This window comes from Sesamum indicum, linkage group LG13 (genome assembly GCF_026168435.1).
Source record: "Sesamum indicum cultivar Baizhima isolate 11 linkage group LG13, ASM2616843v1, whole genome shotgun sequence".
Taxonomy (NCBI): Eukaryota; Viridiplantae; Streptophyta; class Magnoliopsida; order Lamiales; family Pedaliaceae; genus Sesamum; species Sesamum indicum.
In genome coordinates this window covers 15,073,755-15,145,198 of record NC_142669.1, presented here as the reverse complement: position 1 = coordinate 15,145,198, position 71,444 = coordinate 15,073,755, and the positions used below count along the sequence as shown (strand labels likewise).

The 71,444-nt window shown below is 32.7% G+C and overlaps 7 protein-coding genes across 11 annotated transcripts; 3 read left to right on the top strand and 4 right to left on the bottom strand.

Annotated features, from left to right (window-relative positions):
• Positions 1-5,688: 5,688 nt before the first annotated feature.
• On the bottom strand, positions 5,689-8,391 carry LOC105176146 (Class I glutamine amidotransferase-like superfamily protein). Of its 2 annotated transcripts, none has more exons than XM_011098860.3 (4): positions 7,927-8,376; positions 7,048-7,781; positions 6,754-6,960; positions 5,689-6,466 (listed from the first exon to the last, which is right to left on the bottom strand). In XM_011098860.3, the coding sequence occupies exons 1-4, from the start codon at positions 8,018-8,020 to the stop codon at positions 6,215-6,217; spliced, it is 1,287 nt and encodes a 428-aa protein (XP_011097162.1). In that variant the 5' UTR covers positions 8,021-8,376; the 3' UTR covers positions 5,689-6,214. The 2 variants fall into 2 exon arrangements, with proteins under 2 accessions (XP_011097162.1, XP_088733482.1); XM_088877356.1 differs by having other exon boundaries at positions 6,328-6,466; positions 6,647-6,960; positions 7,927-8,391.
• Positions 8,392-17,721: 9,330 nt separating this feature from the next.
• LOC105176147 (non-specific lipid-transfer protein 2) lies at positions 17,722-18,314 on the bottom strand. Its single transcript, XM_011098861.3, has one exon. The coding sequence runs from the start codon at positions 18,192-18,194 to the stop codon at positions 17,904-17,906; it is 291 nt and encodes a 96-aa protein (XP_011097163.1). The 5' UTR covers positions 18,195-18,314; the 3' UTR covers positions 17,722-17,903.
• Positions 18,315-23,342: 5,028 nt separating this feature from the next.
• On the bottom strand, positions 23,343-32,952 carry LOC105176148 (uncharacterized). The gene is made up of 21 exons (XM_088876883.1): positions 32,754-32,952; positions 30,578-30,727; positions 30,119-30,297; positions 29,926-30,027; positions 29,256-29,363; positions 28,473-28,622; positions 27,838-28,398; positions 27,677-27,751; positions 27,458-27,586; positions 27,304-27,378; positions 27,001-27,210; positions 26,655-26,807; positions 26,367-26,581; positions 26,126-26,243; positions 25,864-25,996; positions 25,585-25,780; positions 25,394-25,499; positions 25,171-25,311; positions 24,963-25,086; positions 24,734-24,850; positions 23,343-23,928 (listed from the first exon to the last, which is right to left on the bottom strand). Exons 1-21 carry the CDS (start codon positions 32,950-32,952, stop codon positions 23,555-23,557), a joined length of 3,615 nt encoding a protein of 1,204 aa, XP_088733009.1. The 3' UTR covers positions 23,343-23,554.
• A 3,820-nt stretch (positions 32,953-36,772) lies between these two features.
• LOC105176149 (putative lipid phosphate phosphatase 3, chloroplastic) lies at positions 36,773-42,783 on the top strand. 3 transcript variants are annotated; one of them, XM_011098865.3, is made up of 10 exons: positions 36,773-37,040; positions 37,343-37,396; positions 38,647-38,724; positions 39,588-39,809; positions 39,917-40,004; positions 40,109-40,218; positions 40,333-40,423; positions 41,527-41,715; positions 41,797-41,856; positions 42,443-42,783. In XM_011098865.3, the coding sequence occupies exons 4-10, from the start codon at positions 39,594-39,596 to the stop codon at positions 42,625-42,627; spliced, it is 939 nt and encodes a 312-aa protein (XP_011097167.1). In that variant the 5' UTR covers positions 36,773-37,040; positions 37,343-37,396; positions 38,647-38,724; positions 39,588-39,593; the 3' UTR covers positions 42,628-42,783. The 3 variants fall into 3 exon arrangements, with proteins under 3 accessions (XP_011097167.1, XP_011097165.1, XP_088733483.1); XM_011098863.3 differs by lacking the exon at positions 37,343-37,396; XM_088877357.1 differs by lacking the exons at positions 36,773-37,040; positions 37,343-37,396; positions 38,647-38,724; positions 39,917-40,004 and having other exon boundaries at positions 39,664-39,809.
• Positions 42,784-48,273: 5,490 nt separating this feature from the next.
• Positions 48,274-49,107, top strand: LOC105176190 (uncharacterized). The gene has a single exon (XM_011098921.2). The coding sequence runs from the start codon at positions 48,571-48,573 to the stop codon at positions 49,030-49,032; it is 462 nt and encodes a 153-aa protein (XP_011097223.1). The 5' UTR covers positions 48,274-48,570; the 3' UTR covers positions 49,033-49,107.
• A 7,477-nt stretch (positions 49,108-56,584) lies between these two features.
• Positions 56,585-63,317, top strand: LOC105176150 (uncharacterized). Its single transcript, XM_011098868.3, has 6 exons — positions 56,585-56,820; positions 56,896-57,235; positions 57,818-57,854; positions 60,129-60,365; positions 60,460-60,507; positions 62,727-63,317. The coding sequence occupies exons 2-6, from the start codon at positions 56,931-56,933 to the stop codon at positions 63,129-63,131; spliced, it is 1,032 nt and encodes a 343-aa protein (XP_011097170.1). The 5' UTR covers positions 56,585-56,820; positions 56,896-56,930; the 3' UTR covers positions 63,132-63,317.
• Positions 63,318-64,036: 719 nt separating this feature from the next.
• LOC105176191 (LEAF RUST 10 DISEASE-RESISTANCE LOCUS RECEPTOR-LIKE PROTEIN KINASE-like 2.1) lies at positions 64,037-69,907 on the bottom strand. Of its 2 annotated transcripts, none has more exons than XM_088877355.1 (2): positions 68,876-69,907; positions 64,037-65,289 (listed from the first exon to the last, which is right to left on the bottom strand). In XM_088877355.1, exons 1-2 carry the CDS (start codon positions 69,639-69,641, stop codon positions 64,190-64,192), a joined length of 1,866 nt encoding a protein of 621 aa, XP_088733481.1. In that variant the 5' UTR covers positions 69,642-69,907; the 3' UTR covers positions 64,037-64,189. The 2 variants fall into 2 exon arrangements, with proteins under 2 accessions (XP_088733481.1, XP_011097224.2); XM_011098922.3 differs by having other exon boundaries at positions 64,037-65,331; positions 68,876-69,906.
• Positions 69,908-71,444: the final 1,537 nt, after the last annotated feature.

Here is a 71,444-nt window from a genome sequence, read left to right as displayed (position 1 = left end):
CCATCAACATGTGAGATGTTCTTCTACTTTAATAGTAGATATCATTCTACTTTAGTAGTACGTGTCGATTAGATATAGTTATCTGATATTAATTAGTATATAAATTTTATAGTTGCCGATAATTGTTAAATATAGATCTTTATATCTATATTTGGGACGCATTGAAATATTTCAAGCCGAAAAAAAAGCCCGAAAAATTGGTATTTCGTTGTCCACGTCAATTTATTGATGTATATATCTGGCTATAGTTTGAGGCAGGTTCTTGAAATGGCTCTTACAGAAAATTCTTACAATCACTGTCTAATCTTATGAAATTTTTAATTTAAAAAGTATTAGCTAAATAGTTTTAAAAAAAAAAAACATTTAAGCTCAAAGCTGTTATATTGAATATCAACTCGCTTTTTTTTTTAAAAAAAAAAAAAAAATCAACTTGCCAGAAAGTAAACGCATCAACTTAATTCAAAAGTATTATCCAATCAAAATTTGATTTCATTATTTATTATTTGGACCAAATAAGATATTATGTTTTAAGTTTAACACTTTGGTTAAGACTAAGTTCCGAGAAATAACTTTTCCTTCAAAATTCATCCAAACACTGCCCAATTTGATCATTATAACTTTACTAACACACTCAATCTCCATGATATCAAGTATTATCAATTAACCATCGCTAGTCCATTACACGAAAATTTTAACTCGGATTGGGTTTGAGTAGGGCTGAATTAGTTATATACTAAGTGTAATATATTTAAATGTCATGTCATGTGATAATATTTAGGGTGTCTTAATTATTTAAAAAATTGTATATATTTTCTGTCTTTTATGTAATTATATAATTTCTGGAAAGATGTCAGGAACTGTCAAGTTTGCACTTATTGTATTTTTTGCTTTTTATTTAAAAAATTATTAAAAAAAATGGATGAGGTGGATGAAAAATTTTGAAAACTCGTAAAAAATTATCCATTTAGTCGATAAGTTTTTTTAAAAAAATCTAAAAAATAGATAAAATTATAATTTATAACCCACTAGGGCATTTTGGTCAATTCACCAAATAAAAAATGGATGAAAACTTAACGGAGATTGACAAATTGTGCCAATTGTTAGACGACCATTAATATCATGGGGTATTGATAATTTTCAAAACAACGAGTGTATATTTATAATTAACCAAACCTGTAGAAAGCTCGTTGTAATTTACCGTAATATTTATGTATTTTGTAAACTAGAAAAGTTGTTCACTCGATTATGAATTATTAGGAATAAACATATGTTCATTTTGTATTTTTACTTTATAATATGATTATAAGATTTTGTATTTTGATTGGTGCCCTATTGTGTAATTTTATTCTGAAAAATTATCTTTTTATGAAATAAAAATATATTGAACCTATAAAATTGTTCAAACTCCATTTTTATAATCAATGTAAAATGATTACGCATATCAATATTTAATGACTTATGAATTTACTTCAATATAACAATTAATTAGGTAGTATGAGAGAATATTATTTATTTAAAACATATTGAGTTAAAATTGAATAAAGAGAGGTTTGACTGAGTTTATAATACGAATATTATAAGCGTGGACGAGCAGATATTATAAGCCAATGAGAGCATGGTTTAATCAGTCCCTTTGGGCTCGTTTACCTTTGCATATGGAATAAATATTTAATGGTTAATGAATAATAAATTATGGCATATATAGGGTTTAATAGTATCAATTATATTTCAATGAGACATAATTTAGTTGACAAATTTGAAACTTCATGTGTAAGAGTCTTACTTCAAGATACACAGTACGTTGGGCAGGTCCAAAATTGACGAACTACTGTTCATAAACGGTTCTGGACCTTTAAATGAATCCTAATTTGGTCCATTTTTTAATTTAGGCCCAGCTAATGGATCTACTCGATTAACGCCCCCATCAATCCAGACCAAGTCTGGATGTGCTTGGTTTTTTTCTTTTTTATGAAATTAAGATGTTGTTTTGAATAATTAATTAAATTTATAGTTGATTTATTAAATAATAAATTAAATAGCAGAAAAATTTGACTAGAAAAAAAATAGTTAAGATATTTAATAAACTTAAATATGTTGTAAATTTAAAATTCTAAATTTATAAGCCTATCACTCATAATAGTATATAAGAAAAACAATATATGTATTCTTTTCAAATCTCGTTTCTTATTCTTCTAAAAACCCACAAAAATTGTTATTACAAACTATACTATTAAAGATTATAATTACAAATTATCATGGGGATATAAAAGGTCAAGCATTATGAGGGACACCTCTTATCATATAATTACAATACTTCCCCTTAAATGCACACCTCTTGTCATATATATTCTGCCTCTTTAAAAATCTTGTCTTGAAATACCCAATGGAACAAAAATCAAAGTTAAGGGAAAGAGTGCAATTGTATTATCTCCTCCTCAATTTAGACAAATATCTTTAAGATATCGCATGGCAATATATGTACGAGTTGCTTGAACACTTTTTGGATAATGACTTCATAAATAAATCAGCTAAGTTTTGACTTGATGAAATTTGTTTAATCTCAACTTTACCTTTCACTTAAAGCTCGTGAGTTGGAGAAAAGTTTTGGTGATATATGCTTGATTCTGTAATCTTTAATATAACCATTCTTCATTTGGATGATGCACGTCATCCTATTCCTAATAGATTGACCCCAAAATAGCACATGCAAATTATAAGAAATCCAATAGGCGCGACGATTGCTGAATTTCTACCCTCCCATTTTATATTTGTTTGAAAATATAGGTAAATTGTCTCATTATCTTCATATATTACCATGGGACTTATCTTGATTGATTTTAGCCCACATGATTTACAAACATAATATATTGGTAATCTAAGATATACACATTCATGCCAAAAGCCTCGTACAGTGCAATTAACTCTGCATGATTTGATGAGGTGGCTATCAAAGTCTATTTGATTGAACATCATGAAATATCAGTTCCATTATACATGAATAAATATTTAGATTGAGTTATAACTTTATGTGGATCAGACAAATACCCCACATCTGAATAGCCAACTAAGTTGGTGGTAGTGGCATTATTAAGTTCAAAACATAGTCACATGTCACTTGTTCCACATAAATAACGTAGAATGTGTTTGACACCATTCTAGTGTCTCTTTATTAATTATAAGCTATATCTTACTAGTAAATTAACTGAAAATGCTATATTTGACCATAAAATTTACACGTCTCATTGTTCAAAGTTCTCGAATCCAGCCAATGGTCTTGGAAAATTTTCATGGATAGAGTCCTAGTTTGAGTTTCACACAAGGAAAAATATAAACAGCTCGACTCCAAGAACATTTCACTGTCAGCTTGAATGTCTGCTCCTTCAAGAACATCATCATCAACCTGAGCTGCTCCACCTCCAAATATTTCTACAGTCATAAGTCAACTCTAACAAGAAGAAGCGGATCCTGGGAGCGTATAATTCTTTTTTTTTTTTTTTTTTCTTTCCCTCTCATTTCTTAAAGGGTGTTTTTGTAATTTTACTGAGTAGTGGGTGGGCCCCGCATCAGGCTCACTTCCTAGATTCTGCTGATGAACAACATATATAAGAGTGTGTATGAACATTGGAATATCATCCTTGGCCAACCGAGTAATTTCTTCAAAGGGTAATTGAATGTCAATTTTTAAGGACTCAATTATGGCTTAACTTTGAGGTTAGATTGTTAATCAGACCCCTGGAGTGGATATACACAAGCCCCCATGCTCTGATTATGGGCTATTATTCTTAAAAGAAATCGTGATTTTTGACTTAAACCATCTTTATTTTGGATGATTATCAGCCTGTGATTTTGCCTTTAAACCCGAGACAAATGCTTATATTACAGTACAATCAATAATGTGATTATCACCACTCTAATCACATCACTCAAAGTAAAAATGACCTTAATAAATTGTTTAATCCAACCCTGCCACAAAACAAACGGGCCCTTGGAGTAATACGTGCACCTGGACTGCTCCCTCACCTAACCAAAAGTTAGTACTATTATATTAGACCAAGTTCAGAATCATACCCATTAAAATAAATATTTTGGATATGTAGATGACAAATGAGGTGGTTAGGTCGGTAGGTCAAAACCCTTCTCCAAACTCGTCCAGCATTAATGGGGTGGACTTAAACAGAGATTTTTGTTTTATGAACTTAGCTAGATTCAAATAAGTCTCGTTCTTGTTAAATTCTGCTCCAACTCATCCCGAATAATATTTGTCAGTATATTTAAGTATTCAAAATTTTATTATTTTTATTTAACGTATATATTAATTAAATAAGAAAATATAATTGGATTTTACTTATTTGCAGAAGCATGACGATAGTAGTGAAGGTGCATGGCTGGTTGGCGATCAACTTAAATAAAAGTTGATTTCAGCGAAGTCTTAAGTAATGGAGCAACATTCTCAATCATTGAATAATTTATCTTTTCTCCAAAGTTGGTGGACGTAATAAAGAATGGAAATATATGTATATATATATATATATTTGTAATTAGTCATTTTTTTTTTCCTAATTTAAGGAGGATCAGTATTGATTTTCCGACTATACTCCAAGCGACTCGAACCCATAATCAAAGTCGTAAGTGCAAGGTGGTCTTCAAAACTAATCTGTTGGTTTTTTAGGAGGTTGTTATTTTTCGATTAGGGAATCACGGATTCCACTCAACTCCTACATCATGTCCGAGCATTTTATTGAGCCAAGTGGCCTCTTGTACGGCCAACACGTATCCCTTCCATGCCTCGCCTTTCAACTTGGGCCTTTTTAGGACATGGGATACAGCTTCTTATATCGCCAGGACACACTTAAATGCATTATTTAAATTTTAAAATATATTTTAACTGCAATGTCAAAATCAATGTTTATTACTTTATTATTAATATTATCTTTTATTTTCACATTATCACCCAAACAAGTAAAATTAAGTTTGAGTTCCACGTGCCTCAGTGAAATTTGCATTAAGGAGATCACGACAATGACCAATGAGAAAACTTAAAATAAATTATTATTAGGTCATTGACTGATTGTGCACTGACCTATCTCTATCAAGTGCAAAATTCTTACAAGTTTGAACCAAATTAAATGATTGCACAGAATATCCCAATATTCCACAATTTTTTATACTAGAAGAAAATTTACTATTGGCCTCGACTTGTATTGGCTATGGACTAAAATCATGTAAATAATTATTATTAATCATGATTAAATAACAAAAATTGATACATAAACTTCAAATATTATCCATCATGGAAGGAATTTTTGCTATGCTTATGAACCATAGTAAATGTTATTGACGTGTGAATTTATAATCATGATAAATATTTTTGCTACGCTCGTAAAAATCATGTACGGTCAACAGCCCTTGATGACTCTAGTCAATGACTATTTATTTTTAATTATATCAATTAATCATGATTAAATTTTAAATTTCCTAAGTTGTAGTTACTTAGGGATGATCTATTTTTTTTGCAGTGGAATACTTATTATATTTTACACAAACTTGTATCTTATTATAACAATAATTTAATAATTATTTAGAAATGCATAAGAATTATTAATTCATGTTTTAATGTAATAATCTAATCGTTATTTCCTAAAAAAGAAAAAAGCTAAATCAGTTTACAGCTTAGCCGACACCTAAACAGGAAAAATTAATTGAATCCCATTAATTAATTACAACCACTTGAACAGCCATCCTGGAAGTGGAAACATACACTTCCTTTTCCAACTTTTGGTCACATTCAGTCTAGAAATTTCACCTGTTCCACGCCCAAAACAGCTACTTCAACAACACTAAAACACCTATTCAACTTTCTTGTGATCTGCCCACCAATCAATTCAACACATAACCACACAGCCAAGGGCAGAATACATCACACAACATAGAAAATATCGGGTAAATTATATCCACATCTCCTGGATCGAATCTAATTACACAAACACTTTTTACTGTTGATAAAATTACAAATGTATCCCCTAAAAATGTACTCGGGGGTGTTGGTGTAAAACTTTTGTATTGAATAGAGGGTGTAATTATAATTACAACTACAACCTTAAAGGATATACTCGTAATTTTGTCAATAAATAAAGTGTTTGTGTAATTAGACTTAACCTTAAAGAATGTTAACTTGATTTACCCAAATATACTCTGCACCATGCATGTAACATGATCAAGAGGGTATTTCACCAACTATGCCTTGAAGTTTCCTTTCCAAGACTTCGGAACAAATCTGGCCCATCATGTGGTAGAACGACATGAGATCCGATAGCTGTTCCACCGGCATTTTCCCCATCACTTTCCGGGCTAACTGCTCCTTCTCTTCATTCAATTTCAGTCTCTCCAAGTAGGACGATGCGTTCCTCACCGTCGCCCCCATCTGCTTTAGTCTTGTCTCTTGTTGCAGGCTCAGAGCCGTATTCGACTACAGACGAGGAATCAATTATGTCAGTACAAACTAACGTACTTCAACAATAAACTTTTAAAGTGTTTGGATAAATCAAAATCTCACAAACTATAAGATATTACTCATGGCAATTTGTATCTTTTGAAAGAAGTTTAAAAGCTTCGAACGTCTTATTACTTTTCGACGTTATAAGCTCACCAACAAATTCTAGTCATTTACACAGCCGTCAATGGATTCTGCGATCGAATGCAGCCTCTAAATAGACATTGTGAGTGAAACAAACTGATCATAGGTGTGATTGATACCTCCAGAAACTCTGCTCCGGCCTCGAGTTCAGACTCTTTAGAAGAACTGATCACACGGCCTCCTTCATATATGTTTCTTGCAAGTGAAAAGCTCCTGACGATAATCTTCCTCTTCTTCTCCATTTCCCTGTCGAGCTTCAGGGTCTTCGGCACACTCGTCAAGCTGTTAAGCCTTTTCTGATAAGCAAGCACTGCCTTTGCAAATTCCTGAAAAAATCCCACAAAATTCAATCACATTCGTACTTTACGTAATTTCCTTTAATTGTAGTTAAGATGCAGGAATGATATAAGTACCTTATAAGCAAAAGGGCAGCCCGGATAATCAAACTCTTCCGAATCGGGTTTCCTCATCCTTTCAGGATGAAACTGGAGTCCCATTATGAATTTCCCCTCTTCAGGATTATACGCATCCGGGTCGTAAAACCCCTCGATCAAACCATCCGGAGCGAAAGCCATAGGCACGAACCTCTGGGCCAACCTCTTCACTCCTTGATGGTGATAACTATTAACCCAAATCTCCATTCCCCCGTCATCCCCCAGAGAATCGCTGAACCACTGATGCAAAGGTGTGTTCTCAAGAATCCTGACAGGATGCCGGTGCCCGTCGTAGTTATCGTAATCTATGTGCACAACTCTCTGATTTTCAGGTACGTGTCTCGTCAGTTCTTTCCCTATGTCCTGATAAAGGGTACCCCCACAAGCCACATTTAGGATCTGCGAACCTCTGCATATTCCCAGGTAAGGAATGTTCCTCTCCAGGCAGAGTTTCGCCAGCCCCAGTTCTATGGCATCCTTTTCTCTGTCGATGGCGGTGTCGCTGGCGTGCAGCCTGCGGATTTCTTCCAATTCTTCCGACGATAAGTTCGAGGTGTCGGCTTCGTAGAGAGAGGGATCTATGTCTTCCCCTTCGCAGAGAAGAACGCCGTGAATTGGCTCGAAGCTGTCGAGCAACATGTGTACTCCTGTTACCCGTGGAACGATGACAGGCACTGCTCCATAGCTCACTATCAGATCAAGATGATATTCTCCTGCACAATTATCATAAATTCAGTTCTTCGACAAGCAAATTCTTCATATTTCAGGGGGAAAAAAAATGGAGAAGATTAATTATGAGACATTCTTCAGAAACAAATTAATCGACTATGTGGAATTGATTTCTTTCCGCCTACGTACCTACGAAATCAACGAACTTGTTCTTGCGGACACTGCGTCTGGAGACAATAAGAACACGGGGCAAGATGACAGAGAGATCAGCCGCAGCAGCCATGCGCGATTTATATCAAGAATATATGAAAACCAGGAGGACTCAAACTGATTAATACTTAATCAGCCGAAACTAAAACGCGGAACGTAACCACAATTCTTGATCTTAATCTTGTTTAATTCCTGCCAACCATAAACAAATAATAGTAGGTGGGATGCTGCGAGCAGAGAGAGTGAGCAAGAAAATCAGAATCAGGTTGGACAAACCCAGGCGCCGCGTATGGATATATATAGGTGAGAAAAACAGTGCAAGATGCAGGCTATTAAGACGGCGAGATGAAAACGTGGTCGATGGCTATCTCATGTATGTCATGCAGGTAAGGCCTGAGGATGGGTCAAATCTGAGGCGATTATGACCTGGCAAACCTCGAGTTTCAAGATTAATAAATACATTGGATAAATACGTAAGTACTCACCAAAAACCCTAAAAGGGCTCCTCAAAAAAACAAAAAAAAAAACACCACCCTAGAAGGGCTCCTCATGTTATCTAATTTATGTTGTAATGCTGATTCGGTGGAGGCCTTATCCAGTGCCTGCCTTACCACCCAACTTATATTGTTGTTGCCTCTGCATGCATGGCACTTGGACTTTTTTTTGTTTTTTAATAAAGTAATTATTATTATTATTCTTTTAATTTTTCAGTTGCCCACTACCAATATTTTATGTTTTTTGTCAGCTTTTTTATATATATTTGTCCGGAAATTTGGACCCCACTTAATTGGATTTTGTCGATCCAGAATTGAAATGATAATTAATTATAGGAAAGAGTAAAATATAATTTCTTAAGGAATCACTAAGAAATAGTATTCATAGTATAATATTAGTGGTGGTTTTAGAGTGTGATTAGAGATTTATATTAAGTTACAATAGTTTTGATTTGTTATTTTTATTTTCTTTTAAAATACATCTATCAATATTTTAAAATCAATCCACATACATACAATACGTAATGCATTGATATTTTAAAATCAATCTATAAATTCAACATAATCAAAGAAATTATATACCACTCAGATAAGGGACAATTATGAAATAATATAAATACATTGATGTTGCTATAGGCCGTTGGTACATACTTATCATTAATTGTTTTCAGTGATTACAGCTTTTAATTTGACAAATTATATATTTTTTAATTGAACATTAAATTCTATTTTTCATAATTTAATTCGCGGTTTTATTGATGAATGACATAATTAACTCCAATGAATAGAATCCAAAAAGCAATCCAGATTCCAGAGATAGCAAATTAAATGGCGCAATTCAATCATAAATCAAAACAGCAATGAATGATCCCAAAACTGCAACTAATTAAAATTATTGACTCTACAAAAAAAAATTATTATTTGCTACAATATTAGTAATTATGACTAAAAATTATAATAAATATAAAATTGACGTAAAAAATTAGTTTTTTCACCATAAAAAAATTATTTTCCATGATTTTTAGTCATGACATATATTTTAGCCACCCTCACAAAAATTACGACCAACAATCATTGCGTGACAGTGGTTAATAACTATTTATTACGGTATTTGTTATTAAACATGGCAATTAATCATAATTAAATTTTATAATTCTTCTAGTACGATATTATTCTAGATATTATCAATAAGATACGTTTTGATTATTCTTTTCATATTAATATTTTATTATCACTAGAAAAAATATGCTTTATCGCTAATTACTATACCCAAAAGAAAAGATTGTAATAATACAAATCAATCATGGCTTCGCAACGACTATTAGTCGTTGTTTCTGCACGTGTGGCCAAAAATTAGCCATGGCTAAATCATGGCAGATGTATTGACTATGACTAAAAATCATGGTGAAGATTTTGCTTTGATTTTGTTTATTCATGGTAATAGTATTGATTTACCATAATTTTTAAACTGTGGTCATTTATAGTGTAGGAAAAATTCAATTTTTTTTTATAGTGTGTAACATCAACTTTATATATAACTTTTTTGGGGATAATTTCTTTAGTATACTCATTTTTCAGTTTTAGTACCCCAATTTTTCAAGTAATTAAACTTGATATTTAAAGTTTTTAATTTTCAGCAACCTGAGTACCCTCCGTTAGGTTGACCGTTAAAATAATTTTGGAGGAAAAATTAGGCGGGATCTTGTCTATATAAAGGCATGTTTGGTTCCCATTTGATTCAACACACAAAAAATTCCTATTTTGATTTTAATTTTATAATTTAGGACAATAATGTAAAAGAAAATATTTAACCTAATTTCTATAAAACGAAATATTAATTCAAATCGTTATGGAATACCAATTCAAACATTTTCTACCAATTCAAATTATTATAGAAATAAAAATACATGCTAAATGCGGAGTAATGTAGAGAAATCGTCTAGTAATAATTTAAGAAAACTAACAGTCTTATATTCAATCACCATTGGCATTTTTCGCAAAAAATAAATAGAGAAAAATAGAATAAGCCACTCAAAAGGTGTCAATGTATTTTTGAGTCAAATAAAATTGCAAATCCTTACTTTGATATATTACCTGTAGCTTGTACGAAAAATAAGAAATACATTTCAATTATTGTTTTTTGCTGAGAGAAGTTTGTTTATAAATTCATTAAAACTTTCTATTCACTGGTCACAAAAAAGACCAAAAAAAATCATTTGTTACAATAAATTGAAAGAAAAGTATGAAAAACTATAGCATACACCCTTGATAAATAAAGTATGACAATATTTACACTCCGGACAAGTAGAAAAAAAGAAAAAAAATGTGTCTTTTTCAGTAAAATTGATATTTTTTCTAATAGAAATTGGAATAAATATGTAATTTTTTTAAAAGGGATAATTATATTTACACTCTCTGACCTATGGTCTATTTACACAAACTATCCATGTCTTTTCGCATAAAAACTACCGTTGACAGCCAAAAAATAGGGGTAGTTTGTGCAATGATGCTAACATTTTTAGTGTGTGTGTGTATAATTTTTAAACGAGTAAGGCGTGGTTTGTGTAAGTGATAATGATACTTTGGTGTGTAATCATAATTTTCTAAAAGATAGGAGTAATTTGTGTAAATATGCCATAAATCAAGGGGTGTAAATATAATTATTCATTTTTAAAAATTATTATCTTCAATTATGAAATTGAAGTCGAAATGTATCAAAATAGATTTTTTTTTTCTTTTGTGTGTTGAATAAAATAAAAACCAAACATGCTCTTAATTCCTGTCTAATTTTTTCAGTTCTAAAATTGGGTTGACTGTTTGTTTTAATGGTGAACTTGACAAAGGGTATTCATGCGGATGAAAATTAAAAATTTTAGGTACCAAATCTAATGACTTGAAAATTTGGTGTACTAAAATTTAAAAAAAGGTATGCTTTGGGTACCAAAAGTAAAAATATGCCCCCTTCTTTTTTTTTTTGTCACTAATTCATATAATTATAGTTGTTAAAAACATGCAACTCATTATGATGACAAAAATCTGTGCCATGATTTAGTACATTCACTACAAAATATTAGGAAATTAGTGGGAAAAAAAGTCAAGTGATAATTTTAATATTTTTACTATATATATTCAATGATAAGAATATTTATTTTATCATAATAACGAAATTTGTGATTTTAATAGTTACTATTATTTTATAAATTTTTTTATTAATATGAATTAGTGATAAAAAAAATATCTACAAAGTTGTCATTAAATACAATTAGTAATTCATGTACAGTGACAACAAATAATAATTGTCATTATATTGTGTCGTCACTATAGATATATCATTAATTATATTTAGTGACAACTTTATACACAATTGTTATCACTAATAATTACATAATTAAATTATTGTCACTTAGTATATATTTTAGTGATGATTTTAAAATTATCACTCGATAATTTGTCACTAACATTATATTTTCTTATCGTGATAATACATATAATCAATGAAAATATTAAAATTGTTACTAACTATTTTGTGTTTGTGTATTGAAATTGGTTAGAGCATTGTTGAATATAATGTTTACAAAGTCAATAGTAAAGAGAATATTGAATAATAAAAGTATATATATAGTCAAATTAAATAAACTATGAAAGTTTAATTAATTCGAAATCATGATTATTAAGAAGGTGGTGAATTTATTTCACATTGTATTTCCAAAGTGCAAAGTTAGGTGAGACGTGTGATTGATTAAAATGGCTCCTCAGGTGAACGAAAGGGCATGCGGACATGCTTGCGATGATGTATGTGTTTACGTTAGCGGTGTTGCTGTTCCAGTTCGAGTTGGAGTACCCCACGTCACGCACTTTCCCTTTCCCGCATATTCTTTTTTCTTTTTCACGATTACATACTTCCCCAGTTGATAACCGCTTGCACAAAGGAATAATTTATTATTTTTTTTAATAAAAAAATACAAAAAATTCTCTTTGAAAAACAAAGTGTAATTCACCCTCTTGTGTTTTATCATAGGGACTTTTTGTACTTTTCCATTAATACAAGAGTGTAAATTATATTTAACTTTAAAAACACTACTTTAGCTTAAACTTCTCGAGCGACTTGTTTATGTTAGTGGTGTTGATGTTCGAGTTCGAGTTGGAGTATCATACGTCACGAACTTTCCCTTTCCCTGCATATTCTTTTCTCTTCTCCACGATTACATACTTCCCCAATTGATAACGGCTTGCACAAAGGAACAATGTGTTTTTTTTTTTTTTTTTAATGAAAAAATACAAAAAAATCCCTTTAAAAAACAAAGTGTAATTCACCCTCTTGTGTTTTATCACAAGGGCTTTTTTGCACTTTTTTATTAATACAAGAGGATAAATTATATTTAACCTTACAAATACTTCTTTAGCCTAAACTTCTTGAGCAGACATTTTTACTGAATATTATATATATAATAATAAACTACCATATATTGGTTCAAAAAAAAAAACTATTAAATATAAGAAGGATGCTTTTTACCATATGTCAGTAAGCGTAAATGTTTTCTTGGTTGTATCCGTTCTGATAATGGGATTATATAAAAGTTTTTAATAAGTAATATTTTTAGTTCTATAAAATTCAAAATTCAATTTTTTTTTATTCCAAGCTAACGACAGCGCTCACATGTCCCGTTAAGTACTGTTAGCTCCCGTTAGGTCATATGACTTTGGCTGCTTTTAAATTGAGAGGACCAAATTAACGGGACTTAAAACTGAGAAAGCCTTTTCCATGCTCGGAGGTTGAGAATTTTAATTCTTCACCTAAAATTCTTAATCTCAGTGAAGATACGATCAACAATTTGAACTGGATTTCCGCTTGAATGATGAACATCAGAGAAAGGACAAACTGGTTTTGGTGGTGGGCGTAGACAAATTAATTTTGTACTCAATTAAATAATAAGTAAAAAACAACATATTAATTATTAATTATAAATCCGTTTTTTATTTATATTTTGAAATTTATTAAATTAATTTTAAGTATCAATAGTTAATTTAATTGATATTTTAATATATACATTGTCATCAAATCAACAGCTAACAAGTGTCAAAATTTAAGTATTTTGACCAATTAAATCATGTTTCAAAGTCAAATATTCGATCCAATCTGATGCTGCTAAGTGAAAGAACTGCATGTTACTATCCAATCAAATCAAGACAAATAATTTTGATGTTTATTACTTTACAAAATACAAATATTAAAGAGATAAAGCTAAGTTGACCAATCATGTCTTACCAAATATTTAATGTATCTATCTCTTTAAAATAAATAATAAAGAGATAATACAAAACATGTTTAGGTATATCACAACTCTACCTCTTTGCCTATATAAAGGGGTCCTTAAAATCCATTCACTATGAAAAAAATGGGGATTTAGGTCGATTTTAGGAACAATTTTTTCGGTATTTGACACGATTAGAAATTAAAAAAAATATTTTGAATCGGAGTTTGGAACGGTTTACGATTCGTCGTTATAGATGGTGTTCCAAATAGTTAGGAACGATTGGTGAAGAACCGTTTCAGTTTGGACCGGTTATCGTGACATGTTGATGGTGACTGTTCCTAATAGTGTATTTAATTATAAAAATTTCTTTTTTTTTTTTTAATTGGAACGCATAGATAACATTGAGAACGGTTATCTAATTTTTCGGGTTATTTTTTAAACAACTTTTGTAATACTCATTCCTGAATTTTGGAACTATATTTATTTGTATTGGTGATATATTTAGGAACAATCATTGAAATTGTATAGTGGTCAATTTTAAAAATAGTATTAAGCATGGTCTATTTTTTGTTTGGAACAGTTTTTGTAACTGTTTTAGGAATGATTAGTCCTATTTAAGAATAATTTTTTTGGACTGTTTTAGCAATTATTTTAGGAACAGTCTTATTTTTAGATTTGTAACATTTTCTTTACAATGACTAAAATCGTTCCTAATTTTGTATTTAATAATAAAATTTTAATAAATAAATTTAAGTTACATAATTAATAAATTTTAATAAATAATTTAATTAATTTTGATAAAATTTATGGATTTAATTAATTGAATAAATATGAAATAATGGAATGTTAATAAACATTATAAAACATGAATAATTAGGAAAAATATTATATTAATATAAGATATTATCCAAATACAAAATTAAAAAAAAAATTAAAACTTAATCTAAACCCTCCTCATCACCATTGTTCATATTGTCCTTGTTCAGCACTGGGGGTCCTATCGGAGGCTGTGCTGCAACGCTAGTGAAGGCGGTCAATTGTGATTGTCCCGCGGTCAACGAGCTCGCATGCATTTCCCTCATCATGGCATCATGCCGACAATCATCGTCTCCATCCGGCTGATGGAATCCTCCATGGCTAGGTTTGGTTGTGGCGGTGTCGGTGGGGGTAACGATGGTGATGTGTAAGTCTGATTAGAAACGTGGACCTCAGAACCAAGGTCGAATACATGGTCCTTGTTCTTGACCCAAACTACAGCTAACCACAGCTTTGTTATTGCTGCCGAAACCTTTGATTCGGTCGGGGTATCGTGGTCCTCGGCCGTGGGTTGAGGCTGATGATCTTCCATCAGTTTCTGGAACGTCTCCTGCAAAACTAACAAAATTATTAGAACTTTACTCTAAAATTATTTTAAAAAAATAAAATTACTAAGGTGCTTATCGCCACCTCAGCTGCCCTCAGGCTGCTCCAGCCGTTGTTTGTCTTCTTCTTGTAGAATCTGGAGAACAGTTCCATCTACATGGGTGGTTGACTGAGCTGCCTCCTATAAAAGAATAAAGCAGTTAGTGTAATATTTATTAAATATTAATAAATCTTAAAAAATAATGTAATTTACTTACTATCTTCCGCTTGTGTATGCCGACAGAGGAAGATCCTCGTTTGTCTTATTTTTTGCGGACTCCTCTTGGCAGTCTGGGTTGGCCCAGTATGCCTGGAGCTGGAGCCATAAGTTGTTAGCAAGTAAATTTTCATTATCGTACATATATATTCATATATACATTGTTAAATTTGTTAGCAAGTAAATTTTTATTTTTCAATTCATTAGCAAGTAAACTTATTAAATTAAATAATATAATCTAGCAACCAAAAGTTTACTAGCTAATAGCTGGAAGCTAAATTCTTTCCATTGCTATTGAGTCAATTTTTTATAGTAATTAGTGACAAAAAATGTGCATAAAGTTGTCATTAGAGATAATGAATGATATATTTATAGTGATGACTGACAATAAGTATTATTATGGTCACTATATATGTGTTACTAATTGTTTCAATGGATAATTTAATACATGCCAATGCGGCCTAGTTTAGTTGGCGAAATTGAGACTCTATGACGTTAGAGGTCATGGGTTTGAACCCATTTTATGTGTGGGATGTTGTTTCTACTGAATAGTATGTGTATTGTTTTTATTGAATAGTAGGTGTGTTTCTACTATAATAGTAGGCGGTTGGTTTGGTTTAGTGTATTTGATATTATTGATCATAGTATGATTGTTGTAATGATTTGTTAGACATTGATATCAGACAGAAATAATTGTAATCAATTTATTTCAATTACTAATAATTCATCGCTCTTATTTTAAAAAAACTTAATACATATTTTTTTGTCACTAATTCTTATTAATTACAATTTTTACCAAATAATTATCATTATAAAAACTTTGAAATTTATTATTGTAATAAAATAAAAGAAAAAATTACAAGCAACATTTATGTGAAATTGCACATAAGCAAATTATCCCCTATAAAAAGACATAGCAAAATATCTCTCTGTATTTTTAAATGTGAAGTAATTTAGCTCCTTAGACTGAGAGGTAAATTGCGCTATTTATAAAAAATACATGGACGAAAATTGATATTTTTCTTTTCATAACAGGATCTCTTGTTTATTTATAATATCACAAAAAGTAAATTGGATTAAACCCCAAATTAAAAATTCTTGTCACTTATGTATGTATATATAATTAGGTATAATATTAAAATTATCACTAAAAATTTTTTGTCCCTAAATTTATATTTTCATGTAGTGAATTAGTTTCATTTCTTAATCTTTTTCCACCCTACTAAATTCTAGTAATTCAAACACAGCTTAAAAGAAAACAACAATAGAAGCCATGTCATTAAAAGTTTACATGTTTTTTGGGTTCCTTACCTTATACTATTTTCATTTTTGTTTTTAAATTTTTTTGGATAGTATTTTTTTTTTCTGTATTTTTTTAGTTTTTGTTATTTAAGTCTCATTTTCGCCGAAATTCATCTTTTTCTCCTAAAAAATGCATTAGTCTATCATGTGATATTTTAAAATTGGGGTTTTTGTTTCTATTAGTCCATCGGACAAACATTTAGTTTTTAACTTTTTATAAAAAGGAGTTGTGGCATGTCGTTCCTGCTTGCACATGATAAATGATTTCTTACGCTTTAAAATATATTATTATTATTAACAAAATATATTTATAAAAAATAATTAAATTTAATATAATATTTGAAAAGTATAAATTAATTAAAAGTACTTTTGAGATCACATAAAATTAATACAAATGATGTCAAAATTATATTTATACTTTTTGTTTTCTTTATAATTAGTCGTTGTTGCACGCGATCCCCATGAACATATAAAAGAATCATAGTTAGAAAAGAAATTGCGAAAAGATATTAATGTAGTGTAAGGTGAGGAGAAAAAAAGAAGTATGTGATAAGAAATATTTATAGGTTTAAAAGGTGAGAAACAAAAATAAAATAAAATTATAATTTTTGGATTTATTAAAAAAATTGAAGTTTATGAGTTAAAAAAAAAATTATGCAGAAGATGAGAGGCAACATGGGGTAATGGTGAGAAAAAGGAAGTTTGTGAAAAGAAGGAAAGTGAAGAAGAGATATGAGAGAGAAATATTAAGTAGTGGTTGAAATGAAAAAAATATTGTAATTACAAAATGATTAAAAAGATATTTAAATTACTATTATGGACAATTGTTTTCTGAAAAAATAAAATGGATTAAAGGGCGAATAAAGGGTAAATTGGAAAAATCTAAAATTGGTACAATCAAAGAGTTTTCTTAATAAGATTTCGATCCCATATCTTTTTTATTTTCTCAATTTTAACTCCCTTCCCTTTTTTTTTGCCGGAATTCACCCTTCGATTGAAGGTGGAATTGATCGAACTCCGACGAGCAAAAAATTTGAAATGGCAAAAATTGAAGAATATAGAATCAAAATGGTACCCTAAAAAGTTTTAAAAATAAAACACCAGATAATCTAAATTAGGGGATAAAGATGCATTTAATACTTTCATTAAATATCCATTTTTATTACACACGAATGTGAAGGTGGTTTTACATAAACACACAAACACCCATCAATTCGTCCTGTCAATCAATTTATTCTTTTCTGGGGTACATGGCAACTTAGTCCATGTCCACTCTTTCTCCAACTTTCAACATGTGGGGAAGGCGACGCCGCAGGTTGCAGCAACCTTCTTGGCATTAGGAGAGTCGACATACGGCTTGAAAACCGGGTTCTTCACGTAGTCACAGAAGCAGGGCACCTGCTCCTTCAGCTTGCTGCAGCACTCCGCCGACGGCGGCTGCGACCCTGATATCGCTGCAAGGCAGGGCGACAGCTCTACCGGGTTGCAAGGCGCCGCCCCCGTCTCATGCACCTCAGCCACGGCCAGCACAACCACTATCGCCACCACCCACCAGACAGCTGCAGCACCCTTCTTCATCTTCAAACAGCACAATGTGTATTTATGTGTGTGTGTGTGTAGATGAGAATTATGGACTCTGGGAGTCGAGAAATGGTGCGATATTTATAGGAGAAGAGCTGAGGCGGTGAGCAGAAAACCAAAGAATCCTCTTATGGGAATTTATTGAAACGATTCAAATTTGTGGAGCATTTATGATTTATGGTGGACTATGCAAGACATTAAGGTTTAAATGCAACAACTGGTCGTGTGTTAATTTAGGTGAGAAAATCAGGACCTGTGATAATAAAAATGTTAAAAGTACTTCCTATAAAAATTAAAGTATAAATTACCGTCTATGATATAAAATAAAGTTCAAAAAAACTTTTCCGTATAGAAATTGGGCCACACACATTTTAACTGCGAATTGACTATAAAAATATCTTTTTTTTTAACATTTTTTCCATTCTCTTACATCTAATATATAATATTATATATTTATTAATAATAAAATATTTAATTATTTATATAATACGAAATTATTTTTATTAAATTAATCAAAAATTAATTTATATATTAAAAAAAAGAAGCAACTGTCGTCACTGCTGCTATAGAGGAGGGCACGCCTCACCTCTAGGTGATGACCATCGCCCAGGGCAACGAGGGCAATAGGATCGCCCTCCACTTTCAGGCGATGCAGGTTGTCCAGATCTGGGTAACCGGCACCGCTCATATCTGGGTGAGGGTGGGCGGCTAAGGGGGAGGAGGTCGGATTGGGTGGGGGTGGCCGGGGAAGAGAATGGGCGTGGGGGGAGGGGTTGAAGTAGGGGGACCGGTAGGGGGTGGGGGGTTTATAATTATTATTTTAAAATAATATTCTTTTAAAAACTTATAATTATATCTATTATAAGTATATTTTAATAACATAAATTATATATCATAAATTATAGTTATAAAATTATATATATTCTAAATTAAAATAAATATATATTAATAGGCCTAGTTTGACCGGTTGATTAGGAGGGGTACGTTAGTTATTGTTTCTAAAAAAATAGACTCAAGTTGATCAGGGGGCGGTGTGATTATTTATTCATAACATAAGGGTGATTTTTTATATTAAAAATTTCATAAGAGGGTTTTTGATATTTTTACATATCATAAGGAGTAAAAATAAATTTAACTCGTCAATTTAGTTCTTGAAATTGAGGTTTTTCAAAAAGTAAGAAGCTACGAATTCAAACTTAAGTGAAAGCATCAGTATTTATTTTATTTTACATAAATTTGTTATAATTTATTTTATTAATTATCACTATATATATTATTAGAGCATCGACCGACAGATATTGCTCAATTTATTATAATATTAATATAATTATTGTTGACAAAAACGCATCAAGTTAGCTAGCCCCATTTAAAAATATTAATAAATAAAAAGATTAAAAAAGTTGAGACTTTTCATTGTAATATATTTCGAGCTCTAATTGCTCATAATAGTCAATTAACCATTTCATTGATGTCTTGAATTATGAGTAGGTAGAACGAATGTGGGGTGTTAACTGAATTTTCTCATTTATTGTAATTAAAATGTGTGGACATATAGCTACTTGCCTTACATTTATCAACTTATATTTTTCTATAACTCGTACGTAGGTCAGCCATCATCCTCCAGTCACTGCTGCTCATGCTGAAAATGAGCATTTCACTTATCACGTGAAATTATGAGCAATTAGAGCTCGAAATTTAGACACAAGCTCCCCGAATGAAATAAATAATGGAGAAGAAAGGATACAGCAGTGTTGTATCTAACACATATCAGCTGAGGCTTGTCGACATTGTGTCCGTATTTAATGTATATCCGATACTGTACTGAATAATATATTAAATTAAGTATCGGTGCATTATAGTCTTGAAATTACCATTTCAGCTGGCAATAATCATCACCCAGTAAAGAGCAAAGAGAATTGGAAAAAAATAAAAAAAAAACGAAAAAGACAAGAGGGAGAAAGAAAATAATTGAAGAGGGAGTTGCGTCCGAAAACAAGCACTACGTTTATGCGGAAAAGGTTGAAAATGCAAAAACTGAATCAGACAAAAATGAACAAAACGATGTGAAGTATGAATATGTAGCCTTACTTAGCTTGGCGTAGTTTATCTTAATATGGATTGTTGAGTGGAAATATCATTATTATGAGTCTAAATAAATAACTCTAAACTATTATTACAAGAATGATGGGTTACGAAAAATCTTTTAGATAATGTAAACTAATATTATAGAATAAATAACACAAAATATAATTACAGGACTAAATTAGTAAATAAAGAACAAAACAGAAGAGAGAGATTAATGGCTTAGGGAGCCAGGTCCGGTGGGAATAACCCGCAGCTACTAAGGCTGGCAACCACTACACCCATTGCTAAATCCAAAATCACATGCCATCAAGGCCGGTGACACAGATCCACTCAAAACAACCACCAAGGCTCAGTCACATAAATCCGCTTAGTTTTCTACTAAAGAACACTTCGAACCACTCAGAAAAATTCCACTTAGGAATTCTTAATTCACGAAGAACTGATAACAAGAGAAGGAAGAAGACGAAAATCTGTTTCTGTTTCGTTCTACTTTTATCAGAAAACCTCAGGAGTATTTATAGGAGAGGAATATTTATGCCGGAGAAAGAGAGAGAGAGAGAGTGGGAAACGGCGGGACAAGAAAACCGAGAACAGAGAAGGAGAAGAAGAAGATGAGACAGAGAATTAAAGTTAGAGATTTCATTATGCAAACAGAGAGAGAGACCCAAATATTCAAATGAGAAATCGGGTAGGGTGAGAGTGGGCCGGGTAATAGGTATAGGTATAGGCCAAACCATCCAGGTGTCTGGCCTTAGGTGGTTGGGCCTTGGGCCTACCAATTTTGATCTTGGATTATAATTTCTCAACATTCTCCACCTTGGACCATGATCCAAAAAAGGGAACCAAGTCCAAGGTCGGATCTACCTTTCATCATTGCTATATGTACCTACAAAATAGAGATATTAACAACAAATGCAGAAAGATATAAATAAGGGTAAATATCAACAAATACATAGTTATTAACTAATAAACAACACCCTTACACAGTTAGCAACAGCCCAAACCTTTCCAATGAAAAGACCAATAACAACAAGTGTATATCATATGAAGCAATGGAACACAGAAAAGGATAGCACCGTATTAATAGCTCGTGGCATTCATTTGCAGCAGGACTAAGAAAGAAATGACCAAAACAATGCATCAAACGCCAACGGAACACAGAATTAATAATTTCAACAAATTCAAAAAAAAATATTATTAGGGGGCTTAGCTTAACCTCAACCAAATCCGACAGCCTCAAGGACTCAGCCAAGTGAGGGATAAGCAAGGAATTGGCCTTATTTTAGGAATAATCACAAAGCAGTAATAGAATAAGCACTTTGTAGATCTAATTTATGATATCAAAAGCACTAAGCAGAAAGATAGTACACTAAGCAGAAATCTTCCAAGTACTTATCAAAACACCACAAAGCAGATTAAATTAGATTCACTAAGTAGTATTTTTTATGCACAAAGCACTAAATAACTTTTGCACACAGCAAAAAGTATTCGCACAGAGCAATTTTTTTTTAGATTTTTTAGAAATTAATCAACACGGAGCTATTTCACGCACACAGCTATTATTCGCACAAAACGAACTCAATATATATTACAAAAATAATTTTAAAAAATTATACCACAAAATACCCGTTGCTTATTATATTATGATAAATAGGACTTATAAGAAACATATACACTTATGTTACCAGTCCAGAATAAGGAAGAATGAAGAGACAAACATCGAAACCAAAGTGAAATCACGCACAATTCCTGCTTCCTTAATCAAGAAATGAAGGGGCAATACCAATTGCAAAATGAGATGTCATCTGTGTCTTTAAATTTTCGTAATTGACCACGTTTCTACCATTCTAGGGGAGCATGCACAAAAATATGCATTAGAATACAAAATAATTGAAAATGAACTAAAATGCTCATTTTAAAGCTAGGAAAGGGTAAAATTGTCAAAAAGATCGGCCAAATTTGTGCGGAGGACTAAAATTGCGACTTTTTTTAAACTTACGAGACTAAAATTGCTAGTGCTAAAGTTATAGGACCAAGAACGCCACCCTCCCTTACATGATTATTTTTGCAATTACCCCTTAAGAGATATAAGCTCTTTTAGAAGGATTTAAGGGGGTAAAGTGCTGCTTTCTAGAGTGTTGAGGCTCTTGACGGGATCACTTCTACATGTAACATAACACTAGCTGTTGTGGTACGTCAGTCCTACGTACATACAATAAATCCACATTTTTAAAATATAATAAATAAGAGAATTTATAAATTAGTACATTACATTAATAAAAAGAAAAAAATAACAATAATAATTTATCAATTAATATAAATTTTAAAAAGTTGAATAAGTTAGTTATTTTTACCATAAATGAAAATGTTGATTTTATAAAAAATTGTTGTTGCGTTGTCATTAACTGTCTTTTATGAATGCAAATTGACTTTTCTTTTTATATTAATATAAATTAATAAGAAAATAGGTCAAAATGTCAACCAACGAAACTTGCCATTCTTTCTGTTTCACTTTCTTTTCAAAAATAAAAAAGAAAAAATAGGGTCCATTAGTCAATAGAAATGCCCCAAGTCGTTTTCCTGAATAAGATGGAAGATGCTTGAAACTGTCCAAGATTTAAATGAAGAATTATGTTCTTACAACCAAATTCTGATTTTTCTAGTCATAGAATCACAGTTGCTCTTTCCTGGATGAGTACGTGATAAATGAAGAAAAAATAAAAAAGATTCTGATAAGTTTGGGAAAACTGAAACTAAAACTAGAAAATTTTGACAAACAAATCAAAAATCATTACTCTTACGAAGGAATTTTCTCGACCCCTTTTCTTGTGTCGAAGACTAGGAAGACAAATAATACCCTGTTCCCTGCATTTTTGAATTGTCCGTTTTACTACCCGCTTATTTATGCTAATATGCATCCCATAATCCATTCTATGTTGACATTGAAATCCGGCAATAACAATATAGTCGTATCAATTCAATTTACACACTTCAGTGACTGCCTATAACCAACAGCAAGTGGAAGTAGTTCAACAAATCTAAATACTAGGAAACTCCAAATTTCTGACTTTAATTAAGATTCATATCTTCTCCAAGATTAATTAAGAATAAGTTCGTACACAAATACTATTACTTTACAAAAAAATTCAAACGGGGAACAACAAAACTAAGCTCTATGAGCTGAAAAGAGGAGTACCGGTTATAGTTTTCTAGCCTGCTTCTCTTCATCGCTATTCCTAGTTGTTCCCAACAAAAGATTTCCTACTCACTGGCTAGGTAGCGTTAGTTTCGTCATGGTTCTTAACTTTTGATCGGAGTATATCTGTAAAGATGCGCCTCAATCTTGTGTCCTCAACGGGAGGTTGTGAAATAGGTTTGTGTGGCTCAATCGTCTCAGGTGGTGGAGCTCCGCCATCTCCACCTTCTTTTCTCCCAAGTAATCCATCACCGAAGAAACTGCTGACGGATGATGCAAGCCCCATAGGACCACCCATCACCTTACTTATAGGATCTACCACAGCACTAGATCTTTCCTTCAATATGATCTCAAGAGCTTCCTTATGTGCTGGATCAAGAGCATCACTGTCTTTCAATAGATTCTGAATAGCAGGAACGAGGAAATCCTTTACGCTGGAAGCTGGAAGGTCTGTTAAAATAGTTGCAAGTGATGTAAGGAGTTAGAACTGTCTAATTGATGGCAAACATATAAGAAATTAAGAATCAGTACCACTAGGACTGTTACACTGAAAATTTTATACGTTGTTGTACTCAATAATGCTTCAAGAACAATAGATACAACATTAATAATTAAAATATTGTACCAGCGATAATTTCATTTTTAGTCCCCTAAGTTGGTTAATAAGTCGCTTTTGATACCTCATGTTCCGACCTCATTAATTCTGGTCCCTGAGTTTTCTTAAAATGATCAAAGTGAGTCATAATCGTTAGTTGACCGTCTAAACCAACGGCCACTAACTTCAATTATTTAAGAGAACGTGTGGACTAAAATTGGTGAGGTCATAACATGAATAACCCAAAAGTGAATTAATGACTAACTTAAAGGGCAAAATATAAAATTATCCATAATGTACAGCAGAGGGAAACATTCACGTTAAAATATTCGAGAAAACTCATCCGCAGATATATCTGGAAACTGTTGCTCTTAACTTTGGTACAAGACCTTTCAATCTTTTATTCGTTCGATATTTCCACTCACCATACAACCAAATTCCTCACGCCCAACAAATATGAATTAGAGTATACTTAAGTAGATATATGACTTGCATACGTTGACAACTGAGATGGACCTATTTTGAGCTTGAACTAGTGCAAATTCTACCAAAATGCCCAATTAACAGCTTCAGACTTGTATTTTACTTTTCTTTTCTGACTTTTGAAGATTTTAACATGGATAGAAAGAGAAAGTAACAGAAAGAACTTAACAAGCAAACCTGTTGCATCAAGAGCACGGATTGATTCACAGAAGGCATTAGCTCTTTCTCGCCGTTGTAGTACATCACTTGAAGGGAGTGATGATGCTGTCAATTCAAAAATCTTGGATAGGAGATGTACACCAAGTTAAAGAAAAGAATATTCAGCAATACAAAAGAACAGATTCGCCATTTTTGAAATTTCAAGGCAAAAGGAAGAGATAAACCCAAGAGGACGTATTAAGGATATAATTTCGAAGCGTATCAGTAGTATATGGTACAGACATTCCCAGTGCACGAACCACAGCAATGGAAGCTTCATATGATCCTTCTTCAAGAAAAGCATCCATCTGAATGCGTATCTTGTCAACAATCTGCAAAGGAACTCAACTCAGCCTATTCCATAAAAGTTACTCCATCAATTCAGCTCAAACCACAACCTGAGTCCAAGTATATACCATGTCATTCTTGAAATGTTGTGCGACAGCTCCAAAAGCATCAATACTTGCATATTTTACATTCAAGTTTGGTTCTGAACCAAGAGTTACAAGAGCTGGCACAACATGAATCGAGGCAACCTTTGCATCAATATATGGTACCTTGAAACGAAGATGTCACAGAATTCTGAGTACATAAGGAAATAAGAGGAAATGATTTCTCATTTAGAAGAAAAAGGCTCACAATGAGTTTCCACAGATTAGCAGCAGTGATTTTCAAATGTTCGTCAGAGCTCACAACCATATCCCACAGGATGTTAAATATCATACTATGATGTTCTTCAAAGGTACTGCAGCACACAAATAGCATGAGTCAACAAATGAAAAGAACATAATATATTGGACTGAACGATTTGGAAGGTTCTCTGACTCAACCAAAGAAAGCGAACAGCATGGATAATATCTAGCTTTTCCAGCAGATCATCCTGTTCAGAACTTTGAATCAATCGATTCCTCAAGTACTCTGTCAAGTATTCATGCTTGCTTGGGTGTCCCAGAACCCCTGCCAAGAGAAGTGGTAGGACACACATTGTAGCAATCCTGCGAAATGTTTCAGTTTGAGGCCTCGAACCTGATAATAGAGGACAAGATTAATGAGAGAAACGGCATCGACTACTTATACCCAAAAAACAAAAGGGTTTAAAGAGCCATTGCCTATAATATTTAACTGGGTTTGGAAAGGGAAATATTTCAAATCAGCATCATCACCAACTGCTACTAAAAACACCGGTAGCATGATGTGTGTTAAATAGGATTCCCCAAACTGTCTACCAACCGCCAATAGAAACTGCATTTTGTTACCCAAAACTTCAAGTATTTAAAATAGAAAAGTAAAGAAAGTAAATTACAGACAAGGATAAACACAGGATTTCATTAGAAGTAAAGCAACTTAAAATTCAAGATCAGCAAAAAGTACCCTCGTTATGTGATTTCTTAAATCATCCTCCTTCGGAGATAACAGAGAGGCCAAGCGAATCAAACTTGGAAAGCACTCACTGTGCAACCACTCAAATGCAGGCCATTCCTCTTCTCCTCTGACAAAAAATGTTAAGCGGTAAGCACAAAGGCCATATTGGACATATCTGACCTATAAAATAATAGTTACATGTAAAAGACCATGATGGAACAGGACCTTATAGACAATGTAAGAATCTTACCTTGCAAACAGTTCAAGCAAAGCAGGAGCGAATAATATTCCTGTAGAATGTGAAACTTCTGGAAATGGACAAGTCTCAACAACATTATGGTGCACACATGGAAGTAGTTCAGCAAGCAGGTGTAGCATAACATCAACATTCCATCTGTCTCTTTCACCTAAAACACGTAGATGTAACTCAATGGAACCTTCAACCCCTGAAAGAGGCGGGCAACGCTGGAAGACACAATGCATTAGATAAACCATGGAGTTGCACAAATGGCAAAAGATGTACATAACTACAATATACCTGAGCAGAGCCCAAGAGATGAGAGAGCGTAACTTGCAAAACATGATCCAAATTGTTTCCCCAATTTATTAGAGCAGGAACCAATTCTTTTATTGTAGTTTCAACGACTGTACCAGAGGGATCGCCAACCAATTGAAACATCAACTCCTCAACCTAACAACAAATAAAGGAAAGAATTGGAGAAAATATTTTTTCCTTTCTCACTCTATATTTCTATTGTAAGGCACCATTTTATGACAAGGGGAAACGCTCCACTGCCTAGATCACGGAGCTTACATTTCAGGCAATTCTGTCAAGTCAGATATCTTCTCCAACATTGCCTCGAAGCATATTTAGTGAGGCTGACCTTGAAATATTTTTCCGTATTTGGGAAGAGAGGCAGCAACAAAGCTAGATTATGAGCAGCAGCCTCCCTGACAACTGTAGCAGAATCCTCAATGAGCTGCTGCACAATGGACAGGATGAGGGAATCACGAATTTCTGGCCGCACGAGTTCTGCAAGCTCGCCACATGATTGAGCAACAAGCATCCTACGCTCCTCATACATGTGATTAACCTACATGTAATAAAATCTGCTATCAGAACAAAAATTGTAGCCCAACAAACAAAAGAGAAAGAATAATACTAGAAACTTTAAAATGGTTCTTACTTGTTCCCAGCATTGGGGTAGCAATTCTGTTTCTGTTCTCAACTCTCCTACATTTTTGGCAAGAGTAACACAAGCCTGAAATGAAAAACAAATTCAAAAAGACAGTGTCACTAAGTCATACTAAACTGCAATTTCTTCACTCTCAGAATCTTACATCCATTATTATTCGTCTCTGCTGCTCATCTGGACGCTTTATTAGATTAAACAATGTGTGGGTCAAGGAATCTCGAGTGGCACTATCTGGATGACGCTCAATTGCACACATAATCAAAGGAAGAAGCTCCTACAAGCATTACACAAATTCATTAAAAACAATAATTGTTAGGACATACAGTACAATTTGAAAGTACTTATATGCAATAGATTAGCAAACCTCACGATGGTTGATTAGAACATACGGTACAATTTTGGGCAATGCATTTGAAAGTATATGAATGGTTCCCAAACCCTGAAAAGCTAAAATGGATATAGATGTTAGCTTATACAAACTTTTTAATAATCATCAGAATTAGCATGTCAAGAGGAACAACTTGCCAGCTTTTCAGGACAAAGTTCAGGAGCAAGGTGGTCCGACTTCATAATGGCACTATCAGTTCGTGGCGATGATCTCCCACTGTTCTTGAGAATATCAAAACCACTTCTCCAAGCAAATCCAAATTCACCAAAAGAAGTCGGCGACTCCAATACTTTCTCGGATAGACTGATTGTGTCCTCAGAAGCCTTTTTCTCTGTCATCTGAGTCTCCTCCTTTACTAAATCTGCCAATGGACTAGCTCCAGGCGATCCAGTCTCATTTACTTTTGGCTCTTCAGCGTCATGTACTTGCCCTTCATTCCCTTCCTCTACTTTTATTGTCTCAGTAGGTTCCGCATTCGGCGAGTTTTTGACCTTTGACATCTCTATTTCTTTCTGAAAAAGTTCTGTTTCTTCATTATGCTTCCCTGGAGATGATGTCCGCATTTGTGCAGAGTCAGTTAATAGCAAAATCTTTCCAGATAGAGCTCCTTCGATATGCATTTTCAATGAAGTTATCTCGGCTCTACAATCATTTAGTTCTTTTCTTTGGCTTTCCGAAGTCTTTTTCAAACCTTTGACCTGATACACATTCTTACCCATAATTTCAATACAACACATAGTAAAAATTATAAAGATTCTGTTAAGATAATTACCAGATTTTCTTTCTCCTTGACATCTTTCTTCAGCGCATCAATTGATTTTTTCATTTTGATAATTTGTGCATCAGACATTTCCTTGGTTTTCAGCAAGGACTGTTTCTCATGTTTCAGCCTCCCAATTTCTCGAAGCATTGCTATTTTCTCCTGCAACATATCGAACCTATAAGCATGAGATTTAGCACGTGAAAAGTATTGACATAATAGAGGATATCATATAATGGATGAACTCCGCCCAAGCAAATAAAACCTATATGTATCAACTACTTCCTTAGAAACTATAAAAGACAAGCATGATAAACAAAGCTGATATATATATATATATATAAGTGACATATTAACTGCTAACGTTGAACCAATGCTAACTGATATCTCATGTTAAGTCGAGTATTAACCTGCAATCAATTAAAAATATTTACGTAGCAAAGGAGAATGAGGGTAACAGTGTGAAGTTCAATGGCATCGAACTGTATTACATAATTTCGAATTTGACAATCTGAAAATTGCAAGTTAGGATCCCTAAACTGACCAAGGATAGCATATTTGGAAGCAAAAAACAAATAAAGGGAGCAAAGCTAAGTGAGAGGTGAAGAGTGCTACAGCAGAGCAATTTGAGCAGAGGCAGACTAATTAGTAGGGTGTATCAACTGAAAATCATCGGATCTGTGCATCCAGTCTTGAGACCTGAATACTAATTGTTTCACGTTTGAGTTATTAGTTTGTCTTTAATCATTAAACGGCCGAAGAGAATTCACTTCTCCATGCATATTCTAGAAGTACCTCCGCACCCTCCGCAGTAGAAGAAAGATATTGATAATAATACTGCCTCAGTGCATTTGGAACACATGCAGCTGAGTTCTGCCATACATCCCAATTCTGATCATCGACCTGTTGGACAGGTAAAGCAGTTTTAAAGACACATGCACAATTGTAACATCAAGCCAAAAGAAATAAAAGATGATAAATACCTAAACCTTAATTTTTTACTAAAACATCAACCAGACCCTTGTTAGCTGCATCCTGATGATCAAAATGAGAGTGGATTCAATTAACTATGCAGAGCACGTGCTTGAAGTGAAAAGTTTCCTAGCCACTCAACTGAAGTTTAGGAGGTCTTCTACATTAGGATATCAGAAAACAGCAGTGGGAGAAAATGTCCCACAAACAACTAATCTGTATACTGCTTACGTCTCATATATGTTGATGAAACAAAGTCACTAGAACTATGTGATATGAAGACATACTCCTAAAAGATTAAAATACTAATCAAATTACATTCATTTAGCTTCTTCATAGTGAAAGAGGAGACATTTTTCCTGCTAATCAAGAGTATGTATTTACACAATGAAAAAAGCATGGGTTTGGGACGTTATTTATTGTATTTCTACAACTTCTGGACCAACTCTTATTTACAGGGACATGCATTTTAATTTTTTTTTTCCAAATATACTGTCAATTTGCCACATATTTCCTTATCCAACAGATTTAACTTTTCCAGTTCTGTTTTCTCTATGACTTCACATCCTCCCCTGGAGTTCTTAACCATAAGATGCTACTGCAAAAAAGCACAGAAGCTTCTATAAACAGTTCTAATTACAGCATTAAATTCCTAAGGTTTAGAAGAGAGTTTTTTATCAAAGTACCTCCTCATAAAATGTCATTGCAGTCAAACGGTATCCTGCTAATAGTAAATACTCCTTCACTGCGCAGTTGATATCGAATCGTTCATTGTCCTTTAGAGGACCCAAGTCGGAGCAAGATATACTTCTCTTCATAGGTTGATTAACTGGTTCATTTTTTGCAGGAACATCCAAATCTGGCCCTGAATATATATCAAACAGATAACTTCACAACAAAAAGACAAAGTCTATTTTGGACATGAACAAGCACTTGTAGACTAACAAGAGAGAGTAGGTGTAGTAAAACCTAGGGAATCTATAGCACAAAATAACATATTGGAAATCAGGATAAAAAAATGTTAGAGATTCTCCAGTGTCAACTGCACCTAAAAATTTCGGCAAAATCTATTTTCTTGCGTGCCTAATAACATCAACCTTATGATCATATATGTCAGAAGAAATAAGTACGGTTTACGCAATTACCATTTGATTTGTCCTTGGAATCAATTTTCTTCAGCAACTCATCTTTCAGCTTAAGGATGTCTTCTTGAGCTACACGGAGCTCATATTCGCTGACTGCCAATTTTTTTTCTACGGAATCCTTTTCATCAAGTATATTCTGGGGCTCTGCAGCTGTTTCATAAACAATATACGAAACCAGACATTCCAGTTACAAGTAAATCAGATATTAAAGAAATAAAGAAACACAGGCACTTAAGGCAATTTCAATCACAAAATTGTACTTAAGCCATTGAACAATTGTTGCATCAGCCTCTAAGCATCTAGTAGCATAAGTTTTGTGTTGTGAAATGAAGTTATGTGATTCAGACTAAAGTTCCTCTGATATTATGCTCCTGTATTTCGATTTGTTGTTTTTAGTGAATATTCTGAGTTGAACTTTTTACGAGTTCCTACTGTAGACTGTTCATATGCAGTCCCTTCCCCAATTTGTAAATATAAATATAATCCATCACCTTAATGTCTCATAATAAACTTTATTCCAGGGAGTTCTGGAAGAAGATTTATTCTTCTACTTGGGTTTTACACGTTCATAAATTCGTTATGGCCAAAGATAGAGGACTTTTAGAATTTTCACTCAATGTTTTACTCCCCTCTCTATGATTGACTAGAATGGGTATGTTTCACAAATTACAGTTGTGTTCCTTGGTTAGTCTCTCCTCTCATTTTGTTCTCAACGGGGATAAGTTACTCGAGAAGTTGAATAAAACAAGGATAATAACTAGATTCAGACTGTTCATATCATTCTAAAATGTTTCACGAATAAAGGCTTTAACTTGAAAGTTGTGTAATTGTATACCAAGACATTTTCACAGTAGTCATCCCATTTCTACTCTGGAAATCCTTAAGTTTGGAGGTAGCTGACATTTCCGATAAATTGTTTCTCTATTTTTTTTTATTAGCATCACATACCTCCTGACAGAATTAACAAAACTTGAACGTCTGGGTGGTATAAAAGTTCTGTCCATGCCCTGTCAGGGCTGAATTTGAAGATAAAGATTAATAATGTTTTATTACTAGCTCAAGGGGCAATTCCGGCGTAGTCAACATGGATAAACCAAAAAGTGTAGCAGTCAGGCTTCTAACATGTAATTGTTGTCACTAGCAGTATAAGGAAAGTGTTGAGACAAGTTTGCTTAAGGTTTCACTATTAATAGTTATGGATTCTCCCAAAGATTAAAGAATTTCTGAAAGTGTGCCACAATACATGGAGGGGTGATCGAGCAATGACATATACTTGAGTGGTATCATCAAATAACAGGAAACTTCTTCCTCATTTATAACTTGTAACTATTTTGTAAGATGGAGACAGTTAATAACAGGAGGATCTTAACATGTGACCTTTGCAACTGCATAAGTTACAGATTACTAACTAAAACAAAAATGAAAGGCGGTATGATTTTATTTGTGCACTCCATCAGTGCCTTCAAGCTCTGCAGTCGATTACAAATTGTCATAACTATCTTTGTTTCATCATTCTCACTACAGATATTAGAAGTTCAGATGTTCCAATAGAACTCATGAGTTAATCAAATACGTCAGTTGTTCATTTTCTTCAACAAAATAAATCAATATGGTTTGCATCTGGTCGCATGCATGCACCTATAACAAGAAAACTTAAAAGTTGGTTGTTTCAGCGAATCGAAAACAATGGTTACGTGTAAACAGTAACAACTTATAATGAACATGACACTGACCTGGCCAATATGTGCGAAGTGACCACTCTTCTAATTCCTTCTTCCTTAACTATATTACCCCTTAATTAATATAGTAACGCTCAAACTAAATTAACACTAAACAAACTAGCAAAATAGCTCGAAGTTGTTCAGATTCAACTGCTTCAAATAATACCAATTATTGTGAAACGTCCAAATCTTCCAAACCTGGCGCCCAAGACCTCTATATAACCTACAAAACTATCAACCAAATCAAATAATTTAAACCAGGCTTACATGAATGATTGAAGGCAAGACGATCATACCCCAACGTGTAGTGCGTGTGATTAACTCGTAGAGAAATATTCACACACGCACAGAAATGAGCTAAATAAGCGTACACGAGCTGTTTCGCGGAACAAAACGCGCAAAATTGTTAATCACGTTAATTTGTGTACGTAAATGCAGTTAGGCATAGAGCGGACCTCGGAGGGAGCTGAAGCGGGAGATCTGATCGGGAGGAAACTGAGTTGGATCGGAGAAGAATTCTTGAAGCCGAATCGCCTGATCACCACGGCCGTCCTCAAGGAGCTCGTGGAGGAGCTCGAACGCCGAGAGCAAGTAATTCTCTTCCAGCAAAAAGTTCACAACGAAATTGCACAGCGACGATTTCTCCACGTCCATTTCCGAAATATGGATGTCAATTCGATCCCCTCGCATCCAAATCAAAACACTGTGTCACGGTTAATCACCATGCATTTTGAAGCTGAAGTTCTCGGTGAGATCCGTTGAGCGTGGAATTTTGAACAGTGTTCGAATTACCAATGTTTTGTTCTGAAATGGGAAGGATTGTGTATTTATACAAAGACAAGGCTGCTGAAGTAATCTGATGCTACGCGGACGTGTGTTATGGTTTCCTGCGGATCAGACTCATTGGTCGACCGTTAAATCATGAAGTCCTTACTTGTCTAGTATTTAAAGTGTAATGCGTCAAATAATGTAATTGATTGATTTTTTTTGTAAAAAGAAATTAATAAAATATAAATAATGATTTTTAATAATTTTAAAATTATATTATGTTCATTGCTAATATTTTTATTTACAAATGTATACTTTTTAATATTTAAATTTGATTTCGATATGATCATTTATGTCAGATATTTTATTTATAAAATTAAAAGGCAAAATTGTTAACACCTATTAAAAAATTATCAAACAAAATATTTTTTTATGTTGAGGAGGATTTCTATACATTAATATCCACTTAATTTTAATTTAAATACTAATGATAGTTTGCTTGAATAGTGAGGCTAAGTTCTCATAATTAAGATATCATGAATTAAAATTCTACGAATCTCTTGATGAAAATGCTTGTGAAATATTTTTTGAGCTATTCCTAACTTGAATCAAGATCTATATGCATGAAGTTAGTGGTCGAACATACCATGTGAAACTTTGAGTCTGTTTCATGGGTTTTTTTTTCTAAAAAGAAAATACTTCTATGACTTTGTCTGCCTACAATTTATTTTATATCATGTCGAGACCACATAAATGTGCATGCATTTGGAAATGAAAAAGACACTTGGGATTGAAACCACTTTTGATCTTAAAAGACCACCACATGATATTTTGACTTTAGTATTCGAGCCTTTTAGTCCTTGTTTAATAATATAAGCCTTCAATTATGAACGCATTATGTAGTTCTTTAATTCCTTGATTTTGTGAGAATTATTAGAGCATCAAGAAAAATGGATTGTGTGTTCCAACAAAGGGTTCTCAAAACAAATGCGAGGGTTTGAATATTACGATTTTTGTTCTCTAAAGAATGTATCTCAAAATAAGTGTGCGGTTTGAATATTGTGGTTTTACACTATAGAAAAATGTGGAAGGTAATATTATTACCTTGTTCTATGCCTAATTGTAAAAAGAGAAGAAGAAAGAAAAGAAAAAAAAAAAGTGATATTATTGCCGTACACACAACCGAAAAGAGAGAGCGGAGAGAGAGTAAGTATTGAGTGAAACACTGCCATAACAAGTATTGAGTGAAACACTCAACCATATACACTCGAGATATTGGAAAATGGTGAGAAAAACTCCACTAGTTTCATATGTTGATTTTGATAATAATCCCTGTGTGAAGACTTATTTAGAAACATGATTGAGTTGTCGCAACCATGAGGTGTTTTATTTTTTAAGGATATATTTACACTTTGCTTCGAGTGTGTTCGTATTTTAAGAGAAATTCAAATACTAATTAATTCTAATTTTTGCTCAAGGACTAGCAAAAGATTAAGTGCGGAGTATGATAAGTATATAATTTGCCATATTTATATGAGTATAATGTCTTCTTATAAAAGTTAAATGTTCCCATGGTATTTTGCATTTTTAATATGGAAAGACTTGATGGAAGCAAAAATGACAACTTTGAGATAAAAGTAGCAATTGGAGACAATTAAAGAAAAAAAGAGAAAATTGTGGCAGATTTGCAAACTCTATTAGACACGCTCACGCTTAAAACAATAGCCAAATCTACATAAGAAGGAAATGATTGGGGAAAAGTATTAGTTTAGTCCGCTAAATATGCCTAACTTTAATTTTAGTCTTATAACTATGTCCATTTTTGTTTAGATCCAGTAACTTATGAAATTGCTTATTTTTAGTCATCTGACAGATTTTTGGACATTTTTACCCCTATGAGTGCATAAGGACTAAAACTGCCTTTCAAAAGTAGCACAGGGGTAAAATTGTCCGAAAATCTGCCAGAAACTAAAAGTAAGCAATTTCGTAAGTTACTGGACCTAAACAAAAATTGACCTAGTTATCGGACTAAAACTAAAATTAGACATAATTAACGGACTAAAATAATACTTTTCCCGAAATGATTCTTGCACAAGTTTTAGAAACCCCTTTGTATGGAATGATTGCTAGGATCAAGAGATTTATTTAATCAACTCTATTAGGGTAATTAGGTATCTTCCCCACTTTCATATCCAAGTTGATAGTATTAATAGTATAAATAGACAAGTAACTCATATCTATAAGCTTCTAACTATCTCTATATTTTGACTATATTGCTGATTTTTTAACGGAATTCTACTTTTCAATTATGAATTCTTCCGTTAGTATGTTTAGCCGATTCTTTTATTTTTCGGTTAAAATTATGGTGAATGCTTGATTCCTAAATACTATGATATATAATCTATGTTTTGTACTTTTATTTAATAGATATTTGTGTTGTTCTCTATGCTCTCATCACAGATAATCTAATTTATGAACGATATGTCCAATTATTCATGATCAAGAATGTTTGTCTAGCCAATTAAACTTGCAAATTCGTAATTGTTTATTTAGTTCAAAAACTAGTGGTAACATAACATAATTTACTATGTGATAGTAATTAATTATTTCATGGGGAATGTGCATGATCTAAATCAAATAAATTCTCGTAGGAATTTATTGGTTAGAATTAAGATTTTCTAATTGTTAATGATGTTAGTGAATCAAATCTAGTGGACGTTCCCAGAGTTGTTCATCAATTAAGAAATTAGTCGATGGGCATTCCTTAGCTAACAAAAATGTGAGGAAATGTGAGGTTCTTAGGATTGCCAATTAATAAAGGGATAAATTTGGGTATTCAAAAATTAGTACGGTAATAGGATATTCTTTTATAATAATATAGATACCGCATAAAATTTAATTTAATCGAACTGTTTATATATTAGCTAGCTATATCAAACATGTTTGAAATATAATTTAGAAAAATCTCACAATCAATCGTACGTCTGAACGAAAAACATTTCCCACGCAGCCACACTCTTAGCACCTCATTTCATCCCATCTCAGTGAGAAAAAATGAGATGAGATCGATTTCGATGAGATGAAAATAAATTTCGAATGCTTGTTTGGATCTAAAATAAGAGTATAATAATAATAGTTGATATGGTATATAAAAAATTGTAAATAAAACAGAAAAGAATTGTAACTATAATTAACGTAAATATTTTTTTAGTTGTGAAACATAATTAAAATGTATTTTTTTAAAAAAATTGCACAAATAAATACATACTAACTAATGAAGCACATTGGATGTGATTCATAATTTAAAGTTTTAGTATATATGTCCAATAAAATAAATAAATATTTATTAATGTGTGTGGAGTTGACCTCCTCACATGCATTAACGTATATGAAATGTATAAGGATGGTTTAATACAAAAATATTTTATATACAATAAATTAGTAAAAAATTGATTTGGGAATATATATTTTTTATTCAAAATTTTTTTGCTAATATTAACAAATTTAGTGAATTTTGACTAATTAATGAATTTGTATATTGGACAAAAATAAATTTTAAAAATATTAAATATAATATTTTAAATTAGAGAAAATTATTGTAATTATCCCTATAACTAAAAATAATTTAAAAATTCATGTTTTATCGATCATAATCATGGTGGTGAACCGAGGAGTCTCCCCTTAATAAAGACCGCAACGTAGGGGGAAACGACTGAGATGAAATTTCACATGCAAGCAAGCAAACACACACCCTTCGTTGTTTTGGATCCCATTTCCATTGTGACCGACCCGCCACAGTTTTTGACATTTTGTCGTGGCGATCGTTTCTGCTCGACACCTCAGAACACACGAGGACGCAGCCGTTCCTTCTGCCCACTTTTCTTGATTGCTAGACTCAGAGACTTCAAACCCACCGCTTGCATTGCAATCCTTTTCGTCTCCAACAGATTTCGCTTTGAGAAGCCCTCAGAAAGGTACGTGATCTCTTTTTATATTACAAATACTTTTCCTATGTCAACTCTTATCAATCTGGTTGAGTATTTTTGTGTAGAATATTATTTGTTGGGTTAAGTTTAGCTGGACACCATGTGGACCCGCTTGAGCTCGAGCTCTTTGCAAATTTATTTCGCTTTCATAGCATTTGTTATTTGTATAATAGGATTATATAAGTGCATCCTCTGGACTGATAATTGTCTGGGCATGTTTTTGACTGTAATTTTGTTTTTGTTTTTGTATTTGTTTTCTTCTCCATTGATTATCAATCATGCCGTGGCAGGATTTCGGATCCACCTCTTGTTTTGATAATTTTGGAGGTTCTTTTTGGTCTCAGGTTTGTGGGTTTCTGTGATGATGTTACAATCCGAATTTATGTTTTTGTTTGTGTGATTCTGAGCGCGCGCGGTTCAATTAGATGTGCAAGGTTTTATGATGCTTGAGTTTATGATAAAAAGTTGCAAGTTTTGCTGGTGTGGGCTCTAGTTTCAGAATTATGTTGATTATACTGTACTTTGTTTATTCCTATTATCACCCTTTGGCATTTCCTTTTCACATTCTTGTTCCTGGGGTTGATGTGAATCATGACTCAATGATCTTTGTTATGCTAAAGTTCTTAATGATTTTATATTTCTCCAATGTGGGGTGGCTTTTTTTTATTCCAGCAATGGGTGATTGTCATTTCCAGAAACTGCTTTGGTTCGTCCAGTTTCTTTCTTTCTATATCCAACATCGAGAAAGAAATCATAACAAATCGCATCCTAGGTTTCCACAGTCCTTGATTTGATCTGTGCATTTCTTTATGCATGATCTATTCCATTTTGAGCTTGCTCAGTGTTTCAGACCAAAATGGAAAACTAAATGATCTTGCTATCTAAATAATATTGCAAAAAAGGAGTAGTAGATCATTTGTGGTGTTACACAATTATTTTGATTCTAAGTGGCATTACTTTTAGGAAAAGAAGATTTCTGCACTAGTAAATGAGGCATTATCTACAGACGTCCAACAAGAGACAAATTGAGCATTCAATTTTGTGACATATTGGTCTGTTTACATAATATTCTCAACCTACTAGCACCAGCTGGGAGTACAATGGTGCTAAGATATACATAACCGCACAAATGTATACGAGTAAGCACATTTTCCTGCATGGTGGGGAATAAACCATTTTTCTTATTTTGCCTATTGGTGCATAAAGAGCTTACTATTCAGCAATAAACTATGATTGACGTGTTTGTAAAAAGTTCTTAAAATTAGGAAATTTCTTGGCTGATGTATGTAGCATGTGAACTTTTCGGGCGCATGATCGTGTAGTCAGCTGTCATGTACTTGGCAAGAAGTTTATTCTTGGTCATATATCCTAAAATTCTACTTGTCTGTCTTGAGTATTCTAATAAAATGTCTGAAGATATTTGTGTTTTATGGTCACGTAGGCTATAGTGTTAAAGGTTCTTCTTCAAGTTAACTAAAGCAAGCATTTTGGTTAAACCAATTTTAGTTTGTGTCTTCTTTATCACTAAGTTGTGTTCATCTCCTCTCCATTCAAGAATATATTTGGTATTGATTTTTTCCATTTTTGAATTCAGAGGAAGAATACTTCTGCAGGCACTGGTGATTGGTTCTCTCAGCTCCACTTCCCTTTGATAGAATTCGAAAACCACCAGGTATATGTTTCACACTGCTATTAACTAAAATATAATAATCTATTTAAGTTTTTCTATATATCTGTGAGGATGGTTGTATGGATGACCAGTATGCTTCTGTTGATTTAATCTTCTCTATCATAATCGAAGTATGAAGATGTCCTTAGAATTGATGCTAGGGTCATAGCTATAAGAAAGTTATAAGCTTGACTGAATCGTTTTCTAATTGTATTTTATGTATTAGAGTTCTAAGTGTAAGGCATGCCCAGCCCGGGTGTGTTTACTACTTCAGTAAATTGATTAATGAAGCTTCAAGTACTCTACAATTTTCTTATTCACTGTTTGTGGTGGTTACTTTCCTGTACTAATTAGAAGTGTTTAGAAGTTTTATCTCCTATTTGGTTGTGTTCTTTAGCGCTCCATAAAGGGGTAGTTAGCTATAAATTCCCTTGAGTTGAGCTGGGATAGTGCTCTCAACATCATCGAGTTAAGCTCGAATATCATCTCAAATCAGAATCGTCAAACACCAGCTTGAGTCATCCAGGATTTCGTCGAATCGAGCTTCATCTTTCCCATTAAGTACAGTTTATAGTAGATCTCAGTCTGCACTTGGTTTAACAGTTTTCAGTTGGATGTGGGGTCCCTTCCCTCTGGCACTGATCTATCTCCTGCTGGTCTGTTTCTCTTTAGGGCTGTAATTTATAGTGTTTGTCCCGTTGTGCTGTAAGCTGATGCATGAGAATATGCCAATATTGCTATTTTAGTTACTTAGAGTATGATGACCATTTGCATTGTGTCTTTAGCTCCTTCCAGTCACTTGAGACTTGATCTTATAGAGACTCTTTCTATGTTCATCAGTGCATATTTTATTGTATTTTTTGCAGAGTGAAATGTGGGAATCCCAGCCTGGAACTCATACTGTGAGGTCCCATGGAGTCAGAGTAGCAACAACACATATGCATGACTGGCTAATACTTCTAGTGCTGCGATTGATTTTAATTGTTCTAAATGTTATCCATCCATTTTATCGCTTTGTTGGTAAAGATATGATGTCCGATTTCAAGTATCCTCTTAAGAGTAGCACGGTTCCTCCATGGGCTGTTCCAGTAAGTGAAAATTGCACCTTGGGCACTTACACAAACTCAGCTTCTTTGATTCTTGAATAAGGTCAATGGTCCAGGAGCTGTATGCTGACACTCTTCAATTTTCCTAGATATATGCAATTATAATGCCACTCATAGTTTTTCTGCTATTCTATCTTCGTCGAAGAGACGTATATGATCTTCATCATACAATATTAGGTACTGTGATACTGTGTGGATCTTTGCTCTTTTTCAAACATATTCTTATCGTTTTTCCAGCCAAAATGGATTACTTCACAATCTAAACTAATCCACTTGTACAGGGCTTCTGTTTTCCGTCCTCATAACTGCAGTTCTAACTGATGCCATAAAAGATGCAGTTGGTCGCCCTCGGCCTGACTTCTTTTGGCGATGCTTTCCAGATGGAAAAGATGTAAGTGTATCAAGACTTGATTCTTAGAAAACATTACTTTTCTGAAGTAACTCTCTGTTTTATGTACTTAAATACACATCTCATTTGCCTAATTGACATTCTGTAGCTTTTCAGGCTTATGATCAATGGGGAAATGTTGTTTGCCATGGTGACAAAAGTGTCATAAGGCAAGGGCATAAGAGTTTTCCTAGTGGGCATACTTCATGTAAGCAGGAAAATCTGTTGTCAACCTGTTTCATAAGTTTCAGTGCAAGAGACTTCTGCCTGTTCAGTATTCTGGGCTTTTCATAAAGAGTGAACTTAAAATCTGTAAGACTGTAACAAAGATTAGTGCCATCTGAAATGGTTATTAGGCTGATAGCAAACTTGGGATGCTAACATGCTTTTCAGCGAAGTTGCCCTAAAATGCTTTTGCCAAACATATCTTCATTGTTTTGATCTTTCTGCTGGTTGTTTCCCCTCTGATGTTCATGTCACTCACTCTGACAATGTGGGAGACCATCATCTTTTCTTTGAACAATTTCCTGCTTGCATTCTCCAAACCATACTGTTATGTATATCTCTTAAACATTCCTGTAATTTATCATTCTCTGTCACATGAACTTTCCATCTGCTGCATGATTAATTGTATTTCTCATGGTGCTTCTGACACTAGAAGAGTCACTTCTACTACACAAAATGGTGTTTGGTTTCACTTTTATCTCATTTTCCAGTCTTCTAGTATATTGGAGCGTTTTCTTTTTTGGTTTAGATATGAGAATGTATTTGAATTATTTGATGGGGTCATATAGTGTCATGTCAACGTATTTTTTATTGGATGAAGATTGATAGTCGTATTTTTTATTTTTTAAGGTTGTTAGTGGTACTTGACGTATTCTTGAAAATATGTATTATTATTCTATTAAGTTAATGATCGAAATGCATATATATGTATAGATATTGTAATAGTGGACTTGATATGTGAGAATATTTTCAGCCAAAATGACCTAAAACAAATGTTATTGCATATCTGGACCGAGGAAAATGTGAATGAAGATGGAAACAAAGAGGCACTCCTATTCCAATAAGGTTTTTATGAAATATATTGGCTCCACATAAGGCCAAAATAATGTGTGAAACTACATCTTAACAACTGATACTAATAGGGGAGGATTATGTCAAGTAACTTTTATGTCAGAGATCAGCCTTGGTGGATATCCTTGTTGTGATTGCTTGTCCCAGTGAAATTTCCTGAATGGTGATTAACAATGTATTAACTAATTTTTGTGTTGCCTATCTATTTAATGGAACATGGAATTAAACATGTAGGGGCATTTGCTGGCTTGGGCTTCTTGTCACTGTATTTGGCTGGGAAGATAAAGGCATTTGATGGTAAAGGTCACGTTGCAAAACTGTGTGTGGTTCTTCTTCCTCTAGTAATTGCATCTCTTATTGGCATTTCTCGGGTGAATGATTATCGGCACCACTGGCAGGATGTGGTAGCAGGAGGTTTCCTAGGTCCGTCTACTGCATTTTTTTCTGCGTCTAACATCTAATAATTATTTTCTAAGTATAATTCAGTTCACATTTCTTTGGCAGGTCTAATAGTTGCCATATTATGCTATTTGCAGTTCTTCCCACCTCCATATCATGCTGAAGGTATTATCTTCTTCTTCTTGAATTCATTACTCGGGTAATACTAAGGATCGACTAGTAGCTAAGTTTCAAGCTATTGGTTTTGCAAGATTGATATTATGTAGATCTGCTTAGTCAGAATAGTCTAGTATCGCCTTCATTATATCATGTGCCATCAACAGAGAGCAAACCAACATGAAGTTTCATTTATACTGAGTTTCTTATTACTGATTCTTTTTCTTGGATATGCCAGTCGAGTAAACTAGATAACTAAACTTGAAGAATGCAAGTGGGAGCATAGAGGTTTAGGTCTATACAGAAAGGCCTTTGATTTTGAAAATTATATTTATACCCACCTTTTCAAGTCATCTTATACATTATAAATTGCTCGCCAAAGATAGGATGGCCAGGAAGAAATCTAGAACATAAAACACGCAGTGGGTATGTAGTATACTTTTCAGATCAATGGATCTTTATGTTGTATGTTCAAGCATCAGGAATCTTTATGTAGTATACCTTTCAGATGCAGTCTGGTCTGGATCAACACTCGTATTTTGTTCTTTGATTCCATCTGTAACTTTTTCAAGCAACCATGCTTGCTTCCTTGTAGGGTGGAGGACTCACGCATATTTGCATATGATGGAAGAGTCGCGCACAAATGCAAACAATGCACGGACCTCTGCCGTTGAGGTTGAAATCCAACCAAATCCAAGAAACGGCAATTCAATGAGGGGCTTAGCGTTATCTCGCACCTCCAGCATACCAGTTGAAGACATAGAATACGGAAGGAGATAGTTAAAAAATAAATAATTTTGTAAGCATGAGACCACTTGGTTATTACTAGGTTTGTGGAATACATGTACATATGTGCAGTTTTGCAGATTCTTTTTCATTATTTGTTTCCTTGTTCTGAGCTGCTGATTGACTGATTACTATTATTGTTTTCTTTTCCCTTCTTTGTTTATTTCTCACTTGCATTCATTTGCACCAATAGATCCGTTTAAACTTCTAATTGTAGGCTTGTTATGGATTCTTTGTATAGAGTAGTAGGCAGCTTTGTTTGCTATTGTGCCACACTCCTCTCACTAGTACAAGTCAGAGCAATCGACGCTTTTAGAATCATAAATCATTTACAGGAGTACTTATACATTATCTGTAAATATAATCTTCACGTCCAATGAGGAAATTGAACTCCTAAACATTTGACTAAAGTGATAAGTTGGTATTCATTGAACTAACAAATTTGTTTAGTGTTGACATATCTATACTAATTTATATATATTTTTTTCAGAAAAAGTCTGCTAGATTTTCAAACGAGATTAGATTGCTATACTAATTCTTAAATGTAATAATTATTTCCTTAATTAGATCATTTTATAAATTATTTGTAATGATTTTTTTTAAATAAAAGTGACTATGATATTTACCACTGTATATACATATATATATGTATTTTTTTTATAATATCTTAAGTTGTTTTTTCTTTTTAAATTAGATTTACTAGTTTACTTATTTATTTTTTATTTATAGTAAATATTAAAATATAAACAAAAGATAATGGTAGGAGCATCAACGATTAACCTTATCTGAAAATAGTTTTTTACCGAAACCAAAATTGGAAAAATAAGGGAAAGGCCATTTTCGTCATATCTCAAAACCCTAATTTGGAGTCCTCCTTCACTGTTCTTCCGATTTATTAATTTTTTTTATTATCAAAAAGAAATATATTAATATAAATTTTTTAAATATATTAATAATAATATAACGATTTTAAATTAAAAAATTATTTTTCTTATAAATGAAAAGCCCAAGTCGCTATTCGGAATTGCGACTCACTTGGAAGGGCAATTTTTTATTTATTTTTTTGTTTAATCAAATCTTATTTAATTAATTATATAATTTTGTTTAGTTATATATAATTAACATATTAAAGTTCCAAAAATTATAATATTAAAATTGTATTAATTTAAAAAATTATAATTAAGTGTACAAATATATTATGTATATTTTTTTGTACAGTTGTAAAAAATACAATGAAGTATACAATTATTCTTGACAACCTGATACCGACACATCTTATTTAAGATTTTTTGATTTGATCTTTTTGTTCTCGCATTTTGATATTTCTAAAAAATAATAATTATATTATAACATAATTATCTCAAAAGTTGATAAATATATTGATATATTTCTCGATAAAAAAATTAAATTGCCGAGAACAATAAAAAAATAAATCACAATATGCAAATTTACATAAAATAAAATAAATATTCATACGTTTGAGAAAACTGGAATCTATATATTTATTTATGAACCCCAGCCTTAATTACTAAACTAAAAACTTTTGTTTTTATCAATTTTGTCAATTTATTTAATTTATTTTTGTATTATACGTAATTAAATAAATATAATAAAAATAAATAAATTACTCACATAAAGTATACTTCGCTCATGAGTCAGTAATAATTTTGATTTATTGCTTTTCAACATCATAAAATTTAGGAGTGAATAGCAATTTATCCCCCTGTGATATTAAAAATGAGCACATTACCCCCCTATAAAAAAAATATAGCAATTTACCTCCCTATACTTTTTAAAATGAAGCAATTTACCTCCTTATATAGGGAGGTAGATCGCTTCATTTTAAAAATCATAGGGGGGTAAATTGTTGTATTTTAAAAAATATAGGGAGGTAAATTGCTATTTATTTTTTCACAAGGGGGTAATTTGCTCATTTGCGATATCACAAGGGGGTTGCTTGCATTTTTTCCTAAAATTTAGCACCAAATATTTTTTAAAAATGCAAAATGCACGCCATATATATCATTGATCAAAAAGCGTGTGAAAAACAATGGAAGAAAAGATGCTATCAATGGAGTATTTGAAAAATAAAAATTGTAATTCATAATTATAAGATGTTAGATTCTATTTTAAATATATATATTTTTAATGGATAATGAATAAAATGTGATTATAAATTTAAAAGATGTGAGTAACGATAATTTTATAATTAATATGATTAAAATTGGAGAAATTTGCTAAAATTTTAGAAATTAGTTAAGAATTATTTACTTTTCTAGAGGAATTTTTAACCTAATATTTTTATTTTTGGATCTCATAAATTTCTTATCTAAAAACTAGTTATCGGGAGTGCACTTGATGTTTGTGTATAATTTAAATATTTTATACATAGTTTACTATAAGAAATGACAGTCCGACAGTAATCCACCAGGCCTTAGACAAGGCCTCATAAGTTATCTGGTCTTGGAGGTGTGATAGTATAATTCGATGCTATCCAGTATTTTATCCAATCGAATAAATACCGACAAAAACGCACGATCCCATTTCATTGATTTAACTGGTTTGTGGACTTTGACCGTGAAATGGAGTAATGACATATAATATAAAACGATAAAGATGACCACAGATTAAACTATATTGATAATATTTAACACTATATTGAATAAGATCATTAACAATAAACTATATTATCAAATACTTTTCAATATCTCATAAGATATTTTTAGAAATTTTTTAGCTCGCCCAAATGCTCAAACCCATTGGGGGCATTTATGAGGCTTGATACAGGCGAATCAGGCCACTATATCTTACTATGAGAAATGCTGATCCGCCAATAGTCCATCCGACATTAGATAAAGTTTGATAACTTATCCAGTTTTAGAAGTGTCATAGTATAATTCAGCTCTATCCCATATATTTATCCGAATCATCAGATAAAACATCAATAAAAAAATATTAATTTTATCGTATTCAAATCAGATCCAATCAACCATTTATCTTACACAAAAAATTAAATTGGGCGCTCCATATTTTCAAAACATGTGAATTTGGATTATTCATTACAAATTCCAACAACAAATGAACTACTCAATCATGGTTACCACTTTTTGTTGTCAAAATTTGAAAGTGAGAGGATGGTTTTGTGGAATTAAATTTCCAACTCCAAACAAACAAACAGGCCCCAATCATTGATACTTGAAGCTTTTTGTGGGAAATATGTAAAATGTCACGCCTTGTTTGGAGCAATTTCTTTATGGGGAAAACAATAAAATATATGCAACAGAAAGAGAAGTTGTCAGCATCCCTATTACATTACATTGTCTGAATGGGGAGCTGTTCATCATTGAGCATCCGTTTCTCCTGACAACGCCTCAACCTTTCCATCATGAAACCTACTAAACGTTCTCCTTACTCTTTTTCTTTAATAATAATAATAATAATAATAATTGTTTAAAATATTTTTTTTATATAAATAAGGGTTAAATACACCTTACAATCTTGAACTATGCATTTTTAGCTCATTTACATCCCTAAAATATGAAAGGTAACAAAAACATCCATGAAAAAATAATTTGGCGGTGATAAGACAAAAATACCCTTTTCACTTACCCCTATACTTTTTTATTCTACTTCCTAAAATATGTTTTATTAAAATATCTTCGCCCAACGATTTTTAGTGATTTAAAATTTTACTCACATTTTATTTCAAAAATAATATTTATAGTTTATATTTTTTTATAAATTATGGAACATAAAAAATAATAAGCTCAATATAGGCAAATATATTTTTTAGAAAGTAAATACATTATATTAAAAAGTGCATGTAAATCTGTGCAGGAAAAGTATGTTACATAACTTATAAATTTTTATTCAGTTACATGTTCACATAATAAAAATACATGTTCAAAGATGAGGACCCTTGTCATGTTTTTCGACTTCGGCATTCTGAGGGGCAATTTAGTCTTTGATGGGATTTTTAACTGTTTAATTCCCACAAAGTTGCACGATTTAATCATACGGTAACTGAAAATTCAAGTCAATTGCATTTTACCCTATGTGAAAGTACTAAAAGACAATTTTTCCTAAATGAAAAACAGGACAACAAGACTTCCGAATTTTTAAAAAAGAAGCTTATTGTCTCTAGTGTTACGGGCCTATAATGCCTTTTTCTTTTTCTAGAGAGATTTTTTACTTTTTAGTATTTTCATGGAAGAACTTGTTGTATTTAACCTCTAAATACTCTTCAAATTTATAGTTAAACAATTTAAATTTTTTTAAAATCCATAATTTCAAAATTCACAACCCAAATATAATAAAAAAAGAATTTAACCATTAAGAACTATTCTTTTCGATATATTAGGAATTAAACCAAACTTTCGTTAAACTAAGTATCATAGATTAGATATTTATAATTTATAATTAATACAATCATATAAAATTATGAGTTCTATATATTAAAATAAGTCTAGTCTTGTGACGTTAAATGAATTTGACCATGGTGAGGGTAGTTGTGAAAATTAATAAAATTAAATATGAGAAGACCTAAGTACTCAATCCACATGCGATGGATTTGAATTAAAACTTGAAGAGACCAAACAAAACATTCAAAATGGCTCATTTGATTGCATTAATTCAAATAATAATTGAAACTACATATTCATATCAAATTATATATTGATACACCTTTTTTTTTATAAAAGAAAAAAGAAAAAACTCAAATTTATGACTCTTTTTTCAAGCCCATGACATTACATGATTAAAATCCGACAACTACTTTTAAAATAATAATTTCAAACTATACCCATAAAAATAAAAAAGATAATAACTTTGTGCTTAATAATTGGACTAATTTTTTTTATACTAAGGGTTGAAGCACATTGGGTGTAGGAGCATGCTCTAAATTTTTATTATATTTATCCAATTAAATAAAAGAGAAGGAACCAAATTGATAAAATGAATTAATTTTAAAGTCTATAAATAAAAATATTATTAATAAGTACAATTGAATAAAGCGAAAGTTATTTTATTTTATTAAAAAAAAAACACATACATATATATATGTGGATATTTTAATTCATGCTGATTACGCCAACCGGGAAAATTACTATGGCGATATTTGACAAATTGAATAAACCGACAAATGAAACACAATCGATATGTATGCATATTTTGTATTTTTTTTCATTATATTTATTTAATTAAGCTAAAGAGAAAAAAATAAAGTAAATAACTTATCGAAACTCCTAAAATATTTAAACTTTAAATTTGCATGAGTAAAAGAAAATTATTAACAAGATGGTTATTTTGTAGAATATTTATCATACTTTTATGTTGCATTTTAATAAATAATTCACACGTATTTTCCTAAAAAAAATATATAATTAAATAAAATCATAATTTAAAAATATTCCATAAAGATAATTTTTATTAAGTAAAAAAAATAAAATATTACAATACAATTTAAAAATAAAATTAATTACACTACACTTGTGAACATAGCATGTACATGTTATGTAGCATGGATGTGTGATACTGATACAAACATCTTTTACCCTCATTTAAGACCCCCTCCGTATTCTCTACTGTTCCTCTCTCTCTCTCTCTCTCTCTCTCTCTGTATATATAAAAACATATATGTATGTATGTATATATACGTGGGAATTTGTGGAGTATGGGTGTGAGTGAAATGCAACAAACAATTTGAGAGAGAGAGAGAGAGAGAGAGAGAGAGAGAGAGAGAGAGAGAGAATAAAGAAACAGAGAAGAATACTTGGCCGGCTCTTACTCTTCGCAACATGCCCAGATCTCACTTTCCCATTCTCTCCATCTTCACCCTTTGAATATTCCCAAACCCAAACCCAAATCTCCCATTTCTTTTTATTTAATTCACCACTCCCATCTCTAGACATCATTCGCAACCCAATTAATTATTCAGATATGGCAACTCTGCAGAAATTCAAGCTGTTAGCCACCCAATGCGCGGTCGCCGGAAGCCCGACCAGGAGCCCCACAGCCAGCCCTGTGATCCACCTCCGCCGCCGGAAAACTCTCCGGATGCTGCTCGCCCGAGGCGGAGGCGGCAGCGGGGGAAGAAGGTTGCCTCCGCGCTGCGACGACGGCTCGCCCGATCGGAGGGGGAGTGGAGACGAAGGTAGCGCACCGGAGAAGGGGAAGCAACTGTCGGTCAGTCACAAGCTGAAGGATTTGTTTGTGTCCTCGCCACCGGCGTTCGAGGGGCCGGTTTCGGAAAATGTCAGGGAAGGGCTGCTGCGGTCGAGCGGCGGAGACGGCTGCCTCAGGAGAGGTGCGAACCGCCCCCTGCGGCCGCTGTCGGCGACGTTTCGACAACGGCTGTTGAGGAGAGCTTGGCGGCCCGTGCTCGTCGCCATACCTGAGTAACAATCAGTTCTTGGAAAACTGTACGGAATAATACCCCGAGTATTATTATTAATTTTATTTTTCGGTATTAGATAATTTGGGTATTTTCTTTTAATTTTTTTTATTTCTCCATAATTTCTCTATATTTATACAATTAGGTAGTCAATAATTACATTAATGCACAATTTAGGGGGTAAAAATATGATATTAATTTCGAAATTATTTTAGGGGGTAGTTCCACAAATTATTTATATTATTCACATAATTTAATACATGAACATATTAAGTATAATTAATGGCTGAAATTAAATTATATATTGGTAAAGAAAATAAATTAGTATTAGAGTATGTATGTGTGTTTTTAATTTTATTTTTGTGATTATATGTTAGCCAATTAAAGGATAAATTATATGGGTGAATGGCAATTTACCACATGTAATATTGGAAATAAGCACATTACCCCCTACGAAAAAAATATAGCAATTTACTCTCTTGTACTTTTTGAAATGAAGTAATTTATCTCTTTATATACGAAGGTAAATTGCTTCATTTTAAAAATCATGGGGAAGTAAATTGTTGTATTTAAAAAAATATAAGGAGGTAAATCGCTATTTATTTTTTCATAAGGAGTAATTTGCTCATTTGTAATATCACAAAAAAATTACTTGCATTTTTCCCTAAAATATATTGTCAATTTACAAATGTCAAGAAGTATGTTAATTTTATTTTAATGGAAAGTATAATTATATCAATGTATTAAAATAATTAATAATTAATACATTATTATTATCAGCTATCATGGAATGTTCTTTCTGCGTACATATAATAAATTTATTTTATATTTTTAAATATATTATAAAAAATAAATAAATATAATAAAAGAAAATTAGCTTATAATAACCATCGAATTACAAAATCTGGAATGCTTATAATACCGTAACTATATTTGTTTCTTCAACAAATAATCACTTTTTTATTAATTAATTTTATTGATAATATTTTATCATACACATTTAAAGTTAATTTATTTTATCAATTTCGATTATTCTTCCTTTGTATTTGTTAAGTTAAATAAAAATCGTTGTTATAAAATATTTGAATGGTTCTAACTTTATTTATTATCAAAAAGTAAGATTATTATAAAAATCATATTATAAGGTTATAGAGCCTCAATTTCGCCAATTGAGTTAAATCTCATTAGCTAAATTATAAGTTATCAGTTAGATACTTAAAGGGGTGATAACGATTTTAAAGTTATTTTTAATTATATCAATTCGATTTGATCCGCGGTTTGGATGCTTTTAATTTTTTTTATCACCCCATAATATTTAGCATGTTTTTATATGTATTTTAAATTTTTTTATAACTTTTCATGTGAAAATAAAAATATATTTTGAATTAATAATAAATTTATATTTTATACTAAACTATAATATCAAATTAAAAATTAAAAACCAAAAACAAATATATAACCAAACAAATTGTTATAATCAAACTCACGACTATTTAAAATATAGTGATTTTTTATCATTTGAGCCAAGAAGTATGAATTCGGGAAATGCGCTTTTGCTTTTGGGCTTATCCAACAAAATTTGTAAAGACAGTTGAAAATTATTGCAGTGGGGGACATGAGCAACGTCTAGTGCGTACTTTACTGACCAGCCATTTACACAACAAATGACAAAACAAAGGGCCTGTCACTGTCAATTGATAATAGCGAATCACTTAATTTTAATTGTAAGATAATGGATTTGATTTGTTATGCAGATGATTTATAAGTACCACTATAAGCGGATTATAATGTTAAGGGATGATTATAATTAAATTTCTTGATATATAATTTCTTTACACAGATTATTTTTATTTTTTGCGTAATTGTAGATTCTACCCCTGGCAGTAGAAAACGAGATAGTTTGTGTAATGATATTGACGTTTAAGGAGGGTGTACGTGTAATTTTTCAAAAAATAGAGATGGTTTGTGTAATAATGCTGACATTTTTTATTGTTTGTGTAATTTTTCAAAAAATAAGGATTATTTATGTAAATAGACAATAAATCAAGGGTGTAAATACAATTATCCATAATTCTAAAAACAATTTTTCCGATGGCAACTTTTGAATGCGCAAAGTGTGTTTGAAGATTAAAAGAGGAAGACAACAAAATAATATAATTAAATGGAATATCCCAACTAACAACTCAGAGTAGAGATATTGTATAAGTAAATAAGGTATAGAGTGCGATAATTTTATCTCATCCCTAAATAAAATGGCAGATAAGTTGTGAAGATGCGGCAAAGAGAAGCAAGAATGATCAGCAGCACTGTCTTTTCCCAATTGCTCTCTTTAATGCATGGGCTAATCCTAGCCGTCCACTCATTATTATATAAAGACATCATTATTTTTGTGAGTAGAACGCCACGTCACCCAGGGGGAAACAAACAAGCAAACAATCATGGGATTATGGTATCTTTGACCTGCAACACAAGAAAACGGATTCCTTTTTCTAAAGTCGTGTAATCAGCATCTGTCCAAAAAAAACAGATCGCGCGATTAAGTCTGTGGACGAAAATTGAAGTTCAGCGTCTTTGTTAAGGTGGGTAATTAAATTTGGACCCGACCCAACACGTCCCAAATAAGAGGAATGGATTCAAGTCCAAAAAATTATAAACAGGACGGATAGTACGGGTCCTGAGTCTTTAATGACCTGTCCCGAGGCCGCCCCGTTTTAATTATTTAATATATATATATATATTGTTTTACTTTATTTCGATAGAAAAAATACTAATAAATATTATTTTATTTTATTTATTTATTATTAGATATTTGTTCAACAATTGATAAATTAAAAGATTATCGCACAATACTTAACGAGAACGACAATGAAGAAGTTATTAGTAATGTATAATTGCTATAAATGTTTAGATTGTTTTTATGAATAATTCATTTATATTTGAGAATTTATTTTTTGGACTTGAATATTTGAGTTAAGTCGTGAATAATTTTATTTGTAATTAACATCTTAAAATTTTTTATATATATAATAAGTAAAAATATAAAAATAATTGGGCCCACATGGTTAGACCCGCACCGGCACAAAACTGGACGGGTCCCGAGTCCTTCCCGAAAGGTAGGGTAGGTCTCGGGTCCACCCAAACCCGCCCTATCGCCACCCCTAGTCTTTCTCTTTATGTGGTGGGTACTCATACAGTTACTGAAAACGTTCAATTACGATGACGACAAAGGATTCGACAGACGTTAATTACATTTTACCCCCTCAACTGTACTCTAAAGTCTAATTCACTCCCATAAATTGATAAATTCAACATTTACCCCTTTTGGTTTAATTATTAGGGAAAAAATGCACCTCAGAAATGACATATATATATATATATATATATATATACATCTTTTATGGGGTAATACCCGCAATTTGCTCCCTAATCTTTCAAATTGTTGGAACGATACCCAATATTTGTAAAGTGTTAATCGAAAGTCCAATGAGATTTTAAAATGCTTTTAATTATATACACTTTGCAACCTAACTTTTGAAAAGTTAGTTGAAATTTGACATTTTACTATAATATTTTTATGTTTTTTAATTGAATAAAATGTTTTACGGAAATAGTTATGGTCACTATATATGCTTAATATATGAATATTTCAACCAACTCGATAGACGTAATTATAAATTATTTTTTTGGTTATTGTAAATTTATGTATATATGCGAGATAATAAAAAATTTAAATTTTATAGTCATTTCTCGAATTATTGTTATGACAATATATATATATATATATATATAATGCATGTATATTACAATTTTCGTATTTGAACTTCGGAATAAATAAAAAATATGACGATGTTACCATTTTTTATTTTTTTATTGTCTGTCTTAACCACTATTATTTTTCAAAATAAACACAGTGACGATTGAATTAGGGTATAAGTTTTTTTTTTTTTGATGGGATTGATCAGTGCTTGATTTAATAGCTCAAATAGGAATAGAACTTTTATTTAAAGTTATTAAGTCCATTTGAGAGGCCAATTAAGAATCACTCGGCTGAAAGCCCCATTCAAAGGGCAACAAACTCATTTGCAACCCTAGTTGATGTTGCAAATATGGAGGCCTATTGAGCTCAATTCATAGAGTCATCTGGAAGTCAACAGATCATGCAAACCTTACGAGTCAACACTTATCCTCAACAAACAACACAACAATCTAGGAGACATGCTTGATAACAAATAGCAATTGAATGCCTAATTGCCTAAACAAAAATTTGGAGATAAGGTTCTTGAAATCTTGGTTGTGTCAGTCGGCTCAACCACCTAGCAAAAATCGAGAAAGTAATAGATACGATCCTATCTATTTCAACTCTGTAAATAGGACAATGTATTCCTTTCCTAAACACATGAATGCACGATTTATCAAGCATACAAGACACTTTACACTTGTTACATGTAGGCTCACTATTTTCTACACACTTCACAAGTATTATTTCTTACATAACTGTTGTGTTTTTCACTGTATTTCTCTTACTGACTTAAACATGCATGGAAATACTAACCGTTTTTTTTTTTTTTTTTTTTTTGCAAAGATCACTCAATTTAACACACAGAATATTGCTCCCGATTTTATAAATTATTGATGCTAAAATTTGGTAAGTATCATCTTACAAACAAGTGTGACTTTAGGATTTTGAATCTTTTCTCATTAGAAGCAATTTTTGAAAATACTACTATTATACAATTGAAGTCAACATATTTAACAAAATATATGAGTAAGTAATTTTTGCAAAGATATTACCAAATAAATAATTTTTTTCATAAAAAAATTTATTTCATTAGTAGTCGTTCTTTTCTATTTGGGTAAATTATAACGACCTCTTTTGAGAATTGGTATAATTACAGATACCCCCTTGTTGTTTGAAAAAAATTACCAATACTTCCTTGATTTTAACAACCGTTTAACAATTAGCCCATTCTATTAGGGTTCAATCCATTTTTTGTGTTTAACTGCCAAAATGTCCTTATAGATCAAAAAATATAATTTTATTTATTTTTTAAAATTTTCTAATTTTTTTATGGACTAAGTAGATAATTTTTTGTATAATTTTTAAAAAAATTTCATCCACCCTGTTCGATTTTCTTATAAATTTTTATTTTTTTTTAAAAAATGCAATAAGGGCAAAATTGATAATTTCATACTTCCATCCAATGATTACATAATTTTATCAAACATCAAGGGGGGAGGAATTGATGTTTGTATTTTTTCAAACAACAAGAAAGTGTTCGTAATTATGACAAACCTCAGAGGAGGTCTTTGTAATTTACTCTTTCTGTTTATCAATCATGTAGGTGAAAAAATGAACTACGAAATAACAATTCCATTTCTCAATATTCGTATTTCATTTCTAAATTCATCTCATTTCCATTTTATTCTATTTCTGCCAATCATCCCCTTAACCTCTACACTATAAAAAATATTGCAATTACTTTGATGGTTACTTAGACAAACACTGTTCTTAAGCCTAAATGGGCTTTTGTCAGAAAAAATGTTCAAATGCAATTAATTTTCTTTTCCCATGCCTATGGAACAATAATATTCGGGTATCACACACAATTTGAACTCGGAAGACATTATACATAAATAATAAAAGTTAAGGGGTCTCAATGTAATTTTCAATTTGAAGGGGATTTTTTTTTTTTTTGAGAGAGAGAGGGAGGAAATGGGAGTTAGTTCAGATAACAAATTTTATGGAGTCCAAATGAATGTAAGTTACCCTAATTAAAACCAAAATTACAACACAAACAAGACTATGAAACAATCAACCAAAGTAGGTATAATTAACTCAATTGTACATGAAAATTTGAAGAAACATAGCAGGTGATGTCAATTATGAGGTAATTTTCAGATAATAAAACCTAATATATCTATATTTTAATGAGGATATGAAAACAAAGTTGACGCCCCGAAACTTAACAAGTAGGTACAGACCTGAACGGATCATAAGATGCAACCTAAAAAGTCTCAGTTCGAATTATCCAAAGAGAAGCTCAAGAGGGACATCTCAACCCGGTTAAAGGGCCAAGCATGAACAGGACACATAACAGCTCCCAGAAAGGCCACGTTGAACGATAAAATGCTGCCAACTTGGCCTAGGAGAGTGGATGCTGATATATAATGTCAACTCATTTTGAGTAGAATACAAACATTGTAAGAAAATACTTAAAACTAGCATCTATATAAATCGATACTTGTCAAACAACTAGTTTGCAAAATAAACGACAAAAGTAATGGATTAATGCCCAGTAGTCCAAATAAATATTACAATTTGGTTATTTAAAAGGATATTATTTTCTAGCAAAAAGGCATTTTTTGTCAGAAAAAAATAGCTAAAAATTCAGTCAATTCTTTTTTTCCCGCATATGAAAGAGTGATATTAGAGTAACACATCTAAATTCAAATAGCTAGGAATTCCACGTACATAAGATGGCGGTAAAAGTTAAGACATTATATATTTTCTTAATCTAATAATGAATATTTATAATCAGAACAAATATCCGACAATTTAAATATAAGTTCCCAACACAATCACAATTTTGTGACACAACCAATTAAAGTAGGTATGAGTTGAATTGTACATGAAAAGCTAAAGAACATGCTAATTAATGTCAATCAAGTGGTGTTTTCAAACTTAGTTAAAGCTAAGTTACATAGTTTAATAAGGCATTGAAAACAAAGTCATCAAGAATCATATTTGATGTAAACTAACTCAACCATATAATATTAGTACCACTCATTAGTTGCTACATCAAAGACATCAAATGTTAGGGCATCATAACATGTCACATATCTATAAGAGAAATAACAAACTAATAATCATGGCCCATTTCTTTGCAAATGTTAATGACCAAGTTTGCATGAGTGGTGTAGACAATCACAATCAAAAGTAAACTCATTGTTGACAAGAGAGCCATGTTTAGTTCATATTAGGTAGACTTATCACTTATGTAGCCAAAGAAAAAAAAAAAAAAAAAACACTCACTAAATCTTACGGCGCAATCATCGATAGTTGGACGGGATAAAATGTACTTACGCCTAATTTATTTTATAGTAAATTATAACGAGTTTTCTTAAAATTTAGCATAATTATAAATACTTCTTCCTTTCATTGAAAATTATTAATATGTCTATATTTTTAACGAACATCTAATAATTAATCTAGTATGTTAGTTTTTGTTCATTTTTTTATGGTGATTTGACTGAAATATCTTTGTAGATTGTGAATTATAACTTTACTTCTTATCCACTTTATTTTTTTTATATTTTTTAAAAATAGAATAAAAACAAAGTTGATATTCTATATTTCTATTAAAAGATTATATAATTTTATTAAACACTAAAAAATATTTATAATATTTTAAATAATAAGACGTAATTATATTGATATTTTGATTTTTTTTTTTATAATTTAGTAATAAATTGATAAATATTTTTTTTAAAAAAAAAAAAACAAAAGACAACAGTTACTAAAATACCGCCTCTCATTTCTATAAAGTCGCCGTCAAAACACGCAACTGTATCCACTGTACCCAATTCTCTCACATAACTTCAATCGCATTTCTCCCAACGTTCGAAAAATCCGAACCCTCCTTACATTAGATTAGATATTCTCTGATTATCCGCTTTTACTTCCCCCACTCACTCTCCTCCCCGCCTTCTGCCACGCGCCGCCGCTCAGCCACCCCTTTCAGCACCATTTGCCCCTTGATTTTTCGAAAAGGAGATCTGAATACTGGAAGCAAAAAGTAAGACGAAGTTACTAGGAAAAAGTTTCAAGCTTTATTTATGAATTGTGCAATAACTTTGCTGAGCCGCCGCAGAAAGGGAAATAGTTGTGTTACTGCTGAGGGAAAGGATGGGCGGGGTGACGTCATCGATTGCTGCTAAGTTCGCCTTTTTTCCGCCGAATCCTCCGTCGTACACTGTGGTGGCAGACGAGTCGCGTGGCGGAGCTCTCTGCATACCCGAGGTGCGGCCGAGGCAGGATGTTGACGTTTTGAAGCTGAGGACGCGCCGGGGAAACGACGTCGTGGCGGTGCATATCAGTCACCCCAAGGCCACGGCTACACTGCTCTACTCCCACGGTAACGCCGCCGATTTAGGTCAGATGTATGAGCTATTCGTTGAGATTACCCTTCGGCTACGCATCAATCTGATGGGGTAATTCCCGAATTGTTTCTGTTAACTTTCAAGTTATAGTGTTAGTTTTGCTAATAATTTGCAAAAGCTTTAGTAAAAGAATAGTAAACGAGAAATTTTCTTGTTCCGTGGCTGTGGATTTTGTTCAATTTAGTTATAACTATTTCAGAAACTTCTAATACTTTGAGTGAATATTTCGAGATCGCTTTCCATGTCCTGTGGAATTGTTATGTCTTAACAACGCACTGAAGCAGTAGCTACGGATTGTATGTAGAATGCACCGCTAACATTGAACAGAGTTGTAAAAGAAACACTGTTTGATACAAGAATACTTCAGGAAGTTTATCTATAGGAGTACTCTCAGAAGTTGGAAACCAGCAAAAAGTTGGAAAACAACAAATATATCACGTGATGGTTGTCATAAGAACTAAATGTTCTGATTTGTAATTGCAATATAGCTTAATATTGAGTTCTGCAAACATTGATTTTCTCCTTGAACTTCATTTTTATGTATCCTTTATTTACTATATTTGTAGAAATTGACAGCTCATTGTTTATCTGGTAATTTACTTTTCTTATGTGCTCATTTGTTTATCATCTCAGGTATGACTACTCAGGTTATGGGCAGTCCACTGGGAAGGTTAGATTACTGCTTTGAAGTGCATTATATAAGTCTTTGGCTTACTAGTTTGTCATCTATGGTACCCTGTTATCATTCCTTTTGATTTAGTTCTTGTTATTTAGTTGGGGTGGGACATATATTAATACACAAATAGTATAACTTTGTTATTAATTGCACTTGTTCTTTTCTGCTAGACATGCTTCTGCCATCCTTAATTGTTTCTTTGTTTGCGATGAATTGAGTGGGTCAATACGTTTATAGGGATACTTGCATGGACACACTAGAATATAGGAAAGGAGGCAAACCACCCCTTTTATCTTTCGTAATTACATTGACATCCGAAAAAGTGGTCAGAAGTAACGGAAAAACTTATTTACCCATTCGGTAACAACTAAAAAAGAAGAAAAATATAAAAACTAAAATGACAGGGTGGATTTTTTACTATTCTACTTAAAATTTCAGAATTTAAAATTTACCCACTGTTGTTTACTCTGTTCTGCACGCTATATATACATATATGTATAATGTATACAGTACTATAGTTAGATAATAAATCTAACCAAAAGTTTGTAAAACAAATAAAAAATATATATGTTTTGAATTACTATACAAATATAACCTTGAAAATTACTTTATGTATATATATGAGTGGAATATCTATTTTTTAAAATATTACATCTAGATCCATGAGTTGCTTGAAATATCAAATATCCCCACTAACGAGGAAGGGTATAATTATCCAAAAATAGTTGTCAATTATCCACCAAAAGTTCAAGGGCAGAATTGGGTTTTCATTACTTCTTTGTGATGACATTAGCACTTACCAGCTCAGAAAGTCTGTCAAGGGGGACAGTGTAAGGCACTTGACAGTTCTAGGGTACTTTAGTGTAATTATGAAAGAGGGGTGGTTATGTGTTTTCACCATATTATAGAGGGTGTAAGTATAATTTTCCCTATATCTTGCATGTTAGATGGTTCTTGGATGGTGAAAGACGTTTGCATGACATTTTATTTCATCAAGCGTGATTATCATAATTTTAGCACCAATTATTTCCTTTTTCATAGTTAAGAAGCAATATATAAGCTTCTAAAGAATACATCCAGATGAATGTAGAGTACTGAAACATCATTGCTAATGTGTGCCAAGTGAAACTGCTTTCTCTGATACTGTATCCTTTCATGCTCAAAGTTGAGAATTTGGTGATAGGGCCTATGATTCACTTATAATAGAAAGGCACATCCACACAAGTACAGAATTTCTGGCCATTTTGCATCCTTGTAAAAGTTCAAAAGTCTGTAACTGCAAAGATCGCTTTCACAAGCTTTTGTCAAGATACTCTGGTGCCATGATGATCATTGCTCTTCCTTTCTTTGTTTCTGGGTTTATGTATAACAATGTGAGACCACACACCGATTTTCCTTATTTCATCTTCTGATTTTTAGTGCCCTTTCCTCTAAGGAGCGCCCATAATGATTTCAGTTCGATGGAGCACAACAAAATCTATAATTTCTGTTGTCAAAATTTAATGAGTTGCAAATTACAAGAAACTATATGCGTTCAGCAGCATGGTAGAAATTTGCATGAGCACCACTTAACGATTCATCAAAATTTAAATTCTTATCTTGTCTGCATGAGTGTATACATGGTATGGGGGAACAGAGCACATTATGTTAGCTGTTTCCTGTGTCTTTCATAAAATAAGGTTGGGTTAGCAGTTTGCATTTTTAGTTCTTTCTCCCTAGCCCAATGATCATGTTACCAATTAAGAAAATTAGTACTAGTTCTTGGCCTTTGCCATGCCTCCTGATGTGACTGCGTCAACTTTTATGGCCAACTTAATTATATCATGAAGGGCTTCAGCTGATTATTTTTCCTGGGAAAGTACTTTTTGGAGTTATAGTAACGATTATGCAAATTAGTTAAAATTTTAGTTCGTTATGTACTAGTATTTTAGTTGTCCTATTACAATGAAAGATTTGTGGGTCACTGACTTCACATGTTAAAACCATACTGGTGTTTTGTTAGTGTATGCTCATTTTTCTTTCCAAGAAAGGGATAAACACTTGGTTAACGGAATAACTGAAAACTTGGGTCCGTACGGATTGCTTGTACTGTAACGATAGATGGACAAAACGATATTCTGCATAGTCTTTTCATTCTTGTTCTTATTAAGGATCCTAGATAAATATATATCATAATTTATCAGCAAAGTTTTTACTTCCACCTCTGAGTGCTTTCATCATTGGATCTTGTCATAATATGACACAACAATCCGTTTTTCTTTGTAACAGCCAACTGAATATAATACATACGCAGACATTGATGCTGTATATAAATGCCTCAAGGAGCAGTATGGGGTTAAAGATGAAGAACTAATACTATATGGTCAGTCAGTTGGTAGTGGTCCCACCATCGATCTTGCATCACGTTTACCAAACCTGAGAGGGGTTGTTTTACATAGCCCGATTTTATCTGGGTTAAGGGTATTGTACCCTGTAAAGCGGACGTATTGGTTTGATATTTACAAGGTATGTTCATCTTACTGCACATATATTGTCTCTTCCCTATTTGCTAGTGGGCACTTCTACCATTGATACTAAGTTGTTTCTTTATTAACTGCAGAATATTGACAAAATTGGTGCAATAAATTGTCCAGTTCTTGTTATTCATGTAAGTTGTCTTGCTTTTGCTTATTTTCCATCGTTTCCTACTCCCTCTTTCACGCTTTCTTGCCATATTTCCTAAGATAAGTAGAGATGTGACAATTGCTGGCATTCAGCTACTTAATTTGTTTGATTGGCGTCGTTCATTGCCTTCTCCTATTGGGAACTTTTTCCATATATTTTTACATGTTAAAAAAGGAGCTATTACATGTTAAAAAAGGAGCTAATCTTGTGAGTCAAGGATGGACAATACGAGTTAATATTACCATAAATCGTGAGAGGCATTTGTGAAACATTTAATCTTATTTGAATCATAGTTCAAAAGTGCTCAAGGCCTCACTTCGGCACCAAAAATGAGGCCCTTGCATGGCTTCTTGTTTGGTTGAGGCTCAAACCTCTGATAAGATCCATCTTTTTTGTGTCATGCACAATTTGTTGAGCAAGACGTCGTACCTCGTTAAAGAGAACCATACTTGAGTTATATCCATATTCGAGATAATGTATGTTAATGTTGTTTTTGTAAACATTCATATTTGAGATAGTGGATATTAGTGTTGACTTCAACTTACATTAGTGGATGATTACTGTTGTTGCAACTTATGTTAGTCGATGTTAGTGGTATTGGTTTATAGGATACTCCCTAAATTTTTGGTAATTGATTGTTATTTAAGTTAGTATTTCCCAAATTTTCAACAAGAACAAAGCAAGCAATGTCTCTTTCCATTTAGACTTAATAGTAGACCTAATCCTTCTCACAATTGATACCACATAAAAACTACTCACCTAAAAGTATTTTTTCTCTCTACTCTGTCTTGGAGCATCATTAATTCTCCAAGGGTCGAAGGGGTGTGCAATTTTGTGGATAGATCTGGTAGTAGTCCACTGGGAGCGAGCAAAGGGTGTTCGTTGATCATTTGAGACAAGATTCACGGTTTTACTTAGAGGCTCGTAGTCAAAGCAAAAGATCATTCTTGAGTTATTTTGCTGCAACAACCAAGAGTGTAGCAGACCAATTTGGAAGTCAATATACTCAATTGGTCATGTAATTGACATAACCTTTTATGTGGCAATGTCATATTACCTGGTTTATTGCCTTTAATTTCCAGCACCGGTAATTCAGGAGGTATGGAAATCATTAAATTGATATTTAAAGGCAGAAGTAAAAGTAAATAATTTCCATAATTAAGAATTTGTAGCCACAGAAAGCTTTTCTGGACAATGTGGGATCATAAATGGCTTTAGCCTTGAGAAAGGTTTGATGTCTTCAACAAATGAGTATTTATCTAGCATTGTTCTAAATAGTACTTAAAATGCAACTACACATGATTTGCCTAAAGAGTTTGGCTCAAAAGCTGTCTCAAAAGGTGTGAGATGGACTATTTTGTAACATGGCTGTTTCTTGGTTAAAAAGCTAGCGGTGGATCATTGGCTATTCTTGTTTTGGGTGGATTTAACTTCTATTCAATGCTAGAGTACTCCTTTGGTACCAAAGAAAGAAAGACTCTTTCCATGTTGAATGTCGGAACCTAAGCCAGGCTTAGCCAACTTTTTACTTAATTGCTTAAATTCAATGTATAGCGTCGTAAGTGAACTATTTATGATAGGGCATTAAATACTAGTAATCCTAGTTGCACAAGTTGTTATCTGGAACAATATTTAAGGTGGTTAGTAGAGATTTATGGGCTACTGGCCCTGGAAAAATTGACTTTACCAGCTTGGCAGTATATTAGATGTAGGATCGTTGGTTCTTACCTCCATTTCCATCAATCTGAGTTTGAGTTCAAATGGTCCAAAAGTTAAGAGAATCCTGAATGTCTGAAAATATAGAGTTCTGAATGACCGACCCTGCTGAATAACCAGATCCTTGAAGGTGAGGAGAAAGATACGGAATATAGCAGTAGTAGTTTTGTTGACTATAATGTGTACAATCTAGGGAACTTTACAGATCCATACAACAATCATATGCTTGAGAAGAAGACCTGACATGGTTACAGCTTGACTTATACCTCTTGTCAGAGTGCTGTACTAAATCGGATTGTTGGATTTATAAAATGCCTTCTGAGTCTTTAAGTTAACAGAATTTAATCGAAAGTATGATAGAGGAATTTGTGCATAAGCTCTTTCATAGTAAATGTATATACTTGTATAGAAATGCCTGTTATTTGAGTGATTGTAATTTTTCGTGCATTGAGATGAATTATTGCTAATTATTAGTTCCATATCTAGGGGACTGCAGATGAAGTTGTTGATTGCTCCCATGGGAAGCAGCTCTGGGAGCTCTGCAAGGTTAAATACGAACCTTTGTGGATAAATGGAGGCGGGCATTGCAATCTTGAACTTTATCCTGAGTTCCTTAAACATCTAAAAAAGTTTGTACTGTCTCTTGGAAAATCAAAGCCAGCAGGCAATGGTTCACTAGCAGCATCAGTACTAAATTCAGAGAGTCAGAATAAATCTGATGGAAGCAGTACCACAGACACGTTTGAGTTGCAACCGGACCTTCCAGAAATTTCTAGGAACAGTTTGGATAGCCGGCTTGACAAGTCTAAGAAGTCGAGCAAGCCTGAAAAGTCCAGAATGAGTACAGACCGTGTTGACAGATTCAGGAGAAGAAAAGGCTTGATCTGGTGATCACTTTATTAGGCATCAGGGTTTATCACCTAAGATAGGTTATGTAACACGATTTTCAATGCGTAAGTATCTATGATCATGTCGAGTACGCTCATTTTAGTAAGTTGTTGCAATCGTATTTTGATCCGACCCTGAGAAAATAAGAACTGTATCTGTTTTAAATTATAAAATTTTGTATTGATTAGATGGGCTCATCTTGTAGTTTCTGTATATTTATATCTGTTGGTTCCCAGCTAAAGGACGACGTTGGGCCAAACTGTGCATATACATGCATTCCCTTTTCTGATGAGCGCTTAATACGCAGATGAGAATGCCACGACTTGACCTTGGTGTATATACATGCATTTTTCTGTTGCTAATATATGTATGGTCTGGGCACAGCTTCTTTGTGCCTTCGTCTTCTGTCGATACAAGTGTGGTGAATGTGATATGGCAGTGAAAGGAAGAGGAAGCACAAGGAATGCAAACCTACTATGCTGGTGTTAGTGGTGGAGGCCTCTGTTGAAACTAGACTGCTGGCTGGTGGTGTTCGAGAAGTAACAGGGCAGTCACAACGATTTGATCGCATTTGTTTGGTTAATGAAGGAATTAAAAATAATTTAATTTTAAAAATAATTATTGAATGAGGGCCAAATCTCTAACGAAGATCAAAATTCCAACAACTGATATATAGCTTACTTATCTAACAAAGCAATGCATGTTTAGGCGAACTAATATTATGTACATGTGTAAAACAATAATATTATGTATATTTAAGAAATGATTTTGTACATGTAGCATGCCTGTGTTAAATTATGCAAGGATTTAAATTAAGGGGATTCTATGAAGCAAAGTATAAACTCCATTACGAATATAACTATTAGATTATACACTATTATTGAGTATATAACATCGAAGATTATATCTTATCCTGCTACTAAATATTTCAATATTTACAGTAACATATAAATCTGAAGACCAATAAGTACTATATGATTTTCACAAATTTGCAAAAGTCCTAACTTACCATATCAATGTGGATCATTATTCTTGGATATCCACTTGTAATTCCAAATAGATTAAACTTCAGCTGAATTCTCTGTCTCTACATATGCTGACAGTGTGGAGGAAAATTCAGGCACCGATGTTGGGAAACTTGGAGTAAACAGGAACGGCTTCGGTGGAATTGGCATGGATGCAACACTGCCTTCTAACATTTCCACAACCTTAGACATCGACGGCCTGTCCGATGGATTTGTCTGAATACACCAAAATCCTACCAAAAACATTTTCCTAGTTGTTTCTTGTTCCACCTCAATCATCAAATCATCTGAATTCGTGCTCACATCAACTACTACCTGCTCGTAGATTCTGTCAGGAAAATAATTCTCGCTCGACTGCGCAGCTGCCTCAGATTCCACGATTTTCTTTGCACCAGCCATTTCAAGAACCATCATTCCGTAGCTGTAGACGTCGGACTTATGAGAAACTCCTCCATAATTCCTGGAGAATACTTCCGGAGCAATATAGCCAATAGTGCCTCTTGTCCCAAGCACTGATAATATACTTTGCTTCTTCTTGCACAGCTTGGCGAGCCCAAAATCGGAGATTTTGGGGCAGAAGTCGTCGTCTAAAAGAATGTTCTGAGGCTTGATGTCGAAATGAACAATCCTGGTATTGCAGCCTGTGTGCAGATATTCCAGGCCTTTGGCAACTCCAACAGCAATCTTGTACAGCTTTTCGCAATCCAACTGAGAATCTGCATTATTACTTATGAACTTGTCTAAAGATTTATTGGGCATAAATTCGTAGACAAGAGCTTTCTTGTTTCCGTCGTAGCAAAACCCCAAGAGATTGACAATATTGACATGGGAGGTTCTACTGATGCTGGCTACTTCATTGATGAACTCTTCCCCATTGCTGTCGCAGTCGCTGTCGATCAAAATCTTGACAGCAACGGGACAGCCGTCGGGCAGCAGTCCTTGATAGACGCTACCGTATCCTCCTCGACCAAGCTTGTCATTGAAGGACTTGGTTATTTTCTTGATTTCTGAGTATTTGTATCTCTTTAGAGCCAGAGATCCATGTTGGAGTAGAAACTTCTCTATGCGTTCCTTGTTAGGGTTGCGGCGCGCGGCGAGTCGTCTTTTGAGGCAACGGCAACATGTGATAACGAATGCTATGCATATAATAAGGGCTGCTAAGACAATTATCACCGTTGCTGCATATAAAGCCGGGTAGTATTTGCATGATTTGCCAATAGAAAAAATAATAAAAGGTTAATTTCACCTCGCCTTTTTTTAAAACCCAAAATTAGACTTTACTCTAATTTTTTTTTTATAATTTGCACCGCATTTGAGAATTATTCATTAGTGTTTGGACGAAAAATATTAATATAATAAGAAAAATTATATAAAATTTTAATTTAACCTCACTTAGCTTTTCATGCAATTTATTGCCAAAAATAGCTTATTAATATATAAAGTAGAAAAAGGTGTAACTGTAATCTAATATTAATATTCCAAAATTATATATACAAGTCCTTTGATGTAAGAAAAATAGTTATAATATTGCCAATAATTTACATACGAAAGGCTGAACAAGGCAGAAAATCTTTCAAAACATATAATAATTAATAGTAAATTTTAGAAATAAGAAATAATTATGTAAACTATAGAAATTTTAGCATATAGAAAGTAGTATATAATTTTTATGAAATATATGGATATATTAATTAAGTTGCAACTAAGTTTCACTATTTAGATAAATATGGTAAAAATGTGATAATGATAATTCTTAGAGGATTGAAACAGATTGAGAACAAAATCGAAGGACAAAAAAATCTTTTTCCCTACTAAAACAGATAATCCTATACATCACGTCATGGAAGAAATAAATTGAACCTTGTTTGGTTCGTGTGATATGGCATAATAAGATGCTTATAATGCATGATCAATGATCACATATTTGATTTAGTATATTAGAGCCCAGTATTTCAATCGAGTTTGGCCTTAGCAATTCAAATTTATGGGACAGTACGTATGATACATCATTAGAATGAAAATAACATAAAAAAATAATTTCGAATAGTCTTTTTACATATAATCATACTTTTGTAATTCTTTCAACCGAATACCATATTACATGATTATAGTGATATAAGCCAAAAAATATATAATAGATAATGAGATTATTTATCATTTTATTTGTAAATTCATCATGTTTAGTTCTGTCATAAGAATAATTAATCCAGCTTCAACATATATTTAAGAAGAAAAGACATGAACAATATTTAAACAAACAAGTTGCTGAGAGTCAGTAGTCAGGACGTGGAGCAGTGGGAATTAAGTCAGGAGGTGGAGCAGTGGGAATACCTTGTCAAGAAACTAACCCTAATTACAATGGGAAACTTCAAACACACTGTATATATATTTGTCACCTAAAGCAAATCATATTGTTTGATAAAAGGATTCTTTTGCCTTTTATCAAGAAATTATACAAACTTCCTTCAAGTTTGTAGGGATGCCCTCTAAGATTTAATTTGTCACTTTATCGCTATAAACAAAAGTGAATATTATTAGTGGAAAAAAATCAAATGAAAATTTTAATATTATCAAAAGTGAATATTATTAGTAGGCATTCATGTTATTCTCTATAGTTTTAGTACAAACAATCTGATTTATGGATAATATGGCCAATTGTTCATTATAAAAAATGTTGCCTAACTAATTGAATTTGCAAATCCGTAATTTAGATCAATAATTAGTAGCAACATAGTATGGTTAATTATATCATAATAGTTAATTATGTTATGAAAAATACATGATCTAACTTAAATAAATCATCGTAGGAATTTTTTTGTTAGAACTCGACCTTTCGAATTCTTAATGCTGTTGATGAATTAAATCTTGTGGAAGTTTCCAAGATTGTTCATTAATTAGGGAATTAGCCAACAGAAGTTCCTTGGCTACTGAAATGATAGGAAAGGTAATGTCGTTAAGTCGTACCAATGACCATACCTGATTTATCTGTTTGAATGATCGTTATGTTTGCATCGATTATCAACTAATGGAAGTATGAACCCAGCCTTAACCAAAAAATTTTTCTCTTATATCTGTTTATCTTATTGATTGTCATTTTCTCTTTAATTTAATCTCGCCTTTTTACTCATCACAATCAAAACTCCCTGTATTTTTAATTTTTGAAGGAACCAACTTAAGCCCATTCCCTAAGGAATCGACCCTACTCACCATTTTCACAAAAATGTTTGTATAAATTCATTTTTTTGGTGGTCTCGACACCCATCATCCCTCCCTCTCCCGCCTCCTGTCGCCGCTAGCCCTCAACCTCGCCCTCGCCTCCACCAATGCAACCCCCTCCCTTGCCCATGGCCAACCCCCTGTCTTGTAAGCCTCCCAACGCCGCCAACCCTCAATCCGACCTACTCACCATTCGAAACCATCATAAATCAACTCCCCGTTTTCCGACGAGTTGATTGAATCCAAACCTATCCATTTCGTCCACTATCTGGCCAATTCTGTCTGTTTTTATTTCCTACCATTCAAGACCACCATTTTCATTGGCTTCCCCCATTTCTTTTTTATACGTGATCTTCATGTGGCTATTTCCCGCCTACTAGGCTGACTTAGCATCCATGTAGGATGCCACGTATTTAAATTACGTCCAATTGGCAACCGGAACCCTGAGCCCCAATTTTTTCAGTTAAAATTTGACAATTTTCGGTTGGAAAGACTAAAATTGCCATTAAATTAAAATTTACAAAATCAAAATCGTCAATCCAATACTTAAAGGACCAATTTTGCCACCCCCTATACATATAGAACTAATTTTGCAATCTTGCCATTTGTTAATTTTGCCTTTAATTTAATTGCATTACATTTCAACTTTTAAATTCAATTTAAAAATACAATAATAAAATTATTATTTAATTTTTAAAATAAAATTAAAACATTTTGCAACGAACTTTGCGACCTCTAGCCCGTCAAAAAATAAATATACCAACCATCAAAAATCAAGACACCCATCTCAATTTGCGACCAGATATGTTTCCCATCACAACTTCAGTCTCAAATGAGTCACTTGTTTTATGTAATTTCCGATGGACGTCATCGCAAAATGTGTCCCAATTTGTGGTAGGTGTCGAGACAATTATCCTTCTAAAGTTTGTCCCAATTGTAATACCAAAAACAATATAATATTTTTTAACGATACCAAAAAATAATTTTGCTATTATTATGTTAGTTATGCAAATCTTTCATGTAGCTTGGACATCACTTGTTATTTGTACTTTTTTAAATTTTGAATACGAATGATGTAAGGAGAGACGGGTCTGGAGTTTGGGCAAACCCACCCAATAGCCATCCATAACCTTAAGGGGAAGGGTTTTGCCCAATTTCATGCATTGTAACTTATATAAGAAGGTTGTTGATGCCACAAAATTGAATCAAATATCTATACTTTATTATAATTGAAGACCACCTTTTTGTTGTCTGAATTTTTTTTGTCTTTGTTCGTTTTTTATAATTATTTACACTTTTCTTTTTCCCCCCTCAACCTCTAACTTTCTTTCTCTCTTCCCCCACAATTCTCTCAATAACTATCTTTATTGTTTTCTTCTTTTTATTTAATTAATATATATATTTGAACATTTTTATTTTTTTAATCAAAAAATATTTTTAAAAATATAAAATAATTTTTAGAATTTTTATTTAACTATGCACACTCATTTTAGTAGGAAATAATACCTCTAGGTCCCTCCTGATAAACAGGAGAGGGAGCTGGCGCCCTCACCGGCCGCGCGATGCACTGAGCATACACTCCAGCTTCACAAAACACACGGTACTTGATGAGGAACCCGCTGGCTAAAGCCTCCTGCAGGACATCAGCGGCCTTACGATTTTTCAGAGCCTGGGCCGCCGTTTGGTTGACTGGAACAGAAATACTGTTGGGGCACGTGATATTTGGTCCTGGGCGGGACGATGCATCCCCTGCTCCGAACAGACTTGTGCAGCCAAACTGATTGGCAAAGACGATTCTCGTCCCGTTCTTATCAACGAAGCAGTCGAAGAACAGAGTGATGTTCTGGTCGTTAGAATGGGGAGGAAAGTGGAAAGGGTCTTGTAAGGTTGTGTTGTAGAAAGTAGTTGGGCATGCACTACCGAGTAAGTCTTGTCTTGCGACTTTGAGAGTTTGATTCGAGGATTCGAATTCCAAGACTCGGTACATTAATGGTGGGATATAAAGTAAAGCAAAATCGCCCTCGCAGTTAAGGAGCTGGTAGCCTCCCAAACCACAGTCTCGGGGCTGGCTGCCTCCCCAGAAGGGGTATGTTATGTTAGTTATGTTGCCGCACTGAAATGAGTGGCTACACACATCTTGCTGACTATAAGAACCTGGGAAACGGAGTGGTGAAAGGGTTGCCAATGCCAGGAGGATGAGAAACAGTTCCTGGCTGGGTTTGGTATGCATTTTCACAGAGAGAGAGCAGACAGAGATGTCGATTAACCACATGATTTCAGAACTATTATTGGTGTAGAAAGACAAAACACTTGAGTTGTGAATTGATTGATTCTGTATTAAATTTCCACAATTCACACAGAGGGGGACTCAGGAAGAAAGTTGATCAAAGACTTGCAGTCCATATGGGCTTAAAACTCTCTCTCTCTCTCTATCTCTCTCTCTCTTTTGAATTTTCAACATCATTAATTTCTGCTACTACATGTTACAATCTCGTCCTGTTGAGGAAATAGACTCGAGTGTGTTTGCGTTGTAGTAAATTTTGGGGGTGACTTCTAATTATTTTCCAACTCAAAACTTCAAGCGGTCTGTTTTGGGCATTAGTTTTAAAGAATCAAATGTATCAAAATTATCTACTCTTGATGTATATTGGTTTGGCCTAAGCAACAAGATTAGTCGGCAACAAATAATAAAGATACTATAAAAATATGGATAAATGAAATGTTTATAAATTTAAATTGAAAATTTACATTATCTCAAAATACAGATTAACCCTTAATTCTTCTTTTCAAAATGTAATCCAAGAACTAAAAACGTAATTTTAGATGCGGATGTGTAACCTCCTCCAACTTTGTGAAGCAAACTACGGGTCACTTTAAAATATAATATCAAGGCCTTTAAAATTTGGTGTCAAAGAAAAAATAGTTGCAGAGTTTTGTCACAGAAGAGAATTTGGACTTGAGTCGCAGACGATTTTATATATGTGTTGTTTATAGTTTGTATCGTGTCCTGAAAAGGCCCTTTTTATGAGATTATGAGAAAGGGTTTAGGTAGTTAATTCGTATTTATATTGGGTTTGGACATTATAACTTTTTTGGTGGATCAATTTTTAACTGATTGTACTTGAAAATACTCTACCCAATTTGCCGTTCCAAAATAAAAGAATAAATTCATGTTCAATTTTGATTCCGTTCATCAAAATGCATAAGTCCTGAATTTAGTACGACCATATTGTGAATTTATTATTTTGAGCATATGTGAAGTCCAAATTTATTAAAATTTTAATTCAAAACCCGATTGTTAATTAATTTCTTTGGAATTTTAATTAACAATTTATTTCAAAAAATTTTAATGTGAACACACATATTTGTTAATAGGTTATGGTTAATTTATAGATTAAAATTTGATAAATCGATCAATTTTTTTATCAATATTTAACACGTTCAAGGTTGGTCTAATTATAAAAATGTCGTTCCGATAATAGAATCACTTATGTCCACAAGTGAAGATATGGTGTATGAAATTACTTTATCATCATTAAATTCAAACCTCATCTTTTCAAGAACATATAACCTACAATTTTGAAGTGGAATCTTAAAAATGAGAGCGATTGGCGCATTTGGTCTAAAGCGTGTTTCCCTTTCAGTGGGAAGTTTATATATATATATATATGGGGTGAATAGCAATTTATCTCCAATGATTTTGAAAATGAGTACATTACCTTTCTATTAAAAAAAATATAGCAATTTATTTTTCTATACTATTTAAAATGGATCAATTTACCTCCTTATACAGGGATGTAAATTGCTTCATTTTAAAAATCATAGGGATAAATTGTTGTATTTTAAAAAATACAGAGAGGTAAATCGATATTTGGTTTTTCATAAAGGGATAATTTGCACATTTTCAATATAATAAGGGGATTGTTTGTATTTTTTCCTATGTATATGGAACTTTACATACAGTCTCTGTCGTGCATGCTTTAAATTGTTATTATATTTATTTAATTAATTAAAAGAGAAGGAAGATAAATTGAATAATCCAACATAAACCCATAAAAATGATTGCAATTTTCGA

Excerpts from the sequence above, each read along its gene's own strand:
- LOC105176146 (XM_011098860.3), bottom strand. The coding sequence starts at position 8,020 with ATGGCTGCTGCGGCTGATCTCTCTGTCATCTTGCCCCGTGTTCTTATT. Across the intron at positions 7,782-7,926 it reads CAAGTTCGTTGATTTCGTAG|GAGAATATCATCTTGATCTG; the intron begins GTACGTAGGCGG and ends ATAATTGTGCAG. Across the intron at positions 6,467-6,753 it reads CCGGAGCAGAGTTTCTGGAG|TCGAATACGGCTCTGAGCCT; the intron begins GTATCAATCACA and ends CCTCGTCTGTAG.
- LOC105176148 (XM_088876883.1), bottom strand. The coding sequence starts at position 32,952 with ATGGACGTGGAGAAATCGTCGCTGTGCAATTTCGTTGTGAACTTTTTG. Across the intron at positions 26,582-26,654 it reads ATCTCTTGGGCTCTGCTCAG|CGTTGCCCGCCTCTTTCAGG; the intron begins GTATATTGTAGT and ends TGTGTCTTCCAG. Across the intron at positions 26,244-26,366 it reads TTGCTTGAACTGTTTGCAAG|AGGAGAAGAGGAATGGCCTG; the intron begins GTAAGATTCTTA and ends ATTTTTTGTCAG.
- LOC105176149 (XM_011098863.3), top strand. The coding sequence starts at position 39,594 with ATGTGGGAATCCCAGCCTGGAACTCATACTGTGAGGTCCCATGGAGTC. Across the intron at positions 40,005-40,108 it reads TCTTCATCATACAATATTAG|GGCTTCTGTTTTCCGTCCTC; the intron begins GTACTGTGATAC and ends CCACTTGTACAG. Across the intron at positions 40,219-40,332 it reads GCTTTCCAGATGGAAAAGAT|GCTTATGATCAATGGGGAAA; the intron begins GTAAGTGTATCA and ends GTAGCTTTTCAG.
- LOC105176150 (XM_011098868.3), top strand. The coding sequence starts at position 56,931 with ATGGGCGGGGTGACGTCATCGATTGCTGCTAAGTTCGCCTTTTTTCCG. Across the intron at positions 60,366-60,459 it reads ATTGGTTTGATATTTACAAG|AATATTGACAAAATTGGTGC; the intron begins GTATGTTCATCT and ends TATTAACTGCAG. Across the intron at positions 60,508-62,726 it reads GTCCAGTTCTTGTTATTCAT|GGGACTGCAGATGAAGTTGT; the intron begins GTAAGTTGTCTT and ends TTCCATATCTAG.
- LOC105176191 (XM_011098922.3), bottom strand. The coding sequence starts at position 69,641 with ATGTGGTTAATCGACATCTCTGTCTGCTCTCTCTCTGTGAAAATGCAT. Across the intron at positions 65,332-68,875 it reads TTATCAGGAGGGACCTAGAG|CAACGGTGATAATTGTCTTA; the intron begins GTATTATTTCCT and ends CTTTATATGCAG.
- LOC105176190 (XM_011098921.2), top strand. The coding sequence starts at position 48,571 with ATGGCAACTCTGCAGAAATTCAAGCTGTTAGCCACCCAATGCGCGGTC.
- LOC105176147 (XM_011098861.3), bottom strand. The coding sequence starts at position 18,194 with ATGAAGAAGGGTGCTGCAGCTGTCTGGTGGGTGGTGGCGATAGTGGTT.